This window comes from Theobroma cacao, chromosome 6 (genome assembly GCF_000208745.1).
Source record: "Theobroma cacao cultivar B97-61/B2 chromosome 6, Criollo_cocoa_genome_V2, whole genome shotgun sequence".
Classification (NCBI taxonomy): domain Eukaryota; kingdom Viridiplantae; phylum Streptophyta; class Magnoliopsida; order Malvales; family Malvaceae; genus Theobroma; species Theobroma cacao.
Genome location: NC_030855.1, coordinates 2,419,928 through 2,492,016, shown reverse-complemented (window position 1 = coordinate 2,492,016; position 72,089 = coordinate 2,419,928). Strand labels below are relative to the sequence as shown.

The 72,089-nt window shown below is 32.6% G+C and overlaps 5 protein-coding genes and 1 pseudogene across 8 annotated transcripts; all 6 read right to left on the bottom strand.

Moving 5' to 3' along the window:
- On the bottom strand, positions 17,666-20,397 carry LOC18595304. The gene is made up of 4 exons (XM_007023191.2): positions 20,280-20,397; positions 19,737-19,870; positions 18,592-19,111; positions 17,666-18,290 (listed from the first exon to the last, which is right to left on the bottom strand). Exons 1-4 carry the CDS (start codon positions 20,306-20,308, stop codon positions 17,912-17,914), a joined length of 1,062 nt encoding a protein of 353 aa, XP_007023253.1. The 5' UTR covers positions 20,309-20,397; the 3' UTR covers positions 17,666-17,911.
- LOC18595303 (alpha-galactosidase 2) lies at positions 20,960-25,837 on the bottom strand. 3 transcript variants are annotated; one of them, XM_018123555.1, is made up of 16 exons: positions 24,681-25,837; positions 24,387-24,595; positions 24,139-24,197; positions 23,996-24,052; positions 23,867-23,901; positions 23,328-23,431; positions 23,137-23,212; positions 22,987-23,045; positions 22,781-22,846; positions 22,598-22,681; positions 22,341-22,405; positions 22,063-22,145; positions 21,868-21,958; positions 21,602-21,651; positions 21,377-21,517; positions 20,960-21,281 (listed from the first exon to the last, which is right to left on the bottom strand). In XM_018123555.1, the coding sequence occupies exons 2-16, from the start codon at positions 24,563-24,565 to the stop codon at positions 21,195-21,197; spliced, it is 1,236 nt and encodes a 411-aa protein (XP_017979044.1). In that variant the 5' UTR covers positions 24,566-24,595; positions 24,681-25,837; the 3' UTR covers positions 20,960-21,194. The 3 variants fall into 3 exon arrangements, with proteins under 3 accessions (XP_017979044.1, XP_017979043.1, XP_017979045.1); XM_018123554.1 differs by having other exon boundaries at positions 24,387-24,592; XM_018123556.1 differs by lacking the exon at positions 24,681-25,837 and having other exon boundaries at positions 24,139-24,235; positions 24,387-24,473.
- LOC18595302 (E3 ubiquitin-protein ligase KEG) lies at positions 25,940-30,492 on the bottom strand. 2 transcript variants are annotated; one of them, XM_007023185.2, is made up of 6 exons: positions 30,382-30,492; positions 30,251-30,311; positions 29,029-29,399; positions 28,750-28,841; positions 28,188-28,661; positions 25,940-27,129 (listed from the first exon to the last, which is right to left on the bottom strand). In XM_007023185.2, the coding sequence occupies exons 1-6, from the start codon at positions 30,475-30,477 to the stop codon at positions 26,202-26,204; spliced, it is 2,022 nt and encodes a 673-aa protein (XP_007023247.2). In that variant the 5' UTR covers positions 30,478-30,492; the 3' UTR covers positions 25,940-26,201. The 2 variants fall into 2 exon arrangements, with proteins under 2 accessions (XP_007023247.2, XP_007023248.2); XM_007023186.2 differs by having other exon boundaries at positions 30,426-30,454.
- LOC18595300 (probable disease resistance protein At1g12280) lies at positions 31,591-35,321 on the bottom strand. The gene is made up of 2 exons (XM_018123561.1): positions 32,262-35,321; positions 31,591-31,887 (listed from the first exon to the last, which is right to left on the bottom strand). Exon 1 carries the CDS (start codon positions 35,053-35,055, stop codon positions 33,184-33,186), a length of 1,872 nt encoding a protein of 623 aa, XP_017979050.1. The 5' UTR covers positions 35,056-35,321; the 3' UTR covers positions 31,591-31,887; positions 32,262-33,183.
- Positions 37,431-45,981, bottom strand: LOC108662408 (annotated as a pseudogene).
- LOC18595090 (probable disease resistance protein At1g12280) lies at positions 50,244-53,725 on the bottom strand. The gene is made up of 2 exons (XM_018123560.1): positions 50,819-53,725; positions 50,244-50,612 (listed from the first exon to the last, which is right to left on the bottom strand). Exon 1 carries the CDS (start codon positions 53,554-53,556, stop codon positions 51,187-51,189), a length of 2,370 nt encoding a protein of 789 aa, XP_017979049.1. The 5' UTR covers positions 53,557-53,725; the 3' UTR covers positions 50,244-50,612; positions 50,819-51,186.

The following is a 72,089-nucleotide window of genomic DNA, read 5'->3' as shown; positions in this document are numbered from 1 at the left end:
ACCCTTAAAATCATTTCAAACAAATTTAGTGCTCTTAAATTTTCTCACCCTCCATTCATTTACTTTGTTTCCCATTATGCTATGCTCTCCATTTTTCTCTCTCGTCATCCAACTTCTTTTAATTTTACCACCATCACTATCTCTCTATCTATCTTTCATAATCTCGGCATCAATCTACATACCAAAGAGCACGATAGCAAAGGTAACAACATATTCTTGAGTTTATTGCTTTACATTCATAAAACCCTCTCTTTGTCTATCTCTCACCAAAAAGTATGATATGGTAAGTAACAACGGATTCTTGGGTTTATGGATGTTAAGTTTTTTCAGTGATTCAAGTTTGATAGAACATGCCTTAGCTTGTAACAAAGTGATTCATACCTTGGCACCTAACATGATCAGGAATAAAGAAGCTTTTGCATGTAATATATGCTGTTGAAGCTTTGATTTTGGCATGTAATATCTGGTGGTGAAGCTTTAACCTTGGCATGTAACATTTGGTGCTGAAGCTTTGGTAATAGCGTGCAACATTTGATGCTGAAGTTTTAATCTTGGCGTGTAACATCTGGAGGTGAAGCTTTAACCTTGACATGTAACATCTAGGGCTAAAGTTTTGACCTTGACATGTAAAATTTAGTGCTGAAGTTTGGGTGTTGCTTAATTTTTTTGAACATAAAGTGTAACAATAACATTTTTTAAACATGTAATGTAACACCCTCAATTTTTTATGTAAATTAAGTGAACTGAAGATGATTTATGAAATATGTGAAGTCTTGAAGACTTTGATGATATGCTATGTATGTCAAGTGTTTGAGAATACGTATATTGACACTTAGGCAAAAATTTAAGGAAATATGTGATAAATCCCATGGTTTGAAATTTTAATTTAAGTTTGAGCTTATAATTATGAATATATGTGCATGAGATTAAGTTAAATGAATTATTTGAGCTATGATATTAACAGGGAATGAAATTAAGGTGTTAGACTTGAATTTTTGGAAGTTTGGAAAGCTGAAAACTAGCTATATGGGAAAATGTATCGATACATCCCTAAATGTATCAATACATTCTTCGTAGGACGAACAATTAAGAATGTATCGATAGATTTGGCTAAAGATGAACATGTATCGATATATTGTCCAAATGTAACGATATATTTGAAGCAGAAAGACCTAAGAGAAAAAGTATCTATAAATTCCCCTTATCTATTGATACGTGTTGGGGTAATGAGCATTCTGTCTAAAATGTATCGATACATTTTGTAACACCTCGTAAGGGGGGCCCAACCATTGAAGAAGAAAAGAAAGTAAAGAAATGAAATGAAGGTGGGGGCCAGCCTAAAGAGACAAGAAAGAATGGAAAAAAAAAAGAAAAAGAAAAAGATGGGGCTTGCCAAGAGAAATAAAAGAAGAAAGGAAAAGAAAAGAAAAGAAGGAAAGAAAGTGAAAGAGAAAGAGAGAAAGGGAGAACGGTGTGCTGGAGAAGAAGGAAGAGAGAATAAAAAGGGAGAGGGAAGGAAGAAAGAAAAGTAGAAGACGAACGTCGACTGGAAGGAAGGCCTACGGTAAGGGGAGAAAGGAGATGAAGAAAAATAATAATAAAAATTAAAAATATAAAATAATAATAATGGGTTTCACTATTCAGGAGAAGTAAATAAAGGTGGTGCACTGCAGTGGCAGGTCGAAAGAAATGACCAACGATCAACAAGAAAAAATAGCGATTTAGCGTCCCGCTATTGTGAGGTGATTGGGTGCTAAATTTCAAAAGCTATATCCCTGTAAATTATTATATATATTACATTTGATGATTGATGAAAATTGTGGAAAGCATGAGTTGGTAGAAAGCTCTAGGTTGTTTGTGATTGAAATCAATGATTTTAAATTCATTTTTTTTATATTATACATAAGTATATATCTACAAGGTTTTAATTACGGGAAAATAAACCTTTCAATGGCTTTCGCTTCAAAATTATACCTTGCAAGATTGTATGATGTTTGGGTCAATGGCTATTATTTGATTCACGAGATTTGATAAAAAAAAATTATTATTGATTTCACTTAGCATGCTGATTTGATGGATATGTCATGATTTGAAATAAATTATGCATAATATTCAATTTATGATTATACGGCTTTTAATCTGTTATGTTTTACAAATGCATTAAATTGCAATGATTTTCATTTGAACGCGATGAAGATATTTTGGGTAGGACTTGTTACCACACCAGGTCAAGTGTGATCTTTGTGCACAAAGTAGTAATTGTCGATTATTAATATTTGATTTAAAAAGGGAGACCTGAAGCTCCGATTTGTATTGGATGGCGTGAGTGGTTTCCACGAGTAGGTAAAGGGGGACCTGAAGCCACGATTTATATTGGATGGCGTGGGTAGTTCCCACGAGTAGGTAAAAAGCGACCTGAAGCCCTGATTTATATTAAGTGGATTGGGTAGTTCCCACAAGTAGGTAAAGAGGGACCTAAAGCCCCGATTTATATTGGGTGACGTGGGTAGTTCCCACGAGTAAGTAAAGGCGGACCTGAAGCCCCGATTCATATGCGGCGTGGGTAGTTCCCACGAGTAGGTGATGATGTCTGAGAGAGTAAGCCTAAGGGCTATATTAAACCTACTCAAGAATGATGCTCACTTGTGGATTTTTATTACATATGCATGGCATTAACACTTGAAAATTTTTATTTAATGGCAAGTGAAATTTACGTATTCATTGGTGATCAATTATTTCGCCTTTTTATATTTGAGACTCTTTATTTTTCACTTATCATTGAATTTAATGTTGACTGGATGTCAGGGTTGAAAGATTTTTGAGTACCTTGAATACAACTGTCTTCATATATGTTTACTCGTGAATTATTATTTTTAATAATTGCAAGGTATAAAAACAAAATCTCTCAGTTTTATGGAATGTATTTTCTACGCTTACTCGTTGATTTATAAACATTCCACCTTTATGTTTGTTTTCCCTCTTCGCCTGCTCACGGGGTCGATGATGATCACTGAGTCTATGAGACTCACACTTCTCTTATTTCCCCTTTTGCAGACAGGGATTTGCCTAGCGTGTAATCATCAAAATGTATGATCCACCGCAGATAAGTAAAGGTATCTCATAGCATTTTATCCGGAGTCGCTCCACTGTTAGAGGTCGAGTCATAGCTCTTTGTTCAATAAGTTGTAAACAAGTATTGATATTGATATAAGTAAATAATTGGAGGTTGTGGATTTCAATGTATAAATTTGTGATTAAATGATTTAAAGCTTGAATCGATTATTATGTTTATGGTTCAAGTTACGATATGAAAGTATTGTTTTAAGTATTCATATGGAATGGTGATGGTATGTAGTAAACTAATGGGTATTTTGAGAAAGGCTTGTTCGAGACTTGACGAGTCTTTCCGGAGATCTTGGACGCAGATAGTGACCGGGGTAGGGTCGTTACACATTTGGTCGAAATAAGGGCAAATGTCTTAATACATTGTCAAATGTATCGATACATCACTGAAAAAAGACAAAAATAAAAAAGGGTTCACGGGCATTTTTCCCATTTAACAAAAACTTTAACTTTTCTCTCTTTAACCTCTTAACTTTACCCCAAATAGATTTTTAAAGCGATTTGGAGCTAATCCGAGCTTGGGAAAACGTTATAGAGATAAGATTAAACATCTTTGTATTTCACTACAACATAAATTTTTAGAGTTAAAACTCTCGGAGTTAAAGCATATAACAATTTTTTTTCAACTATAATAACATTTTTTTGAACTTGACGTGTAATAACAACACTTTTTAAATATAATTTGGCCTTTATCTTTGTATTTAAATAGGACATAAACTCTTTTAGTTAAACACCTTCATGATAGAGGTAAAGTTTAAAATCAAAAAAGAATTTGACATGGAAAGGAAGATGTATTGAAAAATTATTTAACGTCAACATTATTGCTGAGGTGAAATAGCTAGGATGAGATGGATTTTAGAGAAAAAGATATTATCCAAAATCCTCAAATTTGGATAGTTAGCTTTTAGGTTATTTTATTTGTTACATTTCATATAATCATAGAAAAGATTCAACACCAGATGTTACATGTCAAGGTTAAAGCTTTAACACTAGATATTACATGTCAAAGTCAAAGCTTCTCCACCATATATTACACGCCAAAGCTTATTTCTTCCAACTAATGCTACATGCCAAGGCATGAATCACTTTGTTAGATGCTAAGGCACATTCTACTAGACTCGAATAATTAGGAAAACTTAACATCTATAAACTCAAGAACCCGTTGTTACTCACTATGTCATGTTTTTTGGTCTGTAGATCGACGATGAGATGGCGAGAGATAGAGAGAGAGAGAGGGTTTTGTGAATGTAAATCAATAAACCAAAGAATATGTTGTTACCTTTCATGTTATACTCTTTGATCATATGACGAGATGATGATAGATAGCCAAAAAGATAGTGATGGTGGTAAATTAGAGAAAGTTGGATTATAAGAGAGAAAAATGAAAAGCATAACAAAATGGGGAGCAAAGCAGACGAATGGCGGGAGAGAAAATTTGAGAGCACTTGAATATGAAGAGGTTCATTAAGGGTAATTTTGTCCAAAAATCTTTTCTATTAGTTAAAAACAGTTAAAAATTAAAAAGAAGATTAGTTTGAAAATACTCTATCTTTGAAGGCTAAAAAAAAGCGGTCCCGTAATTTTATTATAATCAATTGCTTCTATTAAATGCAGTTATTTTAAAAAATAAATAACATTAATTACATTAATTTTATTTTAAATTTTGAAAATTAAAAAAAACTAATATTAAATATTAAATATGTTCACCAAATAAGTCCAAGTGCCATATTTGATATTAAATACTCCTTGGCCTTATAGGATAATCTTAACATGTTTAATTCACTTGGATCATTCCACTTCACTTGCTTGATTATTAAAGATTTGAATAAACTTTACATACACCTTTAATAATTTTAATTAGGTATAATATTTTAAAAAATTTTAATTATTTAGAAAAATTTAAATATCATCAAGTCAAACTAATGGAAATATTGACGGTTGACTAATGGATTGATGTGAAATTATGATTAAAATTATTCTAAATTATCCATTACATACACCCCATTAATGAATGGTTAAATTATCTTTAAAATATTACTATATCGTAAAACTAATGGAAACATTGATGGTTGGCTAACGATAGGACTTATGTGTCTAGTAAAATATATTTTTTTGGGACGGACTATCCATTTCAAATATTAATGAACCTGTATGGAATTATGACCAAAACTAAAGAGGTCAAGGTATTATATTCTATTTTTTATTGTATTCAATCAAGTTTTTATATTTTTATTTTGAGACAAGTAAGTTATTATATGAATAATAATTGACTAACTATTGTTAGTCAAAATACTATTTATCATTATACGTTACATAATACTAATGTGGTAGTTTGACATGTTATAATTGATGATGATACGATATAATAACATAGATATGTGACATTTTTCACTTTTCATATTAATGTCACATTAATATCATGTTAGTATCACACGGTTAAAAAATAACAAGTGACATTTTGAATAATAATAATTAGTTAATCATTAGTTATAAGAACTTATTTAACCAAAAATAAAAACACATAAGTTTGATTGAACATAATAAAATAATAAAAATTATTTGAATTTTCTTAAATAGTTTAAAATTTTTTTCAAAACATTATACCGTTTAATTTTTTTCACATGCATCTTATAATTTTTTTTTTCAATTAACAGTACTACATAAATTGGAATGCAAAGTAATACAACAAATAAAATAAAAAATAAACTCAATCATCATACCAAACATTTTTTTAATCAAATTAAATTTCACCATGGTCATGACAAAATAAATAATTTTTTTAATTTAGATTTTCATTGGGATATGCTATTTATGTCAAACTTAGCTTAAAACGCTATGTAAGAGTATAATAATTTAAATGTCATATGTTGATGTAACACCCGACCCTAAATTATCTGTGATATATCATTCACATGCTTTGGATAGTATGTTTGTATATTGAATTGCCCCGAAAAACAAGTTAAATGACTGTATTGCCCCTAATGGTACGATTCAGTTATATAAGTCTTGAACTAATTTAAACAGAGAATCGAGGATGAATTTGAGAAAAACTAAAACCCATGGATTGATTTAAAATGAGAATTCAGAGGTTGAGGTCCGATATGGAGTTAATCCGGACTTTAAGTATTCTAGGGGCAAAATGGTCATTTGCCACCTAGGGACAAAATGAAAATTTTTAGAAAATATTTTTTGGTCCCATTTAACTTATTAGAGTATGATTTGAGTGTTGGAGTATAATTTGAGGGTTTGGCAGTGAAAAAGTTTAATTCCGATGATTTCTAGAGTGTAGGGGCAATATCGTAATTTTTCCATCCACGGATAAAATTTGAGATTTTGAGAGAATTTAGATCAAATTTTACAAATTGGAGAATGGTATGAGTATAAGGGATGAAAAATATGTCTATGGGTAATTTTTCAGTTTTTGGGGTAAAAATGCAATTTTGACTTTTACAAGGACAAAAGTGTAAATTTCAAAAATTACTCCACCAAGACTTTGGATAAGTCTGAGAATTTTATCTAAGATATGGATATGTGAGACAAGTGTATGGTGAAAATTTAGAAATAAATGGATGGCTAGAACTTAAGGAATTAAAAAATAAATAAATAAATAAAATAATATTATATTATTTTAGCCTTTAAAAAGGTCAAAATTTCCAGAATTCTCATCTTCTTCAAGCCGTCCAAACCAGGAGAGAAAAGGGGGAAAAGAAATAAGAACCCTAGCTGAAAAATTTGGGGAAAATCAAGAGAAATCAAGAAATCAAGCATTAAAAAGGTAAATTTCATTGATTTTCCTTGTGATTTTCACTACCCATGCATTTTTTTCTCATTTCCATGCAAAATTAGAAAGTGGGTATGGACACCCATGCTGGCCAAACCTCCATGGATGAGTTTTGAGCTTGAGTTTTGGTTGATTTTAATTGAATTAAGTGATTTTAGTTAGGTTATATTGAAATATAGCAAAAATAAGCTAGAGAAATAATTTTCTCCCATTGAAACCCATTATGCTGAATTTTCTAGGGGAATATTGGCTGCTGATCTTGATGTTTATTTGAGGAATTATGATGAATAATGATGAATTATGAGCCTAGAAAAATAATGGGAATTTTCGGAGCAAAAATATGAATTTTTACCCACTAGGGGTATTTTCGTAATTTGCTATCGAGACTGATAATTTGCACCACACTGAGGAACATTAAGTCAATTTGGGTGCAATTGAGGTATAGAAACTGAAAAAAATTAATTTGGAGTTTAAACGGACGCGTATATCGATTTATCAGGTAAAAGACCGAAATAGGCTAACATCTCGTTTAGGCAAAATTTAGACATTTTGCACTTCATATCATGCATTAGTAGTATAAATTAGTTTATTTTGGTTTAGTACCAAAGTAGTAAACCTCTTAATTGTGCAATTTGTCAAGGTGGCGAATCCTCTGGCAAGGGCAAAGAAATCGCACTCGAGGAGTAATAGTTGGAGTACCCGAATTTAGTTTTCAGAAACTGTGAGTAAACTTATTATCATCTTAATTATCTAGAGTAGTTTTATACAATTGTGTGATTTTATGAAAAATGGGTTTAAATGGTAAATTGCTATGTTTTAAGAGAAATTGTGATTTTATAAAATGATTTTATAAATTTTCTGAAAAATCGAATACTGGTTTTGAAAATAGAGTAATTGGAGACTGCCTGCTTGTGTTGTAAATTTATGGTTTTAAATTGAATGGCTTATGACAATAAATGAGCATGAATGGCTAAACTGATTTTGGTGTTAGAATTATTTGTACTGTGTATTTAGCCTTGAGAGGCTAGGTTGCAATAAATTGCCATGTCATGCAGAAAAAGATTTTATAAATCAGGTGGTAGATAAAAGATTAGCTACTGCAGTGGTGGGGGGTTCCGCGGGCCAGCCTATTAGAGGGGCACGGTAAACTCCTTTATATTCTCACCTCGGTCGTAGAGGCTCGTAGGATATCTCTTGAGATGGGCTTTTTGAGTGCACTTCACGTGGACCACCGCGTGAGAGTGAGACTCAACCAACGCCAAGGAACGGCTATGTTTCAAAATAAAAATATGATTTATGCGAAATATGAATTTTTAACAGCCTTGGCGGACTCGGTTGGATACCCCTGGTCCAGGTGTCATCGAGTACAGGATTTGACATGAGGCAAGTTTTGAATAATTCACGAGCCATATTGATTATTTGGTTGAAATGAATATTCGTGATGTGAAAAATTTGCTGAAGTTAATTATTTTTTAATTGTCTTCATTTACTCGTCTTTAGATAGTTTAGATGATGTCTGTTTACTCACTGAGATTTTATAATCTCACCACCCTCAATTCCCCACATTTCAGATTCGGGATAGCCGGTAGATAGTCGATTGTATCAAAAACTTCAGTTAGCCTTGCATTGTCAAAATTATAGGTTCACAGACTCGCATCTTATTAGTTAGTTGGGGGCCCACATGTCATTGTAAAAGTAATTTTATACTTTAGTTATCTGATTTAAAATATGTATGAACATATTTAGCTTTTACACCATGTTTTTAGTGAGTTTCGGTATTATCGAAGAAAAGTGACGAAAATGCCCCTGTGCGTCAGAAAATAATATTTTATGATTTTGATTTGGAAACGACTTACGATTTCTTGAAATGCAAGATTTAATAACTGTCGCTCACCGAGGAGATGCGAAAGCTGATGCTAAGCCTTGCGGAGTTTCGATCGGCATTCAGGGTAATGAGTGTTCATCGAGACGTCGCGACGGTTGTCACAAGTCCGATGGGAGTATCGGGTCGTGACAGTTAATATATTATAATTTATTATAATATAACATACAAACATAATCACGTGACGGACTTTATAATTCAAATCAATATCATGTCATTGTCACATGTAACATATAAGGACTCAAATTATTGGTACAAATACAATTTGAGAGATGTAAACATGACAAGTTAAACAATCATTTACTTTCGAGGAGAAAAAGAAAAATAAGCTTCAATTGATGAATTTCGATCAAAGAGAAAGTCATGATCCTAAGCAAGCCAGCTGTTAAGATGATAAGAAGAACATTATCTTTCCCTGGGTGTTGCAATAGATAATAATTGTACAATGGATGCCGATTGCTGTGAAAGATCTCGAGAATCTTAAAGATTGGTGGTCCCGCAGTAAATGCCTGATTAATATGATGATGTGGCGACCCAAGATTTATTCTTCATCGTGGGGACCCTTTTTTTGAATTGAACGGTCAAGATCATGATCAGGTAACCCGATTGTTGGGCTCACAATTATAGTCATTTTTTCTACTGAACCCTTAATTTCTTATCTTACTCAAATGAGTTTAATTTTTATATTTATACCCGAACAAATTTTTAATTCTAAGGAAAATTAGTTATTTTTAAATCTAATACCAAATGATATTTTTTTGTTCACTTGACATATAATGTAAGCAACTGACATGATTGACGGATTTGGTCTAGAGATGTCAATGGTACCTTGTAAACGAATTTCCAGCATTACTTGACCCAATTAAGTAATATTAAAATAGTTTTATAATTAGGTTTGAATAATAAAATTACTACTCGTTACAGGTTCGCCTAGTAGTCTTAGGGTGCCTAATTTTCAAAGCAAAAAAAGTCTTAGAGTACCCACTTCCTCAAATTATAAATAATAATTTTTATGTTAAATTTTAGTTTTCTTTATATTATTTTTTATAAATTTACTATGATTAATGTAATCCTTATTAAAATTCATTAATTTTTTGAAATATAATTTTAAATTTTAATTTATTAAATTTAATTTTTATTAATAATATACATAAAAATTGATTTTAAATTTATTTTAATCAAGTTTGACGAATACGGATATTAACAAGTAGTGTCTAGAATATTTGGATAAAAGTTTGAGTAATAATTCAAAATTTTAATCGGGTATTTATAGGGTTCAAGTGCCTAATCAAATAATAGGATTCGAGTTATGATACTTCCATATTTTGATCTTGTTAATTGCCATGTGGACATGTTAACTATCGTGTGGCTATGTAAGCTTGCTAGTTCATATGTTACACGGCATAAAATAATAGTTGATCAAGTTTGAAACAATTAATTTTTCAATAAGATAAGATTGATTTAAGTTTAAGTTAAAAGTGTTAGAGCTTTTTTTTAAAACAATAAAAGACTGGAGACTTAACTGAAAAAAAAAATCATAGTAAAAGAGTTTTTTTTTTTTACTATTTAAACCAATGAATTACTTCTAGAGACATCAGTAGTTATTTATGAAACACGTCTCTAAATAATTGTGACCATCATCTATAAAATACATTAATAGTGGAATTTTTAACATAAATGCTACATAAAAATTAAATAAATTATATATTAACATGACAATTATTAATTTAATTAATGCTATGCACTACATGGCTGTTAGGTGTTGCTCCCTTATCTCTTGTAAGAGCATATTTTGTTTCTTTTAATTTGTTTGGAACATCTCTCTTACCTTACTGTTGGTTTTTATGGAAAACCTCCTATTTTTACCTTTTTTGGCTCTCTTTTTATCTTTTATCAGTGATGAATTCATAATTTTATGTAAAAAGCGATTAAAAGATAATCATATAAAATTATAAATCAAATCAATAATTTGATTAGAATTTAGAATAAAAAATTAAGAAATGACGATCATCATTCTTTCAGTTCACCCTTACTTATTAAATAAAATAATACAAATAATTAATTGATAGCTTGTTAAGCAAAATTTTCATAGAGAGCTCTTTTTGCTTTTCAGTATACTTCCAAAACCTGTCACCAAAAGAACATAGTGGTTCCAAATCTTTCATTCTAACAAATATGCCCTTGATGGTTACTGATAAGATCTTTTTTGGATGAAGGAGAAAGAGGGTTCTAACCCAATTATTTTAGTAGAAAGTATTAATATAATAATAATAACAATAATAATTAAAGGAAAAAAGAAATAAAAAAAAAAGATGAAATGACTCAATAATATTTATGTTTCAAAATCTCAAAGGAGGTTCTAAATAGAAGATGAAAAAAAGTGACAAGTTAGTGAAAATACGGAAAGAATATATACTATTAATAATATTATTGATTAAATTTGGTGTCAAGAGTCTAAATAACATCACGCGTGACACCAAATTCAATAATTACGTTGATACATAAACTTTATAATGTAATAATAAAACATTTAATGATTCTGATTGAATTTGATGTCTCTAATCAAATGACATTAATTGAATTGATTAATTTACAAAAAAAAAAACTCATTATGTAATAATAAAACGTAAATTAATTAATGAAGGTGTATTCGTCTTTCACTTTCCTTAAAAATATGATTTAAATTCACATATATTTGTGCTTTTTTTTATCTATTTCAATACTATACATTCAATTATTCATACTTTTTCTCTTTTTTTATATATTATTAAATAATTATAACTTTATTTTAACTTTGCTCACATAATGGGTGTGCTAATGACTAAGTACCAATTGAAAGCAATGAGAAAACAAATATTGCCTAAGTGGCTAACTCTAGGAATATTCTACAAAAGTTTAAATACAAGAGCAGAAAGTCTTCATCATGGTAATAACAGGGGTACAATTGCAAAATTTAAAAAGCTATAAGTACCCAACTTAAATATTCCACTTTTATGCCATAAGCTTACATGTGCATGAGCATATCAAATAGTTCCTAATTGTCAGTATATATTTAAGTTGGTATGTTAAATAGGAACCCCAAATATAGAGTAGCTATTTGCACATTATTTCCTTCACAAACTGGCAAAAAAGTTGATTGCCATCAATCAAATATAATTTGATGTGCTGCCTTTCTCCAAGATCCCTCCAATGACAACTCAACGTATAATTGCATGCTTGATGGTGATTTTTTTTTCTTTTTCTTTCTAAGAATTGAGTAAAGCCATTCAATTTTTTCCTTTCCTTTTTTGAGGAAGTTTGCTTTAATTCCCAGTTGGTAATCTTAATTTGGTCATTAAAGTCAAACATCTACATCCTTTCACCAATTTGATCCCTATAATCTCATGGAAGGGGAGAAGAAAAGTGCTTTCCATTTTTCATTCTAGAGAGTGGACTTGTTCTTGAAACTTCTCTAGACTGACAAGTTCAACCTGATTTTGCTTGAGTTCATTTGGAGAAAAATTAGGATTGGAGCTTGACTCGAGTTTTTATTTTATTTAAATTTAAGAGAGAAGTGTTTAAATTCGATTTTGAGTAAAGGGTACGTATATCGATTATTGAGTCAAATTTATAAATCCAAATACTTGAATTAAACTCAATCTACTTTTTGCTCTACTAGAGCCTGAAGATGAACAATGGGTTGAAAGCATGCACTAAGAATTTAAGCTAATATATAGCATTATTTTCACTTTATAAAGTGAAAATTAACTTCATTTAAAATGAATATCAAACTTTACCCAATTCTTCACTAATGTGAGATCTTCTCAAATTAAGGTGTTTTCATATCTTCTATTGGTGAAAGGAGGGCGTTGCACAATCGAATTTAGATTCTTTTTGCAACTTTTATGTCATTTTTATTGTATAATAAAGAATCATTTTATTATTATGTTGTTGACATTGTGACTTGTTATACCATATACTTAAATTTATTATATCTTCACCACATCTAATGTATGATATTATAACATTAAAACACACACAAACATATAAAAAAGTATATACCTAAAATTAATTTAAGTCAAAAATTTCAATCATGATATTGAATTTTTATTTTCTTCTTTGTCAATATAATTTTAAAAACGGCATTTCAACGGATCAAATTTAAAATTTTATATTAAAGGTTTAGAATTTGAACCGATATGATAAAATTTTTATATTTGAGATAAAAATGGTAAAAAAGTTATTCAAAAAAACATAAAATATGTTTTGAAAAAATGGATTCATGTATTGTTAGGTAAACTAAAGAAATGTATAAATAATGGTGTAATGGAAGCACTTTTCTCTACTTGAGCAAACCAGAACACAGCATATCTTAAAAGCCAAATAATTGGGAGGATGGAGGACCCATAAAAGTAACTAAGAAAAAGCAGGCACTGTTCATGTGCACGCGTGTGTACTGTCAAGCATGATCATCATCATCATCTGATTATAATTTTTGGTTTTTTGGATGTTGCCCCTAGGCCCCCACACCTCAACATCTCCAGGTTTTATTCACGCACACCAAAATTAAAAAATAAAATAAAAAGGAAAAAAAAAACCCATCAAAATTTTCATAAGGAAGGTGCCGACTTATTGAAACTTTCTTAAAGATTGAATCTCCACCATTTGATCTATTTTTGAGAAAGATCATGCAAGGTTGATGGCCCCACATTCATTTAGGGGTCACCTCTAGGGTCAATGAACATGTTAAAATCACCCATCTCCTCTTGGGGGGTTACTTACTTTTCCCACCTTCCGATCTAATCTTCTTTTTAAAAGACTGTTGATGGAGGAGGGGATCCACAATGATTGGATGGAATCTAAACACTCTAATCTTAGGGTTACAACTTGCACAAAGTCTAGTCTAGGTAGCTTGATAGGATGTGGTGAAAAGATAGCAATTTCAACAGTTCCAGTTTCAGGTTCTTTTTTTCAAAATTAATTTCCAGTCCATCCAATTCATTCTCTTGCTTATTCCAATTGAGCTAAAGTACCATTTTGTAGTTTCAATTTCTATAAATTCATTTCTTTTGTAGAATTGTTAGGTCTTTTTCTTTTCATATTTTTTCAAAAGAAGAATTCAAATTTTATGTTTTTTTTTTTGTAAAAAATCATACATCAATTAATCAGTTAAATATTCAGATACTTGTAAAATCGTTAAGCTAATTTATTTTTATAAATTATTAAAATATCATTTTTAAATCCCCGCTCATTATCTTTTATTATTTCATTAAAATATCAAGGATATGTGATTTTTGATGATAACAAATTGAAACTCCAAAATATTAATACTACAAGAAAAATGTATGAAATCAAGCAAGGTGTAAGTGCAAATTATTCTAAATAATACGTGTACCTATTGTAAGCTCATTTACATACCTCTAAATTAAGCCCTAAAATGAGTAAGGATATCTTGTTATGCCTACTTAAGATAACCCAAGTTCATTTATATTCCTTTTAATTAAATGACTTTCTAGCAAATATTTGGAGTAAGTTCATTTATATTTCTTTCAAATTAAATGACTTTCTAGCGAATATTTTGAGTAGTAATATCAAGATCAAGTTAAGTTACTATATAGTTACAAATGACCCTTTTCTCCAAAGGATTAATGTGATAGGTGTGTAATACTTAGACCTGACAATTCGTGTTTTCGTGTTTTAAACGAGTCAGACACGTTTAGATACGAAACACGTTAAGGCTAAACACGAACACGATACGTTTAATATTCGTATCTTAAATTTAAAACACGTACACGTGTACGTTTAATACACGTGTAATACGACACGACACGATTAACACGTTTTACACGTTTATTAAACGTGTTAATATACGACACGACACGATTAATAATACGTTTAACACGATTAACATGTTTAACACAATTAACACGATTAAATAAAAATATTTATAATTAAATATAATTTTATTATTTAAATTTAAAATCTATAATTATAAAAATAATTATAACAAAAAATAATAATAATAACATCAAATATAATAAAATTTAATATAAATAATATACATAAAATTTATTATTATATATAAGGTTAAAATACACATCAAATAATTATTAAAAATTATTTATATAAAGTTAAATAGTTTTTAACTATTAATGTTTAATAGGTTAATAAACGTGTAATGTATACACGTTTAAACACGTATACACGTTTAAACACGATAACACGATTAAGTAAACGTGTTTAAACATATTTTAAACGTGTTTGTTGTGTCTAATTTTCGTGTCTTAACGTGTCAGACACGATTAGACACGAAACACGTTAAGGGTAAACACAAAATCTGTTTAACTCGTGTCTTCTCGTGTCGTGTCTAAAATTATCAGGTCTAGTAATACTCACGTTTATAAATATCTCGGGACTCTCTTCCTGTTCGATGTTTGATTGGTATACCTTAATTTACTTTTTTTGAAAAATTGAACGTGATGCTATCCTCTGCTTAATCCGACAATGTTTTTGTCATCACTAGCCACCCTCTTTGGTTTGTTATGGAAGTGCCTAGTGTGGGTTGGGTTAAGGTTATATTTGCTCCGATATCACTTGTTACAGGATTCATCACACTCTTTTAAAAAACTATTTTGATAAGGTGTGCAACACCCTCGATTATAATTGTCTCGAGACCCTCCCACCTCCCGGACGTGGGACTGAGACACCATAATTTTTCTCTCACCTTACTAATTACGTAACATTATCAAATAATTAAAATGGATGCTTCTTACTCTTGTCAAACAAGTTCTGATTGATTCGTTGACATTTAATTTGCCAAACCCACTGCTAATATGAAAGGCTCTTGTTTATGACACATGTTGATAACATCAAAGTCTATCAGAACATATCCTCGTGCAAGGTTTTTTCTATTGTTGTATCTTTTCAAGCTTTTCTGTGATATCACAGGACAATGGGGACAACGAATCTAAGTGGTACGGCATTGGGCAGATCTTGTTTACATGCAACTTACATTGCAAGGGCAAGCCACACAGTGTATTGGGAAACTTTTGTCAAAAAACACATACGGGATTGGGATGCTTGCCAAAAGGGTAGGTGCCTGTATTCAAGTGAATTTGCACAAGGAGCAAAAGGTCCTCGTGACGTATATGGGCTATGGCCAATGGCCAGGGCCAGCCAGCCACACCAAGGATCTAGAATGATAGCAACACTATTTATTTGCAGGGAAAAAAAGTCGGAAGAGATGTGGTCAGGGCCTCTCTACTTTGGTTGTTACAGATTCTTTTCTTTTCTTTTCTTTCCTTATCTTGTAGAAGATGAATAAGAAGAGCATATAAGATTAGTGTGTTAGGTGGTGTCTACTTGTATGAAATATTTGCTAAAATGAAAGATGCTGCTTGTACTAAAAATATTGATTAAAAGTGGAAAAAAAGGGGAGGAAGGAAAGAAAAGGGTTGAAACAGATTGGTTGTCACTTTCTAGTAAGGAGGCATCCTCATTCCAGTTGAGAAAAATCAGAATCATGAGACTCACGCTCAAGCTGAAAAAGTTGAAAAACCTCCAAAGTAATGGGTGGGCCTCTTACTATCTAGATATCTAAATCTAGATCAGTACAACTTGATTTAGCTCATCCCACTTCCAGTAACTTCATGGACCAAAACCAACATTAGGTTTTTATTCCCTCTTGGAGAAGTAGGGCACCACTAAGTTGAGAAAACAGGTATGTCAATGCTCTGCAAAGGTTATTGGTCATTTGGCCTAGTTTCAAAATTTTGGACTTAAACATTGTAAAAACTATTGCAGGTTTGTGGATTAAGATGGATCTTATCTATCATTATGTCCCCTGATATGTTGAGATTTGTTGCTTTAGCAAACCTTTCCATTTTTCCCATATATATATATATATAGAAGCACCGTGTATCTATTAAGATTTTCTTTAGGACTTTTCATGTTTCTCTTAGTGGTTCCCATGATTTTCTCGTGGCTCTTTTGGGTTGTTAAAACAAAATCATTTTGTGAAGTTTCACATTGACAAAAAGGGAGGTCTTTTCAATCTTTAAAGGTCAAAAGTTGAGGGATGTTTTGGGGCCATGGTTTAACCTTTTGAACTGGATTGCTGATTCTGACAGCTTATTGTTTCCACAAGCTATAGAAGATAAATGTGTAAATAAAGGAACAAATTCGTTTACCATCTTTGTGTAGAAATGTTAGGAGTGATCAGGTTGCTCTGGATTATGATTCTTTGTGAAAAGTCCCGAGATTTGATTCCCTATTCTTGCGAATTTTACCTATAGACACATGACAGCTGCCTTGTGAGATAAGCTATAGTGGCAGAAGACATCAATACATGGAAAATTATGACAACTGCAGTGTCAGATAAATTGTAGTGGCAGAAGACGTCAAAGCATGAAAAATATGAAGTTCTTGTTGGGCACTTTGCAATGTTTATCTAGAGCGTGGTATGATCAACTGTGGAAGCTAAACCTTAAACTAGAGGCAATAGATTATAATCAACCAATGAAAGATTGAACATAATGTTCACAATTACTTTAGAGACAAAATTTGGGCACAATTTTCCAGTGAACTTTCCTTTTATTTCGCATAGCAAGATCATCAAGAGGATCCGAGAGGATTAATTAGGAATTCTATGAGTTGCTGTTCTGCTAAACCTTCCAAATATCTTATTCAGCCAAATTTGACCAAAAGTTTTCCCATTTGAATAAATTCTGAAGAGGATAGGGAACATGAAAATAGTTTGATTTCATCTGAGGTAATTTACATTTGGTTCAGTCATCATTAGCTGATGACAAATTCCCCAACACCAAGTTTGTGCTGGAAGTTGATTTAACGCTCAGACTATATGCATAAAAGTTCTTCTGGATGACTAGAAACCTGGTATGTGTAAATGTGTAATTAAATTCCTCACATGTTCTAAGGAAAGACAATGTTGTCCAACCAAGACAAGAAAAAAAGAAGAAGATTTTTATACAATTGTAGCAAACGGAACCTATAATGCCATATTGCTTTAGATACAACAAAGAGTGTGATGTTAAACATAGTCAGTTTCCAAAGGCATTCATTGCTCACGGCCACTTCTCTCTTGTTCTAAGCCCAGGTAGTCTTCCCCCAGAAGCCGTTTCTGTCTTCTAATGGATATTTGGCTGCTTTGAAGTCTCACCTACATCCTGAGACTTGACAGACAGAGTAATTGGCCCCGTTCGCAACCCCTGTTGCTTTTCGAACTGGTAGATAGCATCTTGAATTCCTTGGCCACTCCTCTCTTGTTCTGAGCTCAGGATAGTCTTCTCCCAAAAACTGATTCTGTCTTCTAAGCGAATCTTTAGCTGCTTTGAAGTCTCAACTACATCCGGAGGCTTGACAGACAGAGTAACTGGCCCCTTTCGCAACCTCTGGTGCTCTGCAAACTGGTGGATAGCATCTTGAATTCCTGATAAGGTCACCAGGAACTTTGCTGCATCAGTTTGGTTCAGCACCTTCTTCACCACCAGCTCTAATGCTTTGAACCTGTTGTGCAAGTTTTCAAATAGCAGTCAATTACACATACATTTCTAGAATTATAACACACACATTTTCATTTAAGCTCCCTGGATGCATAACTTGTGAGATAATAGGAGCATCTGAACTAGAAAAGCCTACAAGGTCAAGAACAAACAAGCAAAGGAACCACCAAAAACAAAACTAGATGACATACCCTTGTAGTTATTTCTCTATTCATGGCACATTTAACTATCAAAATTTGAAATTTTTAGGTGTGATTAATAGGTTACATTTTTTAGATTCGTAATTAAATAGAAAGGGAATGAACCTGAGCTTTTGAGCCTTGGTGACAACCCGAGCAATCTTCTTGAACTCAACTCGAATATCAGGCAAGGCAGAACCACCTGACTTACTGCTTTTCACTGGGGCAAAGGGAAGGTGGAGAACACATGTAGCTTGAATCTCAGCCATTTCCTCATCAATTACTGCCTCCTCAATACGTATCTCATGGACAATCTGAGATAGGACATGTTCCATATCAATTGAGTCTGATAAGAAAGATGAAAGAGCCAGGCCATGCAGGAGTTCCAGAATGGCAGATGGTCTCCAATCACCAAGCCAGGAAATGATGGCCAGCTCTTGGGGAGCTACACATTGTGGCATGAGGAGTTGTGACACATCCTCGAGATAACTTGGGGCCATGGCATGGTTGTAATGCGCATGAAACCTGTTCAGTTGTTCCTCAATTAGCACCTCAAGTTCCCTTCGTGCTTTGAGCTGTTTCTCTAGCTTAGCTGCTCTGCTCTTCTGCTCTTGCCTCCACAGACCATGCTTTGCCCAGGAGAGCTCTTCATGAAATAACCACATCAACTATCAGAGCTTGCATACAAAGTTTACCAAAAATGTCTATGGCTAATCTTTGGTATAAATTACTAATACAATAACTTCGACCGTTATGAACCTGCTCAGTTTCTTTGCGGGGAGTTCCCTCTGCTTATGACTCCAAATAATAAAAGAATGCATCAACAGAACAATCTGGTCTTACATATTTGGAATAATAGGGTATCGAAATCAATTTCCAACAAGCAATATCAACATCACTTGTGAAACATAGATAGCTATCTGGGTCTTCTACAAAATGGAGACAGTTTCATGGCAAGTAAATTCATTTTTTTCTTCTCATTTTCCTGACCTCAAAACAATAATAAAGACCCTTTCCAGCAGATAGTTACCTCAATTATCCAATTTCTTAAGAATTTGCAGACTGAAAATACAAAGGGTGAAACATAGCTTTTACTTCAACTCTACAAATAGTATCCTCAGTTTATATTCCACAGAATTAAGATATCTCATATTGACAAGGAAAAGACAGAAACTGAAGGAAAATCTTGAGTACTGCAGATCCTTTCACTTGAAAGTTATATCTTCCAAGGAACAAACCGAGAGAAACTGAGAAAATTCATCCTCTTTTACCTCTTTTACTTGTTTCACGCTTCGTGCGCTGAAACCGATCACTTATCTCATCAATCTCGTTACCAACTTCTTTTTCCTTGAGTTTCGTTCCTGTTTCTTTTTGTTCTCCACCATCATTCTCCTCGTAGTAATTCCTGCAAAAACAAGAAAAATTGTTCAACTTTCCTTTTTGGTTATCTTGAAAATGGGTGTAAAAAGGAGTAGAAACCAACCAAATAGCTGTATTTAACATTTCCTTCTCAAAAAACAAATCAATCCAAGTTCAAATGCATCGAATATAGTTCCATCCAGTTCTTGCCATGCAAGCAGGAGATGGTTCCATGCACATGGTTTTTCCTTCTAAAAGAACAGAAAAGAAAACTTGGGTTTCTTCAGTTTCTTGGCAATCGGGATAGTTTCAGTCTTGGTTTGAAGCCCCCCCCTACATTTTGCTTTCCTTTTTTCATCATGCCATTGCTTTCAAGTTTTGCATGGTGAATATGATATAATGCTAAAAGAAAGAAGACAAAAGAAGAATGTGATATACATGTAGAAGAAGCTTACAACGGAGATTTTGAAGCTGTTCCCTGCATTTCTCTTCTTCTTTCACAACTTTTCGATGTTTGTTTTAACTTTCTTGGACTCCCGCTTGAACCATGTGGCGAGGAAACTCAGAGATTTCGTTAAAGAAAATAAAGAAGAAAAAGGTCACTTGCTCACCATGTTGGTTCTTGATATAGTGGTGTAAAATCCCTTGAATTATTTAATAAAATTTAAGTAAATTTTTATTGTTCTATTAATATCGATCAAAGACTCTTATTATATTTACGTAAATGCTGACGTAAAAAGTGAAAATCATATTATATCAAAATTACGTTATTTTTAATTAAGATATGTCAATATATCATGATATATTAAAAAACTTAATTTTTAAAATTATATCATAATTTTATTTATTATTAAAATTCTATATTTTAAAATTATAATTTTACACAATATTATAGAAACTTATAATGAAAATGAATTAAATTTGATGCAACAATTTAAAAATCGACATTTAATTTGGAACAAAGAAAGTAATTTTTATATGTTTTGTCAATAATAGAATGATTTTCTTGTTCGTAAAATTTATATATATATATATATATATATATATATTTCTATTTAACATTTTTTTAATACAAGGGAAAGAAGAAAAATGAATTGAAAATAATAAGAGAATGGAGAGTATCTGGTGGATGTTCTATAGCAACTAGACATAAACTGGTAGCATTCTCAGCGAACTATCCCTTTGCATATAAGTTATTGAGGTTTCACTTCTTTATCTGACATTGCTTTAATATTTTCAAATATTGCAAAATTTTATTCAATTTCTTGAAGCTAACTTCTTTGTTCAAATGCATTCTCAGCTAGCTGCTGCATGCCTGCAATCAGACCCTTTCCATCTGGAAAACCACTTTCTTTCCATGGAAGAACTGTTCACTGTGGTGTGATTGTGTACATTCTGCAAGCATGTGCATCCACTTGAGCAGAGAGCTGATCTTGGACTGATAACTCCGTTGAATGCTGTTGCATTTTCAAGCATAAAACTTATTGAAATCTTTATATAGATCACATTGGATGAAACATTGACAATCATGTCATTAAAAGGAGGCTCATACCGCCCATAAATGTTGAACATCACAAACAGTTGATGGTTTAAGGCCTATATCAGACCAGTAAGCAGTGATGTTTGCAGAGGAAGATCCTCTGTTCCATAAGACTACAGCCACCCTGTTATCAGTCAAGGGGCCAGCCCATACCTACATTTATCATAGGTATTTAGATTGTAAATGTGAAGATAGGCTAAAAGGAGTAAGCATGAATGTACCATTGATCATATTTACCTCAAGATCCCCATCTTTTTTCACCTTTTTCCCCTGAACTCCAAGTTTATCTGCTCAATGGAAAAACTTCTGTTACAAAAACTTCAATCTGTGCCACTCACATAATTCACTATATACAAGACTGTAACCTCAATTTGTATGTTTGAGTTCTGATACATGGGAACTGCGCCAGTGGGTGTGAAAAGGATTTTTACTTCCCCACTCTGGAGTTTAGATTAAGCTAGTTCAGCTGCATGGACATTTCTAAGTAATTCATATGACTTTACCTTGATTGACTGCAATAACCTCCTTATTGCTTAGCAGTTCAAAGGTGACATTATCCATTGACCGAATATCACAGCCAATCAATAGAGGAGCCTGCATACGGAAAAGGATGAAAAAGGAATCGTCATAGTATCAGAAATCACATAGGAAGAAAAGTTTATCTGATTTGTGCATGAATAACTAAGTCCGGATCATACTTTAGCTAATGACCATATGCTAAAATGACTGCGATATTCTTCTGTTGTCATGCCACCATTTCCTACCTCAAGCATGTCTGGATCTGATGTACAACAATTGTTTTAGGGGCAAGTCAGAAAGTACAATTTCATATATTACGAGATGAAGTAGTTTGCACATAAAACCAATTCTGCTACTTTCATCCTCCTCCTCCTCCTCCCCCACCTTCCTCCAATGTATCCATATTCATTAAGTATAGAAAAATACTTTTGCTGTGAAAGAAATTCTGGTATCCTACCATTCCAACTGCCAGGTTGAGCATAAGATGCCCATTTGTCATTTTGATCTGCAATGGATGTCATTCTAGGCCACAAGATTACTGTTAGTTCCTCAAAATGGTAAGCATGGTTTGAGTATCTAACACAGGCATATTCTACAGACTACAGAATAGATGGCTGGAAATGGAGTAACGTGTGAGATTGAAATTTAACAGTGCATATAGTACTATCCTTAACATTGCAATCTAGTAAAGCACAAAGCAGTATTCCTCTTTACCTATCCCAGTTATCTTTAATATCTCCAGTTGTTCTCCAACTATTCCCAATGCTTGGTGCCCAAGTTGCTGGATCTTCATTTCCCCTACATATGTTAAATTTCTGTGAATATTTCCAGCAGCAGTTCTACATTTGTTGTTCAGAGGAAATGTTTGTCCCTTGTTTGTGAAGAAAGTTATTTTACCATTCACATAACGAGAAAAACATGGTCCTCCCTGAACTTAGTAAAGCTTTGCTCATCTTCGGATACCTGCTCCACAAAAGAATCCTAACAGCTTAGACAGAAAAAGAGAAATCACCACTCACTGGCACAACTAGAGAAGCTGCCACTTTCCAACCTATGCTACATACCAGAGCATTCTCGCAGAACTATGAAAGCGGTTAAATTACCTTTCCTTTGGGCTTATGCCAGTATTTGCACAATTGTCATATTTCAGGTAATCAACCCCCTAGACAAAATAAGCAACTTTCTTAGATGATATGAAAACAAATGGCAGTTAAAGGATGAATATACAGAAAAACAACATAAGGGAAGCATACCCATGAAGCAAACGTTTTTGCATCTTGTTCTTCGTATCCTAGGGACCCGGGCATGGTCTTGCTACAAGTTTGAGTCCTTAAAAAATCAACAATGTACCCAAAATTTTGGTCATCAAGAGAGATGAGGTTTCATTAAATACCATTTTGTTTGAAAGTCAATTATTTTGAGCCACAAAGAATCAATTCAATACCCTGCATCTGCATAAATTCCAAGCTTAAGCCCTTTGCTATGTACATAATCTGCCAGAGCCTTAATGCCTGAAGGAAATGTTGATGCTTTAGGAACCAAATTCCCCTGCCGGAAACAACATGGATTTTCACTTCATTATCAAGTAACACTTTTTGTTTACAGCACTCACTTTCTTTCTCTTGGAACCCATGAATATAAAGGTAAACATAAGGATGCCCACTGAGGTATTTATAGTGAACAAAGTAATTGAAATGCATCTTGTGTGGATGTTAGGGTGCATGTTCTCCAAACTTCAAGAGTATGCATATGACATTATGGAGATCCAGATGTGGAATACTTTTGCTGGTAACCTATGAAACCTTGTTAATTCTATAGATACCATGGAATAATGAGTGCAATGAGGAGAGAGCAGTACACAAACATAATGAATAATGAGTGCAATGTGGAGAGAGCAGTACACAAACATAATAAATTAGTGGCAATTCTCATCGTGATATCATAAGTTGTTCCAATATACAAGAAAAGAAGGGAAATTATTACCTGAGTATCTCTGTTGAGTTCACCCCAACAGTCATCTAATACAACAGAAATCGTATAACTACATGAGAATGATATAATAATGCAAAAGACAAATAGTAAGCTATGAAATTAATCAATAACTACTGTTACCTAAATTGATATAGGTGTATCCTAAAGCAGCAAGACCACTTGACACCATTGCATCCGCTGTGACATAAAGTACACATATTGATCAATTTCTTTTGCCATAATGATCAACAAATTCATGGGTTTTCTTTCTTTTGTAGAATTACCAGTTTCCTTGATCAATGTCTCGTTGATATTGCAATGAAAACGGTTCCAACTATTCCAACTGGTCATTAGACAAAGAAGCTTAAAGGCAAAGGTTGACTGATGAAAATACATAAGAGATTGGTCAAAAAAAAAACTAGGCCAACTATGTACTCAAGGCCTGTACTGTATTTTGATTCATTGCAATGGTTTTTTTCCAAACAAAATAGGTAGATGAAAAGAAAAAAGATCAGAAGGATTGTAGTCATACCCCATTTGTGGAGTTAGACCAAGGCCATTGTTTAAAAGTATCCTTCTGATACTAGAAGAATCTGTTAGCCTGGCATTCCCTAGTCGAGCCCCACTCACAGTAGCAGAGCTGATCAGCAACAGTAGAAGAATACAACAAAAAAAAGCTGAAAAACGACTTGATGGTAATGAATGTGCCATTGGAGCTTGTCCCTTCTTGTCTGTTTGCTGCTAAACATAGCAGAAGGCCAAATGAGTCCAAAGGGAGATTAATAGCAGATAATCATAGCACACCGTCAAGGGAGAAACAACTTACCCTGATTCCTGAATCTCACTTGATCTCCCTCAGCTCTGGGAAAGTGCAGATATTACAAAATATAATCCATCTCTATATATAGCCTCCCTGTCTGATACAGGACAATATTAGAGATGTTAATGAAGTAACTGATATGGAAAGCGAAGCTCCCAAGGGGAAGACATCTGTGACTAGGTTCTGACCTCTTTGAAAATCTACTTTCAACAATCATCAATGCCATGAATTTCTATGGGAGCTTTTATTGTAATACATGTCCATTAGGAATGGACTGCGGTTTCTAGTGGGGCAAGACAATAAGACCAACTCCAACGTGTCCTCTTCATCTATTTTATTCAACTATTTTGGACTCTAATCTGCAAATTACCGTTCAGTATTTTCCTTTATAACAGAGCAGTCAATCACAGCTTTAGAAACATGGCCGACCCAAACTATAAGTGAACCATAGAGTTGCAACAAAAGTCCATATTTCACGCTTGGAGTTTTCCACCCATCACTTTAGTTTTCTCTTTGTGGACGAATGAAAGGAATCTAACCTGATCATTCAAGTCTAGAAAAATATCCAACCAACAAGATGCCCTCTTTCTATCCTTTTATAATGCCACGAAAAGCAATAGAAATTGTAAGTTTGTCACTTTGTGTTTGTTGCTGACAGCTCCAATGGCTGACGAGTTACAATAATATGTCCTTTGCTGCATCAAGCCATATAAAATATGTTCATAACCTTTTTTGTTAATCTTTTTCTGAAACTTTTTCTTATGAAAAGCGTGATGGGTTTTCTTTCTTTGGTCAAAAAATTGACGACAACACTAATATCTGCAAGTTGCTACACTTCAAGCAAGTTATATACTTGAAGCAACAGCCAACAAGGACTTCAGCAGCAAAATGTAAACCCTGTACATATTCTCAACCCGTACACCTCAAACACTTCCCCCCACAAAGATCAGTCAACAAGCACTTAAGACAGGACGACAGGGAAGTGGTTTTCTTGTATTATGAAACAGATCCATTTTATGGATGAAACCCTGTATGAATATAGGTTAGATCTCTCATCAGGGCAATAATTGTTGCAGTGAACCTTCCCAGCATGTAGGTTCGATTTGCAATTTTAAATCCATAATCAGACAATTGTCTCTCACGTTGCTTCTGGTTCCACCTGGAATACTAAGCAACTGGTGTTCGATAGTTTTCAAAAAACTGAGCTATTCCTGGGACCAGCCGAAGCACAAATCCAGCAGATAAAGAATAAATGAACCAGAAAATGTCAAACCAGAATGGGCATGGACAATGCTCATATATAAAAAGGAACAAATGTTAACCCAATTCTGAACATACTCTGTACATATATTTACACCTTTGACTACAAGTTATTGACAGCTTTATTTATGCTTTGCTTCATCAACATTAGTTACTGACAGTAAGTGAGCTGAAACTATCACCTTTCAAAGGTCAGAGAAGTTGTTTCCTGATTAACCTTATCTCCTTAGCTGTAGGTTCCAGCAAACTCATCTAATAATAGTAGAATTACCTTGTGGAACCAGCAGTAGTAACTCCATCTCTGAAGATTCTCTGTCTCCAACCTGATTTACTGCCAGCATGGCCATCATGACCATTTCGCCGGCATTTCTTCACTCTTGCACTTACACTGCATCCAACAGACATAGTGAGCTTCATGGCTGTAAATAGGGCAAAGGCAATTGCTAGCGGCCTGACAGCCCAATGAAAATCCTCAACGTGTTGATATTTCTCCACCACACCAGGACAAGTATCAAAAGACACTGATTCTACTTCAGCAGGATCTGCTAAAAATCTGTTGGGTTCATTTCCAAGAACAAATCTACCTGGAAACTCTACAACAAGACACCCATTTGGAAGAACTTCTGAAATTCTCCCAGTGGCCCATGCTCCTCCCCTCTTCCGTGGCCATTCAAACCGAGGAGTAAACACATTTGCCTTAAGCCTCACAAATTGCCCCAAATAATAAGCTTTAGCCATTTGAAGCTGGGAAGACTTCCCTATCCAAAGGGTCTCTAATCCTATAAATCCAACTGCCACAGTTCCATCACGCTGTACTAAATGTAGTATTCCCACAGGGGAGTGGCTGTTGTTTTCCTCTTTCAAGCACACCCAGTCCCCCACTGCTAAACCATTTGTGACTCTCTCAAGTGTAGACTCCTGTACTCTCAGAGGGTTGTGCATTCCAGGAACTTTCACTAGAACAAAGCCATTCTTATCAGCATCATTATCTAAACCAACAACAGTTCCTTCACGAATATCCATGGTTTGAGGTTTGCGAACATTTGGAGGGCTTCTTGAGCGAACCACGTCACCAACTTGAAGACGATCCTTGGAGAGATACCATGTGGTGTAACCAGAGACAACAGATTTTTCTTTGATTGGTCGGCTTCCAAGGCCAATCCATCCTCCATCACTGTTAACAGCAGTTTGTGAGCTGCAAGTTCAGTTCCAAATTATCAGAGTGCAACCCAGAGGAAAAGGAGTAAAAAGGAAAGAGACTAAAAAATTATTAGATCCTGTTTCTTATTTGACTTAGATTTGTCCTTAAATCAAAGCATAGACACTGCAGTGGAATGCTCCAAGCTCTTAAGCATTTTCAGAGCAGATTTTACCAAAATATCTTATTTCCAATTGCTATAATAATATTTTCATGAACTCTAGTAAACAACACAATAGCAAGATGAATACTTTGGTACTAATGTATATACAATGAACACATGGAAACCATTTAACAGCTATAATCATATAACCACTTTTAACAGTGATTAGAACTGTATTCAATTGACTATCACAAAAATTTATGCTGATCACAATTACAACAAGAAATATATGCAGTTCAGCTCAACCTAGTATGTCACATATAACATTAGCTGAGAAGTTCAGGCCAAATTCATGCATTACACTAGCAGCTACATCTTCAAAACAAACAGAGCATATCAATCCCTTTCAAATTGGGACACTCACAAACTCAGTACTGGCAAAGGCAAAAATATGGCAATACCTACAAAATTTTTCTCCTTAAAATGCAGAAAACTTGACACAATGTTGGAGCTACTATTTCTTGCATTCATGAATCAAAAACCTCAAATGTCGAAGCAGGCAGTGAGACAGGGAAATTGAAGATCAGAGATGTAAGTGAGATTGGGATGTGGAGAGATATTTTGCTAATCATTTGCCATAGCTATGATAGTTCACGGGACTATAGTTCTAAATGCTAAAACTAGCAAGAACTTCATAAGGAACATATAATTATTCAACATCAACCCCTTACAGGGATTGTAACCTGTATCTAATGAAATGAAAGAATAGTGGTGTTTTCTCTTCTATATCTATAATTCTATAAAGATCACATCGCCTAGTGCCCAAAGTTGAGGAAGAGAGTAAACATATTCGTTAAACATCTCATTATCATGAAAATATAACCAAGTACCGGCTATAAAATTGTTTCTTCAATAAAATACCAAGTGTTGAAAGAAAGGAAAAAGCAAATACCTTTCAAATGCGAGTAAAATATCTGAAACTAATGGTCTATTTCTGAGATCATACTCAAAGCAACCACTGATAACATTCTCAATTGCTGGAGGCAAGCCACTTGGGATGTGTGGTTTTTCTTTCTTAATCACAACCGAATGATATATTTCTTCAATTGATTTCCCAAACCATGGCTGAACACCAGTCAACATCTCCACCATGCTACACCCAAATCCCCAAATGTCAGTCTCCAAGGACAAAGGACCTCTTACCTCAGGTTCCCACTGTTCTGGAGACATGTAATTAGGGGTTCCAAGCCTAAGAACCATATCAGAGTCAGACAATGGAATCCCAAGAAGTAGATATGGGATCCCAAAATCCCCCAGAAATAGTTGATTCTGTTCGTTTAGAAGAAAGTTGGAAGGCTTCAGGTTGAGCACCAACAACCCCATTGAGTGCAACCCAAGAAGACCTCTTGCTAATTGGATCCCATACCTGTAAATATTAGCCACTCTAAGGATTTCACAGGTCAACTAAAAGCACAATGTGCTTCACAAAGAAGAAATATATAACAACATATCACCTTAAAACATCAGGCAAGGAAAGCTTGCCTCCTTTTGACCGAGCCATTTGATCACCCACAGATCCTTCGTAAAATTTCATTGCAATGCAGATCTGCAAAATTATTTCAAAACCAAACTCATTTTATGAGCTGTGTGAAAGACTGGACCCAACCATGTTATTTAGTTACAAACCTTTAGGAAAATTTAAGTCTAGCATCACTTTTGTGATTTGAATCATGAGGGCACCAAAGTATACTAGTATGAAAAGGACATTGAAAAATTAATGCTGAAAGAGTCACCTTTCCATTTACAATAGAGACACCATGCAACCAGCAAACACCTTGGAGCTCTCGGCACTTCAAGAATAACTCCTCAAACTTATCAACAAACTTTTGCATATGCTCCTCCTTCAATGGATGCAACATCTTAACCGTAACTTCATGGTACTCGTCAAATTCATCAGCTGACTGATGATGAGTAGCCAGCCAAACATCACCAAAAGGGCCTCGCCCTATCCTATGCTTAAGTTTCAACGAGGCAGGATTAATCCAGTGTTTGGTCTGAGTAGGTGTAGCCACAACAGTCCTAAGGTGGTCAGGATCTCCTTCAAAAAGCTCATACTCAAAGGAAGGAACCTGCTTAGATGCTTTAATCTGTTCAGCCATTCCTCCTATATAGGAAAAAAAATAAAAACAGATATTTTAATATTAAGCAGAATGTATCAAATACATAATGAAAACACTAATACATAAGGCTTTTTCCTCCCTGGCCCATCTAGAATACAATTAAATGAAGAATGAATGCTTTACCAAATGGTTAAGAACATATGTACCCAAAAAAAAAAAAGGTTAACAACTTAATTCCATTACCAAGCATTTTAGGAGCTTGGACCTATTTTACCAAATTTGATGCCACAAACCAAGTTGATAATAAAAAAATTTGAAGATTCACTAGCAATAAAAACCAAAGAAACCGCCCCTCTTCTTCATAACCATTTCTTAAAAATTATGATTCCTCAAACTAGAAGTTAGTACCAGCAAAGTAAAAGGCAGCTGATTAATCAGCAAAAAATGAAACCATTTTGATAGCAAAGTAAACAAACAATATTTTCTTTTTCTTCAACCATTTTTATCTTTTTTTAACTCTCAGAAGAATACCAATTCTATAAATCAAGCATATCAAATTAAAAATAAAATCTCAAATTCGAGTTTTTAATCTTACATCATAACAAAACCGACTACTGCCTACAAAATCAAGAGAAAAATTAACAATAAAAACACTCTCATATATACAATCGAGCATATACCGATTCCAGTTTAGATGAATGATGCACACGATCAAAAACACTTACAGAACACAAAAAAGAATTCATTTTGAGAACAACCCATTTCAAAAATTTAAATTCTTTGTCTGATTTTCATGTCCTGGCAATGAAAAGTTTAAAAGTGGGAAGCAAAGACTAAAGTCACTTTCCTTTTTCCTACAGTTTCTCTGGAAACAAACATAGAGAGCAACACTTACCAGTGAAAGACAAAGGGGTGTTCGGGCACGCTAGCGAACTCGAACTTCCAAAAACCTGAAACTAAACAAGCTGAAAAGTTAAAATTTTAGAAAGAATTTGACTAGGTTGAGTTTTAGTTGAAGAGAAAGACTCGAGGAGAGATGAGGTCGAGGAGAGTTTGGTCACTCGTCACACCTGGAAATATCGAGTATTTAGTGCTGCTGGGATCCTCTGCTTGACCCGTCATCAGGATCTTTTGGAGGATGAACCTACTTGCGCCACGCTTGTTACATAGTGACTTCAGAAACAGACACGTGGAGGTAACAGTAACATTCATATGCCAGATTTTCCCTTTTTTTTTTTAATTATGTTCTTCTTGGACTCAAATCTCTGGGCTTGTCACATGGATCAAGCTGGCTCAGCCAGCTTTGCTCAAGCAAGGAATAATTGGTTACTTTGATAATTGACCAAGGTTTTGTACTGATTCAAAACTCTACAATGACAGGTTGTTTGCTTTCCCTATCTTTTTGTCTTAGACTTCAAAGAGTAAAAGAGGGAAGGGAAAGAGAGAGAAGGCGGCAAGGAACAGAGAGGTGGATGGGAAGTAGAAGAATCAGTCATTTACATGGAGAAGTAACTTTTTCCAGGAAAATAATCCAGGCCAACTTCCAAGGCTAATATCTTTGTCATTACCATAGAGATAGAGAACAACTAGAAATGCATTTACATTAAACCAGTGCTGATCAGTGATGAACTCCAATGCCATCGAGATGGTTTGATAAGGAACAAGCAAGAGACCAAATTCCAGACTGAGTACCATAGAAGTAGGGAACAGCCATGTGACAATTTCAAAGGTGAATGGTTGACAGACAAAGCCGCATGCACCACAAAACAAACATTAGACAACTGTAGCTTCAACTGTTGGAAATAGAAATTATTAATGCAGGCTATTGATCTTCAGATGGAACTCAAGAAGAAGAATAAAAGGCAATTTGTTATCCCAAATATAGGAACTTTCATGTCATCATCTAGGAACTCAGACATTCACAAGTTCCATACAAGATAAAACATTATCACCATTTGTTATCCCCAAATTTCAAATGCAAGCCTCATCATTTGTCCACTTCTGACCTTCAACATACCAGCAATATCTCCATATACAGTTTTTAAAGGAAAAACAAAGGGTCCTGTTAAATTTTTAAGCAACATAAAGTTTAGATGACAAACCTGACGACAAGAACTAAAATGCAGCAAGCAGTGATGTACAAGAAAACAGGTCTAATCTTGTTTCACTTTAGTTGAGAACTATCAAATAATAGATATAAATAGAACTTTCACCAAACAAATCAAGCATGGGATATGATGAAAACAAGACAACCACACAAAGCAGAACATACAAATTACAATCTCAGAGGTCCAAGACAAACTAAACTTGACAAGAGAAACGGAAAAAGCAACAATACTTTGTGATTTATTACATTTGAATTCTTCATTGTTTTTTGTAACTCTAGAAGTATATTAGACCATTGAGTAAGAGTGTCTTGAGACACTAAATCCTCCCATTCTAGCTCTTTCCAGCATCCTCCTTTCTTCCAATATTGATTTCCAAATACATGTAGCTATGGTCAAATTGATTGACTTGTCCATGCACCAGTTTCTGCCCAAAGAATAAGAAGACATGCATCAGTGCAGAAAATTTATTAGTACTTCTACAGGTGCTCCCAAATATGTTGTGTTTGCTGTACATGTAATGAAGATTATGAAGAATTAAAGATTATCGGGTCACTTTAAGAATTAAAGAGCATTCTAGCATTCTCCTATGTCATTTATGCAAACTAGATCAAGCAAAAGTCATTAATCCTAGTTTCTAAACATTTTTTTTTTCAAGAAGTTTGAGACTATGCTTGATTGTCCCAGGACTACTCCTAGAGTAAAAATGCAAGTATTATTTGGTCAATAGAAATTTTGAAGATTTCAGTATTCATCTTTACTGTGAATAGTGTTAGAAATAACCTTTGAAATATCACACACCTTTAAGGCTTTATAATAAGGCCAGCATCTTCCCAATCTGCATCATGCCATCATCCGAGGCTTCATCCCTCTAGTCATCACATACAAAATAGGGTAAAAAGGCAACTCGGGTGGCTTCATCCTTCCATTGAACCTCTTTCCACCATTCTTCATTTCCTAAAATGCTGATTTTATTCCCTTTTGCACTTTCAAAGTTGAGTGGAAGCTTTTTCAGTTTTGGGCAGTTGACTATTGTGATGTGTCTCAAACATGGGAAGGGTAAGGCATCCCAATATATGCTCTTCAATTTTGATAAATCTTGCAAAACAATCACTTCTAGCTTAGCAAATGGGCTTAGATTCGGAATTTCAACCACATTTGCATCTTCACTTATTATTTCTTCCATTCTCGAGCAAGACAGTACAGTAAGCCATGTCAGATTTGGAGCAAGAATAAGCCATGTCACGTTCCTCAAGTTGTGGCAGCTGAATAGGTAAACCTTGCTCCGTGTGTGAAAGCAAGGGATAAGAGGATTACTATTAAAGAGAAAGAGCGAGGAGGTTTCTATCATTCTTCCTTCCCCTAATTCTTTATCTATCTTCCCTATTGCCATCTCTTCCATGCTATCACAACCTGCAACATGTAGGGACTCTAAACGCTCCATATTTGCTAAAAATAAAACATTCAACACCTTTGTCTCCTGCAACCGTGTGAGGTGTAGTTCTTCTGTGCATCCTCGTAAGTTGTGGAAGCTCAGAAGGTAATCTAGAGCAAAAACACTTTTTAGTTCTATACACAACACATTCAAATGTTGCAAGCATTTCAATTCCTCTATTAGTCTTTTGTTACCTCCATACAGGACATTGTCTTCATCTGCATCATCATAACTGTTTGTCGTAGACATTTTGAATATTTGCAACTTTGAAAATTTACATATCAATTGTCACGGGATTTTTTGGAGAAAATTTGCCTGCATCAAGTTCAAACATTTCAATTTTGACAACCTATTCAGCTTAATTGGCAACTCTCTTATTCCTGTATATGATAGATCAAGGCACTCTAGTGAAACCAATTCTGAAATTTCCTCTGACAACTCACAGAGTTCCCAGTTTGTAGACAAGGTTAGAACTCTCAGATTGTGCATAAATTGGAAGAAACCATCACTAATCACCCTCAACTTATTAGTGTTGAGAAATAAAGTTTGAAGATTAGGACATATAGGTGTTCCTCTTATATCTTCAATTCCACTATATGCCAATGACATTCTTACACCTTTCCAATTTTCAACATCAAGTGCCTTAATTGATCTTACCCCTGCTTGTACCAAAAATTTCTTCTCAACTGCTTCACACACTCGAGCTATCCACAAAGCCATATCACTGATTACATCATGCATCATTACAGATTCTGCATATGTACCTTTTTCTAATAAACAAGCATTAAGAAGGGAATTGATAATGTTGTGCCCTTGCATTCGAGCTCTACTTATGTTGTCAAATTCACCCAAAAATCCCTCGCAAAACCAATAATCTATTAGCCCATCAGTGTTAATCTCAAAATCTTCAGGATGCAAACTACAGTATAATAGACAAGATCTCATCGTGTCATTAGGCAAACTATCGTAACTAAATTTTAAAAGAGAATACATCTGTTGATCCATTCTTGCTAATTTATGCGGAAACTCTTCCAAGACCTCAATTGCATACTTCCAATCTTGGGGCATCTTCTTGCAAGCCATGGCTCGACCAATTGTGATCAGTGCAAGAGGTAGTCCTCCACACGTTGCAGCTACTTGTTTAGCTAACCCTCGAATATCTGGATGGCTGTCAAGGGTTTCTTCTCCAACCTTCTCTTCAAACAATTTCCAAGCTTCATATGTGCTTAAACACTCTACTTTGATTTTCTCACGAGCTCCCATTTCTCCACATACCTCTAAGTAACGAGTTGTAAAAATTAATTTAAAACTATTATCCTTATTTGGTACAGGTATTCCAACTTTGATCAAATCCACCCGCTCCCACACATCATCCAAGAGCAGAACGAACTTTTTCTTGCTCAAAATTCTGAAAATATCTGTAACTTTCTCATCACAACTTTTATTTTTCCACAACTCATTTGAAAGGCCAACCTTTTCGTCAATTTTTTCTTGAACCTTTTGGATAGTATGATCTTTAGACACCACCACCCAAAGTACAACATCATAACCGATCAGGTTATTGCTTAACTTCTTGTTAATTTGGGTCAAGAGTGTTGTTTTACCAACTCCCCCCAAGCCATACAACCCAACAATGCCCGCATCTTTTTCTTCAAGTAAGCGCCACACTTTAACCAAGGTTGGTTCCAAACCCACCGTGGGCTCAGTAGGTTTTAGATCTACTTGGGCTGCAAGTTTATTCTCAGCTACAATTTTAAAATCTCCTTGCTTCTGTAGATCAACTATTTCTGCAAGTTTTATAGTCACTTGTTTACCAAAGTTGTAGCTAGACTTACAATTCTTGAAAAAGCAGCCACCAGAACATAATTTCTGAATTTCTTGAGGACCATTTTCGATCAATTCCTCAGCTTCTGCTCCCACAGTCTGCACGCTTGAAAGCCAGAGTTGAACTTCGTTGAGCCGCTCCATATGTTGTTGTTCAGCAAGATCTACCCTCCGGTTCACGTCATCCCTTCGCGCATTCAGTTTCGCCAATTCCTTCTTCAGAGCTTTAAGATTATCTTCAAGCTTACATGTGTAACTTGCTTGTCCAACAATGCAATCCCAGCAACGATAGACTGAATCCTCTGTTGAGAATGAGATTGAGCACAAATTTCCCATGATTTGGTGATCAAATATTTAATTGATGAACAAATTAAGAAGAATGAAAATGAATTGTGGGTTTGAGGAGACTTCTTGTTTTGATAAACTTTGAGTGGTCGACAGGAAGATGAAAACGCATTTGCGCCAATGTATTTTCATAGACTTCGTCGGCCATTAGAATTAGGATTGACTTACACCGGTGACTGGTTGGTACTAAAATAATCTAATGGAAGCAATATCAAGCGGAAGAAAACGACAACCTTCTAAGAAGAATAGTAATACTAATATTTTCTTTTTAAATCGATGCCCCCTTTTTAATTTAAAACAAAAAAGAAATCGATGCTCTTATGTCTGCTTAGAACAAAATAACCAATTTCCAAATTGAAGGAATTCTTATATGGATAGTAAGAAAATAAAATTATATATTTTATTAATTAAATGTCTTATTATTATTCTCGGAAAAGTAATAATTCGCAGTTTTCTTTGTACCACCAAGAATAGTCTCTTTTTGTTAAAAAGAGTCAAAAAGATAACTGTGAAATGTCAGTGCCAAGGTTAATGCAATTACTATTACCGTAAAACTACACTACAGCTAGAGAACAATTTACATTGAACTAGTCCTGGTCTGTGATTGACTCCAATGACATCGAGATTGTCTGTTACAGAACATCAAGAAACATAATTTCAGACCAACAATGCAGTATGGAAGCCATCACCTTTTTACGCATGCTCACTCTGTCCTATCTACTTGTTGAATCTTCCTCCTAAACATTGCAGGGTGAATCTCGGGAGATTACTCGGGCCTTCTGATCCCTTTCTCGAAGCACCCCTCAACCTGGTGCATGAGAACCAACCTCTCAACAAGTGAGCTAACTTGACCTATGGGAGAGGAATTTCCTCTTCTTCTTCATAATGATTGGAGGTGGAGTTATCCTCTTGGTTTGCAGTTTTTTTTTTTTTTGAAAAGTGGATTTTATTAGCCATACACAGATATGCTATTGTTAGTCTTGAGCTGAAGTTGTCAGACTCCCATTGTCCATTGACATGAAGGCCCGCTTGGCAAAAGAAACTTGACAATTAAAGGGCACATCTGCTCACATGAATTAGGAGGAGACCCACAACATTCAGCCACCAAGAGCAGAAGAACTCAAAGCTGCCTGTCAGAAAAGATGAGAGAGCGACGCAGAATGATGAGAGAATGAAATATTCTCATTGCCAGATAGGGAAAAAATCTTTACAGAGTTTATATACAGAAGTTCAACCTAAGCTATTAAATGCTTAACTAACTAATCATTACACTAACTATATTTTGAAAATAAAATGTGCATAAAACGGTGTAGTTCTGAAGCTTTTGACTCTTATTGAAATGATGCGTACAGGCTTCCGTCTTTTCTTCTTACCCCATCATTATTGAAACGGTGCATCTGGGGTCTTCTTCCTGTGGCTTTCTTCTTCAACCCGATCACTCTGTTCAGTGAAGCCACTTATCCGGTTCTTCAATTCTTTGATCCTTCAAGTGTGAGCTCAAAACTGCCTAAACACAAAAAACTGACGGCATGACACAGAAAGCAATCAGCTAAAGACTACTCCTAAGACTAATTGATTAAAACAAACAAGAACAAAACAACAGCATTGAGACAAGGGTGCTCCAAACAAAAAAAAGGAACTTTATCTAATCCCTTGAAATCCTTTGCATCCTTGTCACTATAATTCACAGCATTCTGTTGTTTCTCTTGATGATAACTTGATCCCGATGACAACCTCTATGCAGAGCAATTAGAAAAGAGACAGAAAGAACCAGAAACAAACTATGTGTCACCCAAAGTCTTAAACATGACATGGCTCATTTGACAGCATCATCAAATACAAAAGATTAAGGAATAAAGCAGAGTTTATTGGGCTGGGTACCATTTGCAGGGAACACTGTGGTGTTTCAAGCGTATAAATAGTCTTTCAACAGGCAGCAGCACTTATGTTAATTCTTTGGCAGGTTACTTTAGACCACCTGTTGAAAGAGCACCCTCAAATAATATGGGTTTTCCAATTACTGCCACCAATAATTTACCAGCTGGAGCTCCAAATTCAGGTATGAAATGTTCTAATTGCTTCCTTCTTTTGCCAGTTAAATGATCAAGCACCAATTAAACCATAGAATGACTTCATGTTTGTTCCTTCAGGTCATGGTGATTCACAAATGTTATTGTAAGCAGCAATAATTTTTTATTTTGCTGGTAAGCTAGTTTTTAATAGAACCTGAAGTTGAAAATTTGTGCCCCTTCGGTTGCTAGAATAGAGAGTATTTGTTATTGTATTTGCCTGCTCTCATGTAAATCTTTGTGCTTACATTTACAGTTTTTTTGTTTCATTCTTATTATCTATAAAAATAGGCGAGGTCATTCTTCCAGGATAGAAGAAAGAGATGCTAAACTGAAAATCCTGTCCTCTCCTTCCCACTTATTGACAATTTTTGCTTTCTTTGTTCCATTGGTTGATGTTTCTCTTTGTAGTTGGCTGTAAGACAAGACAAGGTGCATTGAAGGGTGATTCAATTTGTGGACAAAATACAACTACCTTAAAACTGGTGAGCAATGATCAGAATATGCCTTAGATGGTTATAGGAGACTTCAATCAAGTAATCTCTCCAGAAAAAAAAAACAGGGAAGAAAGAACGTGAATTTAACTTAGTGTAATCAATTGCTTAATTGCATGAGCCTATTGCAACTTATATGATTTAGAAGCATGTGGGTTCAAGTTCACATGGTGGAATAAAAGAGAAGGTTTTGATTATACCTGGGTCCGTTTAGACAAAACCCTTGTCAATGATAGATGGCATGTTATGTTTCCCAGTACTGCTGCTATTAATCTGCTTTGGATACATTCTGACCACCATCCTGTTCTAGTACGGTGAACTTCCCCATCGATGCTGCCTAATTCGAAAAAATTCATATTTGAGGATGTCTCACTTGAGCTTTGGAGAGTTTTTGGAGTCGCATTGGACATTCGGAAATAATGATACAAGTACCTCACTGGAACGTTTGGCTTCTAACTCAAAAATCTAGAGCAAAACCTCGTCATTAGTCCAGTTCTGACCTTCACCACTTGTTATCCCAAAATTTGTAATACAAGCGTTGTCATTAGTCCCAAAATTTATTTATTTTTATGTATATAAATATATAGTTCATGTCAATATTCAACTTCCAAATGCTGTAATAAAAATTTAATTTATATAATAAATTTTTATGTAAACATTAATATAATTGATACAATAATATAAAACACCTATAGAAAATTAAACATAATGCAAGACATAATACAAAACTATATCAAAATTTCTTTATTTACAAAATATGCGACTATGATCTCACTTATTTATCTAAAAACTGTTCAAAAATGTGAAAGAGTTTTTTTATTAATTAATTTATTTTATTTGAACGAATCACTTGCGAAAATTACAAAGCACTTAATTGAGTAATTAATTAACCTAAGTGGCTTTACGTCCTAACTCCTAACATCTAAGTGATAAATTAATCTATTTATACAACTTAATAACTTAATCTAATTATCCTAATTAATAAATCGATTACGGTAATTTTCATCACCCAAAAATTAAAATAAGTCCCTTAAAACTTAAAATTTGTAATATAAATATAAATATAGAATAAACCCTCCCTCTTTAAAACTTAAAAATTAAAATAAGTCCAAATGTCCTATAAAGCTATAAGCCTTGTCTAATTATCTAATTATCTAATTTCCATCACCACAAAATTTATTAGGTGAATACTAAAAGATAATTAAAAATTGAACTCTCATTCCGTCTTATAGAAAAAATATATAAATATTTTAATCATATTCATACCAAAACCGTAAAGTCGATTAAATGGCCAAGTCAATTAAGTGCAAAATTTGATTTGTTTGGTTAACTTTCTACACAAAGACGATTATGTCAGTTAACGAAATTTAGGAAAAATTCATGCATAACAGTAACACCTAGAGTGAGAAACCTAAGAGACAGAGGAAGAGCAAGTAAGAAATCAGCTAGGCAATCCAAGTGAACAAAAAAAAAAAAAAACCAGTAACACCAACCTCTTCAAAACAAAAAGAGCAAATCAATCCCTTTCGATATTGTACTTTCCATTTGTCATTTTCATTAGGAAGAGATCATCATCTCCCTTGGGAGTTAGGGTTTAGTCAAATTAACCTTTTACTTAACATGTAATTGCTATAGATGTTTTAGTAGTATATATCTGCGGATTATGTGTTGTTTGGTGTGACTTTTTTTTTCAACTTATTTATTTTTTAAAAACAAAAATTAGATTAAATAAGATTTTTGAAAAACTCTTAAAAAAATAACTTTTTTAAAAAAATCAAATTTTTAATTAAAGAGTTTAAAAAAAATTACAAAGAGGAGTTTTTTCTTTTTCTTTTTTAAAAACAAACCAGTTTTTTCAGAAAATACTATTCTCTCCCAATCAATCTCCCTCTCCTCTCTCCCTCTCCCTTTGCAAATCACCATTTTTCAATGCAAAATCGCGATCTCTCTCTCCTTTACCTCTCTCTACAAAAAAAAAAAAAAACAGAAGATCTAATAACAGAATAGCAAAATCTAAGATTTTTTTGTTCTTATATAAAGATCAAGAGAAAAAAATCTAAAATTAAAAGTTGCATTACTATTTAAAGGTTTTCGTTCTTCTTCATAAAAAAATCTAATATTACTATATAACTTTGAGAGTTTTTCTATTTCTTTATGGATTTATTTGATTTTAACATCTGAAATTATATATAAACTCAAAAAAGATTTGTTCTGTTTTGGTTTTTTAAGTGATTGCTGATGACATGAATACTTTTGTGGTAATTTTAACTAAAATTAAAACTTAGATAATTTATTTTACTAAAAAACTTACTAACCAATTATAGTTTAATCTTTTTTTTTATATATAAGGGAAAAGATAAAAAATATTACATCATCCTAGGCCATGATATGCTTAGATTATCTGCAAATAAATAAGAAATAATACTATGTGGCAGATATTCGAAAATATGTAAACCCAATTCTAGATTTTCTGTATGTGTTGCCATCAAATCGGCACACTGATTGGCTTCACGATGTACGTGAAAAATTGTAACATCCGAACTCTGTTGAAGAAGCTTTTTAATCCCTCTCAGTAACTGAGCATTCGGATCTAACATAAAAGATTGAGAATAAATTTTTTATAGAGCTAACATAGAATCAGTTTCCACACAAATTTTCGTGAGACCTCTATTCCAACACAATATCAAGCCTTGATAAATGCCCCATAGCTCAGCTGTTAAAGAAAAAGCAATACCAATTTTTTGACAAAATCCTGCTATCCAAAGTTATTATTTTTTTTTATAAAAACTATACAATTACTTTTAATCTAAAAAAAAATTAAGCTAAAGAGGCTTTATATATGGTGCAATTTAATTAGACAGATCGACTAACAACTCAAATTTTTCAAGAAACATAACTTTCGGACCAAGGGCCCAATGCAGTGTGGAAGCCATCACCTATCTCCTTGTGGAGTCATCCTGGATCATTCTCCTAAACATTGCAGGGTGAATGTTGGATAGTATTTACAATGAAAGTCTGTCAAAGAAGAAACATTGCAGGCTAAACTTGCGCCACGCTTGTTACATGGTGGCTTCGGAAACAGACACGTGGAGGAAATAGTAACACCTCATATGTGAGATTTTTCCTTTGTTTTTCTTTCTTTTTTTTTTTTTTTAATTATGTTCTTCTTGGACTCAAATCTCTGGACTTGTCACATGGATCAAGCTGGCTAAACCAGCTTTGCTTAAGCAAGGAATAGTTGGTTACTTTGATAATTGATTAAGGTTTTGTGCTGATTCAAAACTCTACAATGACAGGTTGTTTGCTTTCCCTATCTTTTGTCTTAGACTTCAAAGAGAAAAAGAGGGAAGGGAAAGAGAGAGGAGGCGGCAAGGAACAGAAGGGTGGATGGGGAGTAGAAGAATCAGTCATTTACCTGGAGAAGTAACTCTTTTTCCAGGAAGATAGACCAGGCCAACTTCCAAGGCTAATATCTTTGTCATTACCATAGAGATAGAGAACAACTAGAAATGCATTTACATTAAACCAGTGCTGATCAGTGATGGACTCCAATGCCATGATGATGGTTTGATAAGGAACAAGCAATAGACCAAATTCCAGACTGAGTATCATAGAAATAGGCAACAACCATGTGACAATTTCAAAGGTGAATGGTTGACAGACAAAGCCGCATGCACCACAAAACAAACATTAGACAATTGAAGCTTCAACTGTTGGAAATAAAAATTATTAATGCAGGCTATTAAGCTTCAGATGGAACTCAAGAAGAAGATAAAAAGGCAATTTGTTATCCCAAATATAGGAACTTTCATATCATCATCTAGGAACCCAGACACTCACAAGTTCCATACAAGACAAAACTTGATCACCATTTATTATCCCAAAATTTCTAATGCAATCCTCGTCGTTATAGTCCACTTCTGACCTTCACCATACCAGTAATATCTCCACATATTTAGTTTTCAATCAAAAAATAGATGGTCCTGTTAAATTTCTGAGCAACATGGTTTAGATGACAAACCTCATGACAAGAAGTCAAGAACTAAAATGCAGCAAGCAGCTATGTACAATAAAACAGGTCTAATCTTGTTTCATTTTAGTTGAGACCTATCAAATGATAGATACGATAGAAATTTCGCCACAAATCAAGTATGGGATATGATGAAAACAAGACAAGCACACGAAACAGAACATACAAATTGCAATCTCAGAGGTCCACGACAAACTAAACTTGACAAGAGAAAAGAAAAAAACCAAACAATACTTTGTGGTTTATTACATTTGAGTTCTTCATTGTATTCTGCTCCTCAAGATTATAAATCCAGAAATTTATTAGACCACTGAGTAAGTGTCTTGAGACACTAAATCCTCCCAATCTAGCTCTTTCGAGCATCCTTGCTTTCTTTCAATTTTGATTTCCAAATACATGTAGCTATTGTCAAACTGATCATTGACTTGTCCATGAACCAGCCTCTGTCCAAAGAATAAGAGACACGTAGATTTGCAGAAAATTTATTAGTGCTTCCACGGTTGTTCCCAATTATGTTGTGTTTGCTGTACATGTAATGAAGACTATGAAAAATTTAAAATTACCAGGTCATTCCAAGCAAGGAAATTTACTAGTTGCCATATTGGATGAATTGACATTGTAAACCATAATGTAAGCCTTTATCAATGCAGGAGGTTGTTTTTCTTTTCTTCTATAACATATGAATTCTTGGAAATTCAATTCATTTCTCAAACCCTTACATAATTATGGAGCATTAGCCTTAATATTGTATTCGGTGTATATCATAAATGTACCAATTATTTGGTATAAAGAGTATTCTTGCATTCTCCTATGTCATTTATGTTAACCAGATCATGCAAAAGTCATTAATCCTTGTTCCTAAACTTTTTTCCCAAGAAGTTTGAGACTATGTTTGATTGTCCCATGGCTACTCAATCTTCAAAGATTTAGTATTTGACAGAAAAGAACAGAATCAAAAATAATTTTCTAAAAGTACTATAACCTTGTTTACAGCATTTAAGGACTTCTCTCAAGATCTCTTATCCTTTAATAACTCTTTTTCCTAGTTAGAATATTGAGCATCATGCAAGAATCTATTCCTGGGTTCTTGTCCTTCAAAATTCTATTTCTAGACCACATCATTTCGTTGAAAATATTACATTATAATTTGTTCAATAGAAATTTTGAAGATTTCAGTCTTCATATTGATTATGAATAGTGTTAGAGATAATTTCAACTTTTAAATTAGTAAAAAAAAAAAAATAGAAGCACTATTTGTATTTGTAAAAAGATTAAAATGATTGATGAATAAATAAAAAAATACTACTAGGACAGGAATTTTAGAGACCCTATTATATCAAACAGTTAGCATTCTATCTCATCTTTGAAGACAATGATAATATAAGGGGGAAAAATATAGAAAAATTTACTTCTGAAATATCACACACCTTTCCTTGCAGTCTTTACCAGAAGTAAAAGTTAAGATTTCGAATGACTTCATCCTCCAAGTCTACCTTTTTCCACCGCTCTACACGTTTGAAAGAGGGTTAAAAAGCATTTCGAGTCGCTTCATCCTTCCATTGGAGCTTTTCCCACCACTCTTGATATCCTTCGCTGCTGATTTGATTTCTCTTTGCACTATCAAAGTTAAGCGGAAGCTTCTTCAGTTTTGAGCAGTTGAATACTTTGATTTTTCTCAAACATTGGAAGGGTAGAGCATCCCAGAATATGCTCTTCAATTTTGGTAGATCTTGTAAATCAAGCTTTTCGAGCTTAGCAAATGGGCTTGGGTTCGGAATTCCAACCACATTCTTGACTTGATCACTTATTATTTCTTCCATTCTTGAGCAAAACACGACATAAAGGTCCGTTAAATTTGGAGCAAGAATAAGCCACGTGATGTCTCTCAAGTTGTTGCAACTGCAGAGGGAAACTCTGCTCAGTGTGTGAAAGCAAGGAGCCTTCTCTATCTTCCTTATTACAATCTCTTCCATGCTTTCGCAAAATCTAATTATTAGGCTCTCTAAATGCTCCATATGTGTTAAAGATAAAATATCCAACACCTTTGTCTCCCTCAAATCCCGGAGGATTAGTCGTTTGGTGCATCTTCGCAAGTTGTGGGATCTCAAAAGGCTTGCTAGAGCGAAAACACTTCTTATTTCTATATTCAGCTCATTTAAATGTTGCAAGCATTTCAATTCCTCCATTAGACCTCCATGATCACCATTCAGGACATTATCTTCATCCATTTGATCTTCATAAAAATCAAATAATGCAGACATTCTGAATATTTGCAGCTTTGAAAATCCACATATCAATTGTCGTGGGATTTTTTGGAGCTCTAATGTCTCGTACAAATTCAAAACTTTCAGTTTTGACAATCTATTCATCTCAATTGGCAACTCTCTTATTCTTGTATATGATAGATTGAGGCACTCTAGTGAGACCAGGTTTGAAATTCCCTTTGGCAACTCACGGAGATAAAAGTTGAAAAACAAGTTTAGAACTCTCAGATTGAGCATAAATTGGAAGAAACCATCACTGATAACCTCTAAATTGTTATTTTCAAGAAATAAAGTTTGAAGATTAGGACATCTAGGTGTTCCTCTTAGATCTTTAATTCCACTCTTTGCCAATGACATTCTTACACCTTCCCAATTTTCAACATGATGTGCCATATTTAATTGTATCCCTGCTCGTACCAAAAATTTCTTTTCAGGTGCTTCACACTCACGTGCTATCCACTAAGTCATGTCATGGACCACATCATGCATCTTTACATATATTGCATCTTCACATCTTTCTAGTAAACAAGCATTACAAAGAAAATTAATAATGTTATACCCCTGCATTCGAGCTCTACTTATATTGTCAAATTCATCCAAAAATCCATCGCAAAACCAATAATCTGTTAGCCAAATTATGCTAAATTCATAATCTTCAGGATATAAACTACAATACAAAAGGCAAGACCTCATAGTGTCATTAGGCAAGTTATCATAACTAAATTTTAAAAGAGAAGACACTTGTTCATCCATTCTTGCTATTTTATGAGGAAGCTCTTTCAATACCACAATCGCATACGTCCAATCTTGGGGCATCCTCTTGCAAGCCATGGCTCGACCAATTGTAATCAGTGCAAGTGGTAGTCCTCCACACTTCGCAACTACTTGTTTAGCTAACCCTCAAATATCTAGATGGCTGTCAAGGGTTTCTTCTCCAACCTTCTCTTCAAACAATTTCCAAGCTTCAGCTTTGCTTAAACACTCTATTTTGATTTTTTCACGAGCTCCCATTTCTCCGCATTCTTGTAAGGAGCGAGTTGTAAAAATTAATTTACAACCATTATCTTGATTTGGTACAGGTATTCCAACTTTGATCAAATCCACCCGCTCCCACACATCATCCAACAACAGAACAAACTTTTTTTTACTCAAAACTCTGAAAATATCTATAGCTCTCTCATCACAACTTTTATTCTTCCACAACTCATTTGAAAGGCCAACCTTTTCACCAATTTTTTCTTGAACCCTTTCGATAGTGTGATCTTTAGACACCACCACCCAGATTACAACATCATAACCCATCAGGTTATTGCTTAACTTGTTGTTAATTAGGGTCAAGTGTGTTGTTTTACCAACTCCTCCCAAGCCATGTAACCCAATAATGCCCACATTGTTTTCTTCAAGTAAGCGCCAGACTTTAACCAATGTTGGTTCCAACCCCACCGTGGGCTCAATAGGTCTTACATCCAAATGGGGTGCAAGTTCATTCTCAACTACCCTTTCAAACTCTCCTTGATTCGATAGATCAACTATTTCTGCAAGTTTTCTAGTCACTTGTTTACCGAAGTTGTAGCTAGACTTACAATTCTTCGAAAAGCAGCCACCAAAACATAATTTCTAAATTTGTTGAGTGCCACCTTTGATCAATACCTCAGCTTCTGCTCCCACAGTCTGCACCCTCGAAAGCCAGAGTTGAACTTTGTTGAGCGGCTCCATACGTTGTTGTTCGGCAAGATCTACCCTCCGCTTCACGTCATCCCTTCGCGCATTCAGTTTCGCCAATTCCACACCGAGAGCTTTGAGATTATCTTCAAGCTTACGTGTGTAACTTGCATGTCCAACAATGCAATCCCAGCAACGAGGGATTGTATCCGCCGTTGAGATTGAGATTGAGCACAAATTTCCCATGATTTAGTGATCAAATATTTGATTGATGAACCAAGAAGAATGAAATGAAATGAATTGTGGGTTTGAGGAGTCTGGTTGTTTTGATGAATTTGTGGTGTTCATAGGGAGATGCAACGCATTCGCGATAATGTATTGACTTAAGACTTTTGTCGGCCATTAGAATTAGGATTATTTAGTAGCTGCACCGGTGATTGGTTGGCACTAAGATAATATAGGTTGAATTATTAATGAGCACATTGCTCTCAATGTAGTTGAAGAAAAGGACAAGCTTTTAATAAGAATCTGAATAATAATACTACTAATTTGACTACCATATATAAATAGGTAATTCTCTTTTAATTCAAAAAAAGAAAAAGAAATTGATGCTCTTTTAACTGCTATGATGAAAAATCTTGAAAGAAGGACACCTTATAGCATGCACAATATTATTATGTGTTTGGCTTTTCTTTTTCCTTGTCATATATTTTTGATAATCATATTAGGCAAAACAAAATGTTCACTTCCCCTTTGAACTTCTCAAGAGTTTTTACATTTTCCTTTTGTTGGCGAGTTTGACATTACATGTCCAAACCAAACAAATTGACCTGAAAGTGATGAGCCGGTATGAAAAGAAAAAAAGAAATATTGATAGGTGAAATTGATAAGAATTAGTTTAACCATTTTGTATATTTGTTATATCAATTAATATAGTTAATTATTCAATAAAAATTGTAACAAACTCTAAATAGTTTTAGTTTATCACCCTTTTGGAACTGACTCATTAGTCAGTTCCAGTTATTTAGCTATGACAATTGCAATTTACACAGATTGACTAACAAGTTGAATTTTTCAAGAAACAGAACTTTTCAGACCAAGGGCACAATGCAGTGTGGAAGCCATCACCTATCTCCTTGTGGAATCATCCTGGATCAGCCTCCTAAACATTGCAGGGTAAATCTTGGATAGTATTTACAATGAGAGTCTGTCAAAGAAGAAACATCCGATGAAATTGAAACTATACTGAGAAGGAAGATCCAACACATGGTAGACAGTGTGCGGGAAATGGAGAACACAGAGCAGCAGGGCCGTGTTTAGTTCCAGCATAGCTTTTCATGTTTTGTTGAAATATATAGGATCAAAACCTGGTATAGAGTTTGCTGATGGGTAAAGGCCAGTGTTTGTATGATTTGGTATGCTTAGAAAAATCACATCTGGATAATGTTCTACGTCTCTGTTAGAATATAGAAAGTTGTGTTGTGTGGGAATCCTTGGGTCTATGCCATTCATTGGAATGCCTTGTATGATTAAGCTTTCAAAATTGAGCCACATGGTTAGTATAGGATAAACTAGGTCCGTCAAATGTAAAGTCCTTTGGGGCAAGCCTTGTGCAGTTGTGTGAAGAGTGCAAAGGTATTTGGCATCGGGACGTCATTGGGAGGTTTTATTGTTACCTTAAATTTTTTCTACTTTTTGGTAATTTTGGGTAATGGTTTTCTTACAATTTGGTCAAACTTTGTCAGTCTTTGTATAGCATTCAAATGATTTTATTTGTATGCAGTTAGATTTTCTCTCAAAGGGAAAATTATTTATTCTTTGATCTACTCATCAAATTACCTTTCACATTTTGACAAAGAAACAAATTTGTGAAAATTATTTTTAACTTGACTTGATTGGAAGTTAGTAAAAATTTTACACTAGTGCATTTTGCCTTAAAGAGTTTGAAAATTTGTTTTCAACTTGTTTGTTCATTAATTTATTTATTAAATTACTTTTGGTATGTTTTAAAGTGAAAACAAATTTGACAAATTTGTTTTCAAGTTTATCTTTATTAAAAATTTAATTTGTTGAAAAGAACTTTTATAAATCTAATTCACCCCTTTTGAATATTTTTAAATTATTATTGAGTTAACATTCCTAATAATTAATTGATCAAATATTCGGTTGATGAATAAAGACGGATGAAATGAATTTAGGGTTTGAGGAGATTGCCATGTGTTGACTTAGACTTTGGCGGCCATTAGCATAGGATTGTTTATTAGCTGCGCCGGTGATTGGTTGGTACTAAAATAATTTAGATTAAATTATTAATCGACACGTTGCTTTCAATCAAGAGGATGAATAATGACACACTATTTTTTTTGGAATTTTCTTATGTGTATAATATTTACAATTAATATTTAATTCTAAAAAATAACTAATAAAAGTTAAAATTTAAATTCTCTCCTTAAATTTCTTTATATTTGACAAAATATTTTAAAAAATAGAAAAAAACTTACATTTACATTGAGAAAAAAATAAAAATATGATCGCAGATAGACTCATCCTATAAAAAGCAGTTTTAATTTTGTACAATTGATTAAAATTACATAATTCCTAAGATTGAATATAAAATTGATTATAATTTTATGAATATAAGTCAAATGGGAACAAAATCAGGATAATCATTTGAGTTGGTACCAAATTAATGACTGAGAATTTAATCAGGTTTGACTTGGTCATTTGTGCGTGCATGTGTGTCTATATATATTGAAAAGTAGATCATTTGTGTTTATGATTCAACACAAGGACTAGATCAGTCTAATGACTAAGTCTTTGGTTCATCTAGTCCAATTTTAATAATTATATGCTTATTAATATTAATTTGAATATATAAGTTTTTGAATATTATTTACAATAACCAATTATATACATTTTTTTTTATTTTTGTATGCCTACTTATACGGTGTATATATATATATATGCCTATTTGACTGAAAAATGAAATTATTTCATAAAAATATTTTTACTCCATTATTAATAAAAAAAATTCATATAATTTTTTTAAAAAATTAATACATATAATAATTATTTAAACGATTATGTATATTATAGTTGTAACATATATAGCATAGAATAATTGTAGGTTTCAAAATCTTTCACAATTTACATATATTAGTAATTAAAAAAATGGAAAACTATTACAGTTCAAATCTTAGATTCTACCAACCCCATCCCACCCTTACCATTTCAGTTTTTTAATTTATGATTTATGAAATTTTTCATTTTAGATATAATAATTTAGTTAACTGTTTAAAAGCATGATCTATTGAAATGTTCTTAAATGAATTATATGATATATTGAAAATAATACTTGATCTGGTAAGGTATATATGGCTATACTTTCTTAGCAGTGATTTGTTCATTCTCTTATTTACAATTTTACAAATAATTAGAGATGAGAGCTTTAAAATTATGAGAACTAAGAGAACAATTTGAACAATCCAATTGAATGTCAAGACATGTAATTGATATATACATAGATAAAATGTAAATATGAAATTGTAATTATAATTAGCATGACTTCATTTGAAAACTTTTATAAGAATGAAAAATAACAAAGTTTCGTATTACTTTGGAGATTGGTCTGAAGAAAATATCTCGATTTGGAACACGACACAGCTATTGTCAGGATCTTTTTGGGAGATGAACCTACTCGCGCCACGCTTGTTACATGGTGGTTTCAGAAACAGACACGTGGAGTAACAGTAACACTCATATGCCAGATTTTTCCTTTGTTTTTCTTTTTTTTTTAATTATGTTCTTATTGGACTCAAATCTCTGGGTTGTCACATGGATCAAGCTGGCTCAACCAGCTTTGCTTAGGCAAGGAATAGTACTCAACAAGGACAGGTTGTTTGTTTTCCCATCTTTGTCTTAAACTTCAAAGAGAAAAAGAGGGAAGGGAAAGAGAAAGGAGGCGGCAAGGAACAGAGAGGTGGATGGGAAGTAGAAGAATCAGTAATTTAAATGGAGAAGAAACTTTTTCCAGGAAGATAGACCAGGCCAACTTCCAAGGCTAATATCTTTGTCATTACCATGGAGATAGAGAACAACTAGAAATGCACTTACATTAAACCAGTGCTGATCAGTGATGGACTCCAATGCCATCGAGATGGTTTGATAAGGAACAAGCAAGAGACCAAATTCAAGACTGAGTATCATAGAAATAGGCAAGGCCCATGTGACAATTTCAAAGGTGAATGGTTGACAGACAAAGCCGCATGCACCACAAAACAAACATTAGACAATTGTAGCTTCAACTGTTGGAAATAAAAATTATTAATGCAGGCTATTAAGCTTCAGATGGAACTCAAGAAGAAGATAAAAAGGCAATTTGTTATCCCAAATATAAGAAGTTTCATGTCATCACCTAGGAACCCAGACAGTCACAAGTTCCATACAAGACAAAACATAATCACAATTTGTTATCCCAAAATTTCTAATGCAAGCCTCGTCATTATAGTCCACTTCTGACCTTCACCATACCGGTAATATCTCCGCATATTTAGTTTTCAAAGAAAAAATAGATGGTCCTGTTAAATTTTTAAGCAACATGGTTTAGATGAGAAACCTCACGACAAGAAGTCAAGAACCAAAATGCAGCAAGCAGCAATGTACAATAAAACAGGTCTAATCTTGTTTCATTTTAGTTGAGAACTATCAAATGACAGATACAAATAGAAATTTTGCCACAAATCAAGTACGGGATATGATGAAAACAAGACAACCACACAAAACAGAACATACAAATTACAATCTCAGAGGTCCAAGACAAACTAAACTTGACAAGAGAAGAAAAATAGCAACAATACTTTGTGGTATATTACACCTGAGTTCTTCATTGTTTTATGCTCCTTAAGATCATAACTCCAGAAATTTATTAGACCATTGAGTCAGTGTCCTGGACACTAAATCCTCCCATGTAGCTATTGTCAAACTAATTAACTTGTCCATGCACCAGTCTCTGCCCAAAGAATAAGAAAACCTGCAGATGTGCAGAAAATTATGAACAGTGTGGAGATAGTTTAAACTTTTAAAATTAACCATAAAGAAAAAATAAAGTAGAAGCACTAGGATTGGGTTTTAGAGACCTTATTATATCAAACGGTTAGCAAGCTATCAAACCGTTGAAGACGATGATAATATAAAAGACAAAAATAAGAGAAAAATGACTTCTGAAATGTCACACACCTTTCTTTTGCAGTCTTTACCAAAAGAAACAATTAAGATATCGACCATATTCCTTCTGGAACTCTACCTCTTTCCACCACTCTGCACATTTGAAAGAGGGCAAAAAGCATTTTCGAGTGGCTTCATCCTTCCATTGAATCTTTTCCCACCACTCTTGATATCCTTCAATGCTCATTTGATTCCTACTGTCCAAGTTGAGTGGAAGGTTCTCTAGTTTTGAGCAATTGAATACTTTGATTTTTCTTAAACATGGGAAGGACAAGGCATCCCTGTATATGCTCTTCAATTCCTGTAGATCTCGTAAATCAAGCTCTTCTAGATTCGCAAATGGACTTGGGTTCGGAATTCCAACCACATCTGTGACTTTATCACTTATTATTTCTTCCATTCTTGAGCAAAACACTACATAAAGGTGCGTTAATTTTGGAGCAAGAATAAGCCACGTGATGTCTCTCAAGTTGTTGCAACTGCAAGAGGGAAACTCTTTTCAGTGTGTGAAAGTAAGGAGCCTTCTCTATCTTCCTTATTACAATCTCTTCCATGCTTTCGCAAAATCTAATTATTAGGCTCTCTAAATGCTCCATATGTGTCAAAGATAAAATATCCAACACCTTTCTCTTGCTCAAATCTCGGAGGAATAGTCGTTCAGTGCATCTTCGTAAGTTGTGGCAGCTCAAAAGGCTTTCTAGAGCGACAACGCTTCTTATTTCTATATTCAGCTCATTTAAATGTTGCAAGCATTTCAATTCCTCTATCAGACCTTCATGATCACCATTTAGGACATTATCTTCATCCACTAGATCTTCAGAAATATCAAATAATACAGACATTCCGAATACTTGCAACGCTGAAAATTTACATATCAATTGTCGTGGGATTTTTTGGAGCTGCAATGTCTCATGCAAATTCAGAACTTTCAGTTTTGACAACCTATTCAACTCAATTGGCAACTCCATTATTCCTGTATGTGATAGATTGAGGCACTCCAGTGAAACCAGGTTTGAAATTCCCTTTGGCAACTCACAGAGAGAAAAGTTTGCATACAAGCTTAGAACTCTCAGATTGCGCATAAATTGGAACAAACCATCACTAATCATCATCAAATTGTTTTGATTAAGAAACAAGGTTTGAAGATTAAGGCATCTAGGTGTTCCTCTTAGATATTCAATTCCACTGCACGACAATGACATTCTTACACCTTTCCAATTTTCAATATCATATGTCGTATTTAATTTTACCCTTCCTCGTACCAAAAATTTCTTCTCAGGTGCTTCACACTCACGTGCTATCCACAAAGCCATGTCACGGATCTCATCATGCATCTTTACAAATATTGCATCTTCACATCTTTCTAATAAACAAGCATTACAAAGAAAATTGATAATGCTATACCCTTGCATTCGAGCTCTACTTATGTTGTCAAATTCATCCAAAAATCCCTCACAAAACCAATAATCTATTAGCCAAATTACACCAATTTTATAATCTTCAGGATACAAACTACAATACAAAAGGCAAGATCTCATCAAGTCATTAGGCAAGCTATCATAAGTAAATTTTAAAAGAGAATACACCTGTTGATCCATTTTTGCTAATTTATGCGGAGATTCTTTCAACACCTCAATTGCATATTTCCAATCGTGGGGTATCGTTTTGCAAGCCATGGCTCGACCAATTGTAATCAGTGCAAGAGGCAGTCCTCCACACTTTGCAGCTACTTGTTTAGCTAACCCTCGAATATCTGGATGGCTATCAAGGGTTTTTTCTCCAACCTTCTTTTCAAACAATTTCCAAGCTTCATCTTTGCTTAAACACTCTACTTTGATTTTCTCGTGAGCTCCCATTTCTCCACATACCTCTAAAAAGCGAGTTGTGAAAATTAATTTAAAACTATTACCCTGATTCGGTGCAGGTATTCCAACTTTCGTCAAATCAACTCGCTCCCACACATCATCCAACAATAGAACAAACTTTTTTTTGCTCAATTTTCTGAAAATATCTGTAGCTTTCTTATCACAACTTTCAGTCTTCCATAACTCATTTGAAAGGCCAAGCTTTTCACCAATTTTTTCTTGAACCTTTTCGATAGTGTGATCTTTAGACACCACCACCCAAATTACAACATCATAACCGATGAGGTTGTTGCTTAACTTGTTGTTAATTTGGGTCAAGAGTGTTGTTTTACCAACTCCTCCCGAGCCATGTAACCCAATAATGCCCACGTTGTTTTCTTCAAGTAAGCGCCATACCTTATCCAATGTTGGTTCCAAACCCACCGTGGGTTCAGTAGGTCTTACATCTACTCTGGGTGCAAGTTCATTCTCAGCAACTGTTTCAAAACCTCCTCGTTTCCATAGATCATCTATTTCTGCATGATTTCTAGTCACTTGTTTACCAAAATTGTAACTAGACTTACAATTCTTGGAAAAACAGCCAGCAAAACATAACTTTTGAATTTCTTGAGGACCATTTTCAATCAACGCCTCAGCTTCCGCTGTCGCAGTCTGCACCTCTGAAAGCCAGAGTTGAACTTCGCTCCGCAGCTCCATACATTGTTGTTCAGCAAGATCTACCTTTCGCTTCACGTCATTCCTTCGTGCATTCAATTTAGCCAATTCCGCACCGAGAGCTTTGAGATTATCTTCAAGCTTACATGTGTAACTTGCTTGTCCAACAATGCAATCCCAGCAATGAACTATATCCTCTATTGTGATTGAGATTGAGCACAAATTTCCCATGATTTAGTGATCAAATATTTGATTGATGAACAAAGAAGAATGAAATGAATTGTGGGTTTGAGGAGACTGACTGCTTGTTTTGATGAATTTGTGGTGTTCATAAGGTGACGCAACACATTTGCGATGATGTATTGACTTAAGACTTTTGTCGGCCATTTTTCGACCATTAGAATTAAGACTGTTTAGTAGCTGCACCGGTGATTGGTTGGTACTAAGATAATATAGGTTGAATTATTAATGAGCACATTGCTCTCAGTGTAGTTGAAGAAAAGGACAAGCTTTTAATAAGAATCTGAATAATAATACTACTAATTTGACTGCTTTATGTAAATAGGTAATTCTTTTTTAATTCAAAAAAGAAAAAGAAATTGATGCTCTTTTAACTACTATGATGAAAAATCTTGAAAGAAAGGACACCTTATAGCATGCACAATATTATTATATGTTTGGCTTTTCTTTTTCCTTGAAATATATTTTTGATAATCATATCAGGCAAAACAAAATGTTCACTTCCCCTTTGAACTTCTCAAGAGTTTTTACATTTTCCTTTCATCAGCGAGTTTGATGTTACAGGTCTGTTTTGTTTGTAGTAAAATATTTTTTAAAAAACATTTTCAGGATTTATATTTGTTTGGAAGACGAAAATTTAATTTCAGATATAAAACATTTTACAAGTTAATAGGGTTAATCATGAAAAAAATCTTATGCTTTTCAAGGACGTAAGATATTTTTCAGAGAACAACAAAAACACTTTTATACTAGGTTTATTAGTATAAATTTGATGAATATTAACATTTAACTTAAAATATTAAAAAATAAAATAAAAATATTTAATTTTAAAAAATTAATTTAAAAAATTAATATTTATTTTTTTTAAAACAAGTTCTTTTATTGAACTGGGATCATTCGTGAAAGACAGACCCCTAACATATCATACATTAAGAGTTTTCTTGCTCTAGTGGGAGCTTGTTCAAGTACAACATAAGATTCTTCTAAAACAAAACCATAATTAGCCAAGTAATCTGCTACCATATTCCCTTCACCGTAGATATGCATAAAATGGACCTCCCACTCTTTTTGCAAAACATCTTTGATCACACGTATTAAATCAGTATTTGTGCCTGGCAGCAATTTGTCCATTGATATTATACAATACTATTAAAATTTAAAAAATATTTTTTAATGAAACCATTCAATATAATTAAATTTTTTATTTATAAATGAATAAATCTTACTAATAATTATAATAAAAAATATTTCAATGATCATCATTTGATGAATACACATTTATAATAAGTTTAAATCTTACNAAAATTAATTCCAAATGTAAAACATTTTACAAGTTAACAGGGTTAATCATGAAAAATGTCTTACGCCTTTCAAGGGCGTAAAACATTTTTCAGAGAACAACCAAAACACTTTTATACTAAGTTTATAAGTATAAGTGTGATGAATATTAATATTTAACTTAAAATATTAAAAAAATAAAAATAAAAATATTTAATTTTAAAAAATTGATTTAAAATATTAATATTTAAATTATACAATGCTATTAAAATTTAAAAAATATTTTTTAATGAAACCTATAATTAAATTTTTTATTTATAAATGGAATAAATCTTACTAATAATTATAATAAAAAATATTTCAATGATCATCATTTGATGAATACACATTTATAATAAGTTTACATCTTACTAATAATTATAATAAAAAAATATTTCAATGATAGTCATTTAATGAATACATATTTATAAGTATAGGTTTTGAATATTTTACACGATTGATAAATATTGATATTTTTAGAAAATATACACATAAGTAGGTTTTAGATGTCTTACATAATTGATAAATCTTAATATTTTTATAGTGTTAAGGTAAAAAGTGATAAGATGGAAAATTATTTTCATTATTGATTTTGTCCATTTTTATTTTCATTTCTATTCTTAATTTTGATCCCAAATAAGTGAAAATCAAATATCAATATTGTTTTGTAATCAACTCCTATTTATTATTTTAATACCTAAATAACTCCATCATGATAAAAATATTTTTCATAACATGATCCAAACAATAAAAAATGTTTTCTACAATTTATCCAAACAACAAAAAACATTAAATTTTCCTATAAAATATTTTACACAGAAAAAATTTTCCTCCAATAAGTCATTTTTCGATTACCAAACAGACTTTACATATCCAAACAAAACAAATTGACCTGAAAGTGATGAGACGGTAAGACAAAGAAAGAAAGAAATATTGATAGGTGAAATTGATAAGAATTAGTGTAACCTTTTTGTATATTTGTTATATCAATTAATATAGTTAATTATGCAATAAAAATTGTAACAAATTCTAAATAGTTTTAGTTTATCACCCTTTTGTAAATGACTCATTAGTCATAGTTAAATAACTGGAACTGACTAACCATATATATATATATATATCCTTATCTCTAAAACTTATATTTAATAAAAGAAGGATGAAATTAAGTATAAACATAGTTTTCATGCATCCCATCACTTCTTATAAGATAATGAAACTACATATAAAGTAAATATTTCAAATTTATTATTTAATCTTATTTTATTTTATTCAATCAGATATTACGTTATACATTTGCTATTTTCTTTTTTTTTTGGGGAACAGATACATTTGCTATTTTCATTTCTTTCTTTTTTGAAATTATAAAAATAACAATATCAAATTAGTTTTGAATAAAATTATTATAAACTATTTAAATAAACATATATAAGCATATTATATTTTATCATATAAAAATAAAATATACTAAAATTGAAGTTATCTTGATTAATTAATAATAATTATATATTTATATTGTTTACCGTTATGAAATTAATGGTTGATATTATTTTGGCAAGAAATTAAGTTGATCAGTATGCTTTTTATTTAAAAGTCCATACCTGATTTTCTCAATCATATAACAATTAAGTATTTTAAATATGTGATTTAGTTATATATTTATTTTAATTAACTATATTTTATGCCATATTTTTATTTAATAAAAATATTTTTATGTTATTTTATTTTTTTCCTCTACTCCTTGGCCGATTGGCTAGCAACAGCCAAATCAACACCCTTACGTAGGCCGGTGAGTAGGGCCATGCCAATGCGGCCTCTGCCAGCGCCCATCGAATTGCCCCTTCTCTCTTCTCCTCCCTTTCTGGTCTCCCCCTTTATTCCTCCTCTCCTTTCGTGGAAACTTCCTTTTTCCTTCCCCTTCCTAATTTCTTTTTCCTTTTTTTCTGAAGCAATAACACATTAAAACAGTTTTTTTCCCTTTCATACAAATTTCAAATTTGAAGATCCTTAATCTCAATCACTCACATGCCTTATCAAAACCATTTCTTTACAGGACTCCCAAGTCTTGAGAAGTTGATGCTTTAAGATTGATTTAAGGTTGATCAATCAATCGGTGAGCTAAAGACACTTTCTTTCTTAAGCCTCAAAGATCGAGAAAAGCCATAGAAAACTTCCAAAGAAAATTGGTTTGCTGGGAGTAAAATTACACGAATGTCTTACAGGTGAAATAGGGAAAGGTCTCCAAATGTCAAAATGAACAATCTCAAAACGAAAATCAGACATAGAAGTACTATTATTAAATGTAAAAGCTGGTTGTCCTAACAACCCACGATAAAATAAAGGATATAATAATTACTTGCTAAAGCATGGCATAGAAAAAGATACCACTGATACAAAGAAGAGCTAAATATAGAGGCCACGGACACATATTGCATATGGAGGTGGAAGAAGACAAGCTCAAACAATCTTTCCACCTTGCGGGTGTCCCAAGAATTTTCCCCGTTGGTGGTCTTGTACCTAACAACCAGATGAAGACAAGAGTATAGTGAAACCTCAATCATATAATTGACTCATAGAAATAAGATTTAATGCTAAAGTACACACTAGGTATATGGAAGATTAAGATTAAGAAAAACTAGAATGTGGCCTCCATCATGTTGGGGTAAATTATTTTCTTTTAAATTTTAGTAAACTCGCTCATGGACAAAAGATATTTTAATCTTACTCACTTATGGGCTGTAGTTTTTTCCTTTGCAAATTTTGATAGAAATCTAAAAGTCCCAACTTAAAAATGTGATTTTTTTTAAGTTAGCACGTGGCAAAATGAGAAAGTCTTTTTAGAGTTTTCTTTTAAGTATGTAATAGATGTATAATGTGAGTAATATTTATTTTTGTATCAATGATAGTATGGATAGAAAAGAAAGATAAAGAGGATATTATAGCGGATAAGATAGAAGGATTAAGAGTTATATGATAAGATAGCGGATAAGAGTTATATATCTAGCTTCCGCTTCATGTCATCCCTTCGCGCATTCAGTTTAGCCAATTCCACACTGAGAGCGTTGAGGTTATCTTCAAGCTTACATGTGTAACTTGCATGTCCAACAACGAGAGATTGTATCCTCCGTTGAGATTGAGATTGAGCACAAATTTCCCATGATTTAGTGATCAAATGTTTGATTGATGAACAAAGAAAAATGAAATGAATTGTGGGTTGGAGGAGTCTGCTTGTTTTGATGAATTTGTGGTGAGCTAATGTATTGACTTAGATTTCTCTCGGCCATGTTCCGCTCATTAGAATTAGGATTGTTTAGTAGCTGCACGGGTGATTGGTTGGTACTGAGATAATAAGACGTATTAATCAGAAAAAGACACATTGCTTTCAATGTAGTTGAATTATTAATAAGAAAAGGACACATTGCTTCCAATGTAGTTGAATTATTAATGGACACATTGCTTTCAATGTAGTTGAAGAAAAGGACAAGCTTTAATAAGAATCTGAATAATAATACTACTAATTTGACTACCATGTATAAATAGGTAATTCTCTTTTAATTCAAAAAAAGAAAAAAAATTGATGCTCTTTTAACTTATATGATGAGAAATCTTGAAAGGACACCTTATAAAATGCACATTATTATTATGTGTTTGGCTTTCTTTGTCTTTCAAATATATTTTTGATAATCATATTAGGCAAAACAAAATGTTCACTTTCCCTTTGAACTTCTCAAGAGTTTTTACATTTCTCTTTCGTTGGCGAGTTTGATATTACAGGTCTGTTTTGTTTGTAGTAAAATCTTTTTTGAAAAACGTTTTTAGGACTTATATTTGTTTGAAAAACGAAAAATTAATTCCAAATGTAAAACATTTTACAAGTTAACAGGGTTAATCATGAAAAATGTCTTACGCCTTTCAAGGGCGTAAAACATTTTTCAGAGAACAACCAAAACACTTTTATACTAAGTTTATAAGTATAAGTGTGATGAATATTAATATTTAACTTAAAATATTAAAAAAATAAAAATAAAAATATTTAATTTTAAAAAATTGATTTAAAATATTAATATTTAAATTATACAATGCTATTAAAATTTAAAAAATATTTTTTAATGAAACCTATAATTAAATTTTTTATTTATAAATGGAATAAATCTTACTAATAATTATAATAAAAAATATTTCAATGATCATCATTTGATGAATACACATTTATAATACGTTTAAATCTTACTAATAATTATAATAAAAAATATTTCAATGATCTTCATTTAATGAATACATATTTATAAGTATAGGTTTTGGATATCTTATACAATTGATGAACATTTATATTTTTATAGTTGTGATAAAAAAGTGATAAGATGGAAATTTTTTTGAAAATTAGAGATTATTTTTATTACAGATATGTAGTTAAATGCTTTGAGAAATATCATTATTGATTTTGTCTATTTTCATTTCCATTCTTAATTTTGATCCCAAATAAGTGAAAATCAAATATCAATATTGTTTTGTAATAAACTTCTATTTATTATTTTAAAATCTAAATAACTCCACCATGATGAAAAATATTTTTCATAAAATGATCTAAATAACGAAAAATATTTTCGACAGTTTATCTAACAATACAAAATATTAAATTTTCCTATTAAATATTTTACACAAAAAAATTTTTCTTCCATTAAGTCATTTTTCTGTTATCAAACGGACTCTACATGTCCAAACCAAACAAATTGACCTGAAACTGATGAGATGATAAGAAAAAGAAAGAAAGAAATACTGATAGGTGAAATTGATAAGAATTAGTTTAACCTTTTTGTATATTTGTTATATCAATTAATATAGTTAATTATTCAATAAAAATTGTAACAAATTCTAAATAGTTTTAGTTTATCACCCTTTTGTAAATGACTCATTAGTCATACTTAAATAACTGGAACTAACTAAAGAGTAAGGTTCAAATCTCTTCTCCCCTAATTATAAAAAAATTAACCAAAGCTGGCTAACCTTATATATATATATCCTTATCTCTAAAACTTATATTTAATAAAAGAAGGATGAAATTAAGTATAAACATAGTTTCATGCATCCTATTACTTCTTATAAGATAATGAAACTACATATGAAGTAAATATTTCAAATGTATTATTAATCTTATTTTATTTTATTCAATTAGATATTACGTGATACATTGGCTATTTTCATTTCTTTCTTTTTTGAAATTATAAAAATAAAAATATCAAATTAATTTTGAATAACATTATTATAAACTATTTAAATAACAATATATAAGCATATTATATTTTATCATGTAAAAATAAAATATACTAAAATTTAAGTTATCATGATTAATTAATATTAATTATATATTTATATTGTATAACGTGATGAAATTAATAGTTGATATTATTTTGGCAAGAAATTGATCAGTATGCTTTTTATTTAAAAATCCATATCTGATTTTATCAATCATATAACAATTAAGTATTTTAAAGATGTGATTTATTTCACATTTTTATTTAATAAAAATATTTTTATGTTATTTAATTTCAAATTCCAAATTTGAAGATCCTTAATATCAATCACTCACATGTCTTATCAAAACCATTGCTTTTAAAGACTCTCAAGTCTTGAGAAGTTGATGCTTAAAGCCACTTACTTTCTTAGGAAACTTCCGAAGAAAATTGGTTTGCTGGGAATAAAATTACACAAATGTCTTACAGTTGAAATAGGAAAACGTCCCCAAATATCAAAATCAACAATCTCAAAACGAAAATCAGAAACAGCTATTATTAAATGAAAAAGCTGGTTGTCCTAACAACGCACGATAAAATAGAGGATGTAATAATTACTTGCTAAAGCCTGACATAGAAAAAGATGCCATTGATACGAAGAAGAACTAAATATAGTGGAAACGGACACATGTTTCAAACAATCTTTCCACCTTGCGGGTGTCTCAAGAATTGTCCCCATTTGTGGTCTTGTACCTAACAGCCAGGAGAAAGATAAGAGAATAGTGAAGCCTCAATCGTATAATTGACTCATAGAAATAAGATTTAATGCTAAAGTACACAATAGGTATATGGAAGATTAAGATTAAGAAAAATTAGAATGTGGCTCCATCATGTTGAGGTAAACTGTTTTTTTTTTAGATTTTAGTAAACGCGTTTATGAGCAAAAAATATTTTAATTTGACCTATCATGGGTCATGATTTTTTTCTTTGCAAATTATGATAGCAATTTAAAAACGTGATTTTTTTTAGATTAGCACATGGCCAAATGAAGTCGTCTTTTTAAAGCTTTTTTTTTTAAGTATGTAATGGATGTATAATGTGAGTGATGTTCATTTTTGTATCGTTGACAGTATAGATAAAAAGGATATTATAGTGGATAAGATAGAAAGATTAAGAGTCATATGATTACAACAAGTATAATCAAGGAGCGAAAATGAATCATCTAGAGTAAAAGAGAAGGTAGTATGAAAAGAAGAACTCGAAAAGATAATTTATATTAATAAAGTCTCGATATCAGTGTCCTTAAATGCAGGAGTGGCAATGGATAAAGATCTAAATATTGAGAAATCTCCCTTGAGTTTAAAGGTATCATTTTTTTTATTTAGGTGAACANGAATTCTCTAAGTGAATAATGAGGAAGAATGGGATGTTATTCTAGGTGATTTGATTAAGAAATAATAGTTTTTGGTGTAGGAATTAATGAATTATGGAGAGAAAATTAAGTAGAAAAAATCACGGAGTTAGTGTACCATTGTTAGCTGAAAGTTCCAAGAAGAAAAGTGAAGATAAATTTTGTTTAATTGTGTGTTAATTAGTTGTGTTTGGTGAGTTGAGGGATTGAAAAAAAAATGGAGCAAGTTGGAGTGAAATTGGACGCATTGGCCAATTTATCAGATGAAAAATCGACTTAGGTCAATACCGGGTCTAGATGGCTACCCATGCATTTTTCATTTCATATCATGCATATATATCGAGCCTGAAATAGCTTATGACTGTTAGACACAATTTATTTGAAATATGTGTCATGGATTATGGCTAGGTGGTGAGCCATTGAATACGGGTAAAGGACTGTACCCGTGGACTGAAAATATGAGTATTTCTACTCCTAATACTGTGAGTGGGCATTTTATCGTCTTAAATATCCAGAGTAATTATACTTGTTTGATGCTTTTATTAAATGGTGAGTTTAAATTATAAAATATTATGTTTTCCAATTAAAATGTTTTTTTAAATAAAAATGAGATTTTTACTGGTTTTGAAATCTAATATTGTTTTGGGAAAATTGAGTATATGGAGACTGTGTTGAAATTTATGATTTTATATGTTATTGAAATTGTGGCTTATGACACTATGGTAGCATGATGGCTAAATTTTTGGGATTGACATGAAATATATGAACAATTTTGGGGTTGGTCTCGGTAGACTGGATTAAATTTTATTCGCCATATTATGCTACTGGAAATTTTATGGATCTGATGGTATATTAAACGGTCACTGCAATGGTGGGGGTTTCCGTAGACTGCTTATGAAAGGGGTACGGTAACCCAATTATATAACTACCTCCGGGGGGAGATGTTGGATGAAGTATCTCCTGAGGTAAGATTTGAGTGCACCTCATGTTCGGACCACCACGTGAGAGTGAGACTCAGCTAACGCCAAGGAACGGCTGTCTGTCAGATGCGAAAATATGTTTATGGGTATGAGACATTTAACAGCCTTGGCGGTCTCAGTGAGATACCTTGACGAAGGTACCCGCGAGAATGATTTTGGCAGGGGCCAAGTTTAAGAAACTCATAAGCCAGGGAAATTTTGATGAAAAGAAATTGTTTGGTATAGATTGAAACGATTTTTGCATTATGAACATTATTGAGATATAACATTTTTATATTGTCTCCATCTACTCGGCTTTAGATGTTTTTGATGGTAATTGTTTACTCACTGGGATTATATAATCATAATCTCACCCCTCTTCCTATCCATTTTTCAGGCTCAGGACAATTTGTTGATAGTTGATTAAGACGATAATTAATCTTGGACTTGCATTCTAGAAAGTAAGGGTTCGTAGCTCTACAACTTATTGGTCAGTTGGGAGCCCACGTGTCACTGTAAAAATAATTTCATACTTCAGTTATCTGATTTAAAGTATGTATGAACATATTTATCTTTTACACCATGATTTTGACGGGTTTCGATATTTTTGAAGAAAAATAATGAAAATGCTCCTGTGAGTCAGAAAATAATATTTTACTGTTTTGATTTGAAAACGACTTATGATTTCTTGAAATGCGAGATTAAATAACTGTCGCTCACCGGGAAGATGCGGAAGCTAATGCTAAGTCTTGCGAGGTTTCGATCGGCATTCGGGATAATGAGTGTCTATCGAGACGTCGCGGCGGTTGTCACGGGCCAGATGGGAGTTCCGGGTTGTGACACATAGAAATAAGATTTAATGCTAAAGTACACAATAGGTATATGGAAGATTAAGATTAAGAAAAATTAGAATGTGGCTCCATCATGCTGAGGTAAACTATTTTTTTTAAATTTTTGTAAACTCCTTTATGGGCAAAAAATGATTTAGTTTGACTCATCATGGGGTCGTGGTTTTTTAATTTGCAAATTTTGGTAGAAATTTAAAAATCCCAACATAAAAATGTGATTTTTTTTTTAAATTAACACATGGTAAAATGAGAAAGTTCTTTTGAAACGTCTTTTTTAAGTATGTAATAGATGTATAATGTGAGTGATATTCATTTTTATATCATTGATAATATAGATAGAAATGAAAGATAAAGAGGATATTATAGTGGGTAAGATAGAAGAATTAAGAGTTATATGATTACAACAAGTATAATCAAGGAGCGAAAATAAATCACCTAGAGTAAAAGAGAAAGTAGTATGAAAAAAAGCAGCTCAAAAAAAATAATTTATTTTAATAAAGTCTCCATATCGATGCCCTTAAATGTATGAGTGACAATGGATAAAGATCTAGATATTAAGAAATCTCCCTTTAAAGGTATCACTTTTTGATTTAGGTGAACACAGGTGACAATTCTCAATAATATGCCCAACCTTATGACATCGTAGGGCAATCAGAAAAGTTGGGACGTTTTTAGTGATAATTCTTACAAAATTTAGCTCATGATTTCTGGTTTGATGGCTTGGAATGGGTACCAACAAGAGCAACATCGGTATGGGGAGATTTGTCTATACCAAGATGCGTCCTAAAAAATGATTCCTAGAATAGTAACTACTATTGGAAGGACTGCAATATAGCATTAAAGCTCTGATAGCTTCACATTCTAAACAAATAGCTATTAGAATTTCGATAAGGTAAAGATGATTCTCATTCGATTCTAAATAAGTGAGCTTAAACCAAAAAATCATTCACTTATTAATCAAATTTCTGTTTGAGATTGTGAAGAGAAATTGATAGCTAGTAGAGTAGCTCCAGAAGTTTTATGCTCAGTGGCCGAAAATTTTGTTGTAGTGCAGGGGATTTAGGGACTGCCATGTGAGGGATTTGGTATTGACCTTCAACAGTTTGTTCGGAGGGTGGTGGAAGGAAATTGGGTTGGTCTTGGTTTTTTGGGTCTGGGTTTTTAAATTCAGTGTATTGGGTTTTGTTTGGGTGGGTTTCTACACTTTTTTTAAATTTGGATTTAATATGTTTGGGGCTTTCTGGTTGGGTTAAAAAAATTTAAAGTTGTTGAGTGTTTTTTTTTTAGAAGAAAGTGTTGAGTTATTTTAGTTGGGTTGATTTTGGATGTATTTTATACGTCTCATTATCATTATTGAGGTAAAAATATTTTTATTATTGAATTAATTTAAATTAATACATTAATAATCATAAATTTATATAGGCAATAATAAAAAGGAGAGAAAAATATAATTGTTGAGGTAAAAGTATATTTTGTTATTAAATTAATTTAAATCAATAGAAAATTATAAATTTAATAAAGAATAATAAAAAGAAGGAAAGCAAAAGGAATTATAGAAAATAAATAAATCACTATAATAAAAATTATAACGATGTTAGGCATGAATTCAAATAACATATACAATGAAGATGAAAGAAAAGGGCAAAAGAAAGAAAGAGAAGGGAGAGGCAAAAGATAATTTTGGAATTGAAACATCAAACAAAATATTATCAATTTAAGTTAAAAAATGATAAAAGCAAGAAAAGACAAAGAAAATAGAAAAAATAAATAATAAAAAAGTATAATTGGTATGAATTGACCAAAAATGAATTTTTGTTGAATTTTTTTTTTCTGACGTATAAATTGGTGTGGCTGTGGAGGGATTGACCCGCAAATATATTTGGAGTGGAAATGCATTTGCCTGAATTGACCTTCTACCATAAATTGATTTCCAGAAATGGACGGACGGCCGAAATGCTTTGGATGTCAACTCACTCGTCAGGAGATTAGACTAACGGCGGGCCAGAGCGACCACAGCAGCAAGACAGTGATGTTGGAACGGTCGACATTGCTGAACTGAACGGCACAGGAGGATCAAGGGACCTCATTGCTTTCATCAGACAATTATATTATATGGATTAAAAACAATAACTCATTAAACGTGACAAATAAAACCATAGATTCAATGTAATTGTCTTATATAAAACTAAAATTATGCATGCAATTTTTTAATTTATAAATTTAAAATTTGAACTTTTTAATGCATTGCCAAATGTACTTTTTAAGCAATAGTAGCAATATGAAAAAAATATTTTTTGATAAACTATTGAAAAATTTAAAGTCATTGAAAATTAAAATTTTCAACGATTTAATTTTTTAAACATCAAATAAAATATTATCAATTTAAGTTCAATAATGATAAAAAGAAGAAAAGAAAAAAAATGAAAAAATAAATGTTAAAAAAGCATAGCTGATATAATTGGAAACAGATAAAGAGTCATACTAGTATGAATTGAAAAAGGTAGACATGACCAAAAATGAATTTTTCTTCTTCGGTTTGTTGTGGTCTTTGGAGTGATTGACTGGCAAATATATTTGTGTTGAAAATGCATGTGCTTGAATTGACCTTTCCGCATAAATTGATTTCGTAAAATGACCGGCAAGAGATTTTGGATGTCAACTCACGTCCAAGTTGGAAAAAGAGTCACCATGATTGGATTCATCGAGGGTCCAGTCATATTTATAGGGTAAAATTCAAAAAATTCTTTCAAAAACATTTCAAAAGAATGTATTTTGATCCTTCTTGTTTCAAAATGATGTTTTTAATCTTAACTCTTAACACTGATAGTTAATAGTTAAAAAAATTAGATCTAATACATAAAAATTTAAAACATAAATCTGTTTATATTATTTTTTTAATTTAAGCATATTTTTTTTAAAAAAAACTATTCATTTTTCTCTCAAAAAGCTTAATAAAAAAAAAGCTAAAAAATTTTGATTTGGAAGCTTGGAAATTTAAAGCTGTATCTACCTTGCAAAACCATAAATTTCTTTTTTGAAGTAAAATTTATTGTCATCAAACCTTTTTTTTTTGAAGTGAGTCATCAAACTTTTTATTACTTCAATAGTTTGAAAATTTTTCTTTTCATTGAAAAAAATGTATTAAAAGTAAATCTTTTGTTTAATGATAGATATTTTAAATTTGATGGTGTCAGGTCAAAAGATTAATTTCTTACTCATGCTTACTAATTTTGTTGAAAATTTTTTGCCTAAAATTTGTTTTTTGAGAATAGGGTTTAGGGTGACGTAAAAAGATTATACTTAATTATTATATATCAAATGTTTTAAGTTTTTTTCTTCTTTATCAAATATTGAATTTTATTAAGTATCAAAATAAGACAAACGACTACATTCTCAAATTTCGTTCTAAAATTTTATTAAGTTTTAAAATGGATTTTATTAAGTCTTAGAAGAGAACATGAGCAGATTTTTTTTAAGAAGGCATTTGTGTTATAAAATATTTATGTAGCATTAGGTATAATTTTTTTTTCACGGTTAATTAACGATGTTAACAGTTAATGATAGAAAACATCATTTTCAAAACAGGAGGGATCAAAGTGTCATTTTGAAGTGTTTTCAGAGACTTTTAGATTTTACCCATGTACAGACCCAAAAAATCAAAGAGAGCAAATTAAGTGGTCTAAAATAATTGGACTATTGAGAAAAAAAGGCAAGAGTCTTGTTTGAGATTGGATTTTTTTTCTTTGATTCTTACTTTCGAGTTTTTATCCCAAAAAATTATTATAAATATAAAAGTAAAGATTTAAAACAAAATCATAGTAATAGCTTGTTTTGTCTAGCTTCTTTTAACGTAAAAGCTATTATGAAGCTCTTATGAAAAATAATAGTTTTTAAAATTAAGTTAAAGCTATTTGGTAAACTATTTAACAAAATAAATTATATAAGCTCTAATTTTTGTTAAAATTACCATTAAGAGTATTCATGCCATCTTCAATTACTTAATAAACTAACAGAAGGCTTTAAGTTTATATACGATTTCAGATGTTAAAATAAAAAAAATCAATAAAGAAACAGAACAATTCTCAAACTTGTATATTAGCAATAGTATTAGATTTTTATTGATTTAGTAAGCAATCAGACCATGATGCTTCAATTCTCACAAAAAAAGAAAAAAGAGAAAACGGTGTAATTGACATTAAAATCCTTTTTGGTGAAGAAGAGAGAAAAATTTTAAATAGTATATGAATGCATTTTTGAATTTTAGATTTTTTTCTCTTAATCTTTGTAAGAATAAAAAAAATTCTAGATTTTGCTATTCTGTTGTTGAGAAGGACCAATGGCAAGCCCTTATGGATGCTATCAGCAGTTATTTTTTTTTAGTAGCAACAACTATTTTCTTAATAAAGATGAATTTGATAAGATTATTTGGAAAGGGAATGTTAAAGGGTTTTATTCTTCCAGCAGTTTCTATAAAGCTGCCATGGGGATTTTTTATGAAACTGATGGTAGTAACAATTTTTGGAATCTTATTTGGTTTAATCTTGCTACTTCCAAATGTGAAGTTTTTTGTTGGCAGGTTATGAAAAAGGCATATTGCCGTTAAAAGTGAGCTTCTGCAAAGAGGTTTGATTGATAGAAATGTTGCTCTTTGCCCTACTTTCAATTTAGATGTTGAATCGGTGGAACATCTTTTCATTAAATGTCATGATGTTTGGCAGTTTTGGGCTTTGTGGATTAATTCATGGGATATTTCTTGGGTTGCCCCTGGTAATATGGGACATTTCTTTTCCTTTGGAATGGACTATTCTTTGATAATGAGCGACTCCTTGTTTAGAGGATGGCTTTTTTAGCCATCTTATGGATGATCTGGATACATAGAAACAATTTGATATTCAATAGGAAGCTATGGGACACTGATGATATTTTTTATGTTATCTCGTTAAGAATTGGATGGTGGGTCAAGGCTAAATGGCACCAATGCAATTCCTCGGTGATGCACATGGTTAGAGAATCAATTGGTATTAAAGCTCTCTCTTCTAAGAAAAAGTCCAAGGATAATTGCGTGTGGGTTGAACCACCCAACAGTTCCTTGAAATTTAACATTGATGGAGTAGCGCGTGGCTGTCATGGGCCATATGGTATTGGGGGTGCATTACAGGATCATAATGGCTGTGCTAAAATTCTTTTTTCAAAACCACTGGGGAACTATGACTCAAATATGGCTAAGATCTTAGGCGTTAAAAAAGCATTCTATCTTTTTGTTGCTTCTTCCTGTATTGCTATTAATTCTTTCATTATTGAATCAGACTCATCTAATACTGTTAAACGGGTTAATCATCCTTCCTCAATTCCTTGGCGCTTCAAGGGAATTTTGAACCAAATTAATAACTTGAAGAAAAAATGTAGGTGCTGGTTTGTCATCCACACTTTGAGAGAGGCAAATCATCTCGTGGATTGATTAGCTAAATTGGCTGTGGATTGAACTTCTAACCTTTCCAGGTTTTTGGCTAATTCTTGTGTTCTTGTTGTTGAATTTTCTACATTTCTCTTACTTTCCTGCAGGTCTTTTCTGTTGCAATTTTGGTTGTTTAGTGGCTGGGATTTTGTTTCTGCTTTCTGTTTTCATGGTCCTTTCTTGTTTTCTTTGTTTTATTTCTTTTTATTCTAGATTTGTGCTTTGTTGCCTCTATGTCCTGGGCAATTTTTCTTATTTTGTTTGGTTGTTCTAAATTTTCTTTGTTATAGAATCCACTCCTTGGGTGACTCTATTTTTCATCTATAATATCTTTGCTAATTAGAAAAAAAATTTGTTATGAAATAAATCTTAAGAGAACAACTATAAGAGAAATATAAGAGAAAGTATTTAGAGGGAGTAAGAAGATCTTATTCAAGTGTATATTTACAAATGAAGTAAATGGTCTATTTATAGGCCAACAACCTCTTGAATCATAATTCTAATCTAATTCTATCTAAGAATTTAAATCAGATTACATTTCTTATATATTGTCTGTTGGGTTGTTTGACTTGGTTTGCACTTCTTGGGTCATAACATAATGGATATTTACATATTTGTTATAACACTCCTCTTTGAATGTCCATTGTATTAAGAATATGCCTTGTTAAAACTTTACAAGGAAAAAACCTCATGGGAAAAAATCTGAGTGAAGGAAAAAGAATACATAATTCTTTTCAAAAATACATTTTTGAAACACTGCCTCATTAAAAACCTTATAAAAAAAAACCTAGTGGGAAAAACCTTGATGAAGGAAAAGAGTACAGTGCATATTTTACTGCCCTTAATGGTTGCATTATTTAATATCTTTAAAATGACGCATTCCGATATTTTGTACTATCTTTTCGAATGTTGCAATAGGAAGAGCTTTAGTAAACAAATCTGTTAGATTGTCACTTGAATGAATTTGTTGAACACTAATATCACCTTTTTCTTGGAGATCATGAGTGAAGAAGAATTTTGGAGACATATGTTTTGTTTGATCACTTTTAATGTATGCTTCCTTTAACTGTGCTATGCAAGTAGTATTATCTTTATTAACATTATTGAAACTTCTTTCTTGATTGACAAGCCACATGGTCCTCAAATATGTTGAGTTGTAGTTCTTAATCAAACACATTCACAACTTGCCTCATGAATTGTTAAAATTTCTGCGTGGTTAGAAGAAGTAACAAATATAGTTTGTTTTATAGAACGCTATGAAATAGTCATACCTCCACATATGAATAAGTAACCTATCTGAGATAAAGCTGTGTGGATTAGATGAATATTCTGCATTTGTATAACCAATTAAGTTTGATTTTGATACATTTAAGTAATATAAGCCCATGTCCATTTTTCCTCAGAGATATCGAAGTATATGTTTAATTCCATTCCAATGTCTTCAAATTGAAGAAGAACTATATCTTGCTAATAAATTTACAACAAATGATATATCAAGTCGTGTATTCCTAGCAAGATACATTAGTGCTTTAATTACATTAAGATACGGTACTTTAGGACAAAGAAGTTCTTTATTATCCTCACGAGGTCAGAAAGTGTCTTTTTTCACATCTAGTGATCTTATAACTATTGGTGAACTCAATAGATGTGTTTTATCCATATAAAATTGTTTTAGCACTTTTGCTATATAATTAAATTGATAGATAAAAATTTCATTTGTCAAGTATTCAATTTGAAGACCCAAATAAAATTTTGTTTTTCCAAAGTCTTTCATCCCAAATTCTCTCTTTAAGTAATCCATGGCTTTTGATAACTCTTCAGGAGTTCCAATAATGTTTAGATCATCAACATAAACAGCAATTATCACAAATTCAGATCCAAATCTTTTTATAAAAACACATGGGTATATAGGATCATTTTTATAGCCTTTTTTCAACAAATATTTACTAAGGCGATTCTACTACATGCGTCCGAATTGTTTTAATCTATATAAAGATTTATTTAATTTGATCAAATAAATTTCATGAGAATTCAAATTTTGTACTTTAGGCAACTTAAATCCTTCAAGATAGTTCTTATAGATATCGATATCAAATAAGCCATATAAATAGGATGTAGCCACATTCATTAGATGCGTTTCAATCTTCTCGTATATTGCCAGACTAGTTATTATAAAATTGTAATTGCATCAACCACGGAGAATGTATGTAACACCTCGTACTTTGATATGGTGGCTAATAAAGCTTATCAAAGGCCAACTAAGGTTAATTAGTGAGTTAAAAGGTGATTCGAAAGTGAATCGGGGCAAAGTAAGATGTTTTGGAGCCCTAAAAGGTCAATGAAAAATTTTATAATAAAATGATATTAAAATATTAATATTTTACTAATTATCGAAATTAGTCATGAAATAGGATTATATGACTAATTTAAGTAGGGAAGAAGAAATAAGAAAGAGTTTTGAAGAAAAACAACGATAATTGTGCCTGCGTATCTTAATTAAACAGAACTAGAGCGGGTAAGTAAACATTTAAATATTACGGTGATACCGCGTTGAAGCATAAACTTGATATTTTATTGATACAAGTGTTAAGGAAGAAAAATAAAAAGAAATTGGAATTCAAAGATTGTGGGAGGATACAATTAAAAAAGGTGAAAACTTTGAAAGGTAAAATGGTAATTTTGCCATTAGTTTGGTCAAAGCTTCTAAAGGAAGCTTTGACTCTTCATCCTTATCCCATGGCTGGTTCTTATCTCTACCCAAAAGATATTTTCTTCTTCTCCTTTATGCTCCCACTCCATTTCACCTTATCACCATGCATTTGAAAAGAAAAAAAGGGCTTTGTTTTGCAAGGAAAATGGTACTCTTGGAAAGAAAATAGATGAGATCAGTTGGAAGAAAGGAGAAAAGAAAGAAAGAAAGGAGAAGAAGAAGNAGAAAGGAGAAAGGAAAGAAAGAAAGGAGAAAGGAAAAGAGAGAAAGGAAGAAAAAAGCTTGGTTTTGTGATTCAAGCAAGGAAAAGTAAGGATTTTTATGTTTTAAGCTCACGGTTGGTTAAATCTTTGGAGAAATAATGTATGAATCATTTTAGCAGCTTGATGATTAATGTTTTGAAGGAACAGTGGAGTGCATGTACTGGTCAAGCAACCATGAAGATAAAAACAAATGATGTTTTAAGTATAGTTGAGAAATCTTGAGAAATAGTTATTGTTGCGTAGTTGAAAAATTGTTAAGTATGTATGGCATGTTGTTTGAAAGAAATGAAAAAGGAAGCATGTGGATGGAGGATTGAGAAGCAAAGTATTGAA

Excerpts from the sequence above, each read along its gene's own strand:
- LOC18595304 (XM_007023191.2), bottom strand. The coding sequence starts at position 20,308 with ATGCAGGGAACAGCTTCAAAATCTCCGTT. Across the intron at positions 19,871-20,279 it reads ACAGCTTCAAAATCTCCGTT|GAATTACTACGAGGAGAATG; the intron begins GTAAGCTTCTTC and ends TTGTTTTTGCAG. Across the intron at positions 18,291-18,591 it reads ACCAAGGCTCAAAAGCTCAG|GTTCAAAGCATTAGAGCTGG; the intron begins GTTCATTCCCTT and ends CTTGCACAACAG.
- LOC18595303 (XM_018123555.1), bottom strand. The coding sequence starts at position 24,565 with ATGGCACATTCATTACCATCAAGTCGTTTTTCAGCTTTTTTTTGTTGT. Across the intron at positions 23,432-23,866 it reads AACTCAACAGAGATACTCAG|GGGAATTTGGTTCCTAAAGC; the intron begins GTAATAATTTCC and ends TGTTTCCGGCAG. Across the intron at positions 22,682-22,780 it reads TTTTTCTCGTTATGTGAATG|GGGAAATGAAGATCCAGCAA; the intron begins GTAAAATAACTT and ends TAACATATGTAG.
- LOC18595300 (XM_018123561.1), bottom strand. The coding sequence starts at position 35,055 with ATGGGAAATTTGTGCTCAATCTCATTCTCAACAGAGGATTCAGTCTAT.
- LOC18595090 (XM_018123560.1), bottom strand. The coding sequence starts at position 53,556 with ATGGGAAATTTGTGCTCAATCTCAATCACAATAGAGGATATAGTTCAT.
- LOC18595302 (XM_007023185.2), bottom strand. The coding sequence starts at position 30,477 with ATGACGGGTCAAGCAGAGGATCCCAGCAGCACTAAATACTCGATATTT. Across the intron at positions 30,312-30,381 it reads TCGACCTCATCTCTCCTCGA|TTTCAGGTTTTTGGAAGTTC; the intron begins GTCTTTCTCTTC and ends CAGCTTGTTTAG. Across the intron at positions 28,662-28,749 it reads TCCTTGCCTGATGTTTTAAG|GTATGGGATCCAATTAGCAA; the intron begins GTGATATGTTGT and ends TAATATTTACAG.